The sequence below is a fragment of the Cryptotermes secundus genome, unplaced genomic scaffold, assembly GCF_002891405.2.
Source record: "Cryptotermes secundus unplaced genomic scaffold, Csec_1.0 scaffold1182, whole genome shotgun sequence".
NCBI lineage: Eukaryota > Metazoa > Arthropoda > Insecta > Blattodea > Kalotermitidae > Cryptotermes > Cryptotermes secundus.
In genome coordinates, this window is record NW_019737098.1 from 497668 (window position 1) to 569756 (window position 72089).

The following is a 72089-nucleotide window of genomic DNA, read 5'->3' on the forward strand; positions in this document are numbered from 1 at the left end:
TTTCATCATATCTCAAATATTTTCTTCAACATTAATCACGTCTGCGATTTTTCCACTTGATTCCACCGATGATTAATTACTTCACTACACTTCTTATCCAGTAATTATTCGATCTCTCTGAGGAAACCAATTTAGTTCTTTCTGTGTGGCTCAGTATCAAACACCCTGCATAGTGCAATCCAATATACGGGTACATGTAATGTTTCTGAGAAGTTCACACGAAATAACTACTCCACTAAATCATACCATTGTGTATAATATGTAATATGTCCTTATATAACGTTAAAAACTGTGGCATGTAGACCCTTTACTAGGTAACGACCACGAAATAAAGAGTGAGCTGTTGCTGTAAGAAAATGGTAGCTGAGGCCGGGGAAAGTTCGGGAACCCATAGAAAGGGGAACGTCCGCCGTTGGAAACCGTTACCAAGCAATGGTTAATGAAGATTGTTACAGACTGAGAAGATCTAGCGTGACCTGTATTGATCTGAGAAGTGTGTAGAACAGTGAGAGCATAAGTCTTACTTGTAATTACTATTTGTAGGAGTTCATTAAATCCAATTACTGATCCAAACCCCGTCTATAATCACTAAAATCGTGAAAATATAGTTATGCCACAATATTTATATTTTTTTTTTTAGTCAAGGGAAACCAAACGCTTACCCGTAAGCCACATGAAGCGGAAATGATTTCAACCGTCCTGTGGGAACGTGCTAAGGTTCAACAAAAAACACTGGAATTGCATTTCGTGTCGGTTACATTAAAATATAATTTAATTACTACTAAGATTAAACTAGGGTTACGTAAAATAACTCCTTAAGGCTATGTCTGTTTCGTTCTCTAGAGATTAAGCCTTTCTGTATCGTCTGTTAACTATGCGCCGTTTCTTTCCTTTACGCACAGATGGAAGACATTTGCAGTTTTGCAACCATACAGACGCGTGGTCCAAAAAGCGTACCTGCACCGGTGATGCGAGTCTGCAGCCAAAATAAGTACCCATTTGCAGCCTGTGCCTATAAAGCCACATTCTTTTACAGACTGAGAGTAAATATTCAGCTGAAGGCCGCGCCATGGCTCAGGCGTCTAGTCGCTGGCTTTCCACCGCGGCGGCCCGGGTTTGATCCTGGGTCTGGTCAAGTATGATTTGTGGTGGACAAAGTGGCGCTAGGGCGGGTTTTCTCCGAGTACTTCGATTTCCCCTGCCAATATTCATTCAACCAAATTCTCCATCATCATAATCACCCGGGGCAGGTACAATAGGCCAATCAGTGGTCGCTGTGCCGAGTGGACCCAGCTGGACTCCACCCCCCACTAAGCGAATTTAAATTTTTAAAAAATATTCAGCTGCCAATGCAATATAATCTTTGTCTTCATTGCTGAATGTCTCCTTATGTGAGTTATCAGCAAATTTTCATTTTGAGATTATGAAATATTTCAAGACTGTTGTTGAGTTCTGATTTGAAAGGGTAAACTTATGGGTTAAAAATGTCATCTTCTGTACGTATGGCACTGTAAATATCATTACAAATTGATTTATATTTACGATAGTGAAATGCAAGTCGTATAATTTCCTATTGTCCTAGAGATGTTACGGACAGAGAATAATTCTTGGAAATTTAGTGAGCTGCTTGTTAGCTTTCTGTAGCATTGGTGTGTTCAGCTGTTACTGATGAAACTTCACACGAACTCAATATTCGTGAGTTATACGGTGAGCAGATTCGAATATGAAGCTCATGTGCACTTAATTTATTAAAACATTTCATATTTAATGTTTTTTTTTTGTAAACTTACACACCATTTACTTCGCCGGTCTGAGAGAACTCATCAAGAAAAGGAAAGGAAAGTCCAGTTCTGTTAATTATTTGGTTTAGCATCTCTCTAAATGCTGCATAATTTTCCTAGAATTTAGTGGAACAATTAGACAAAGATGCAATGGAGGAAGAAATTGATAGCGGTATCTAAAATTAACGTACTGAGGTGAATATCTGGATATAGGAAGTTAGTTAACATAATAAGGGACAAAATTATTCCATCTTGAGATCTGATTATCCCGACAATTCACAGTTCACTTAGTAAAATTACGGCAGGAATGATCAGACGGGTAGGACATGTAACACACAACTGAATCAAGGTATATACATGTACTATGACTCAAGGTACGCGGGTTCAAACCCGGCGGAGGTCGTGGAATTTTTAAGGGCGGAAAAATTCAGGGAACAAGTCCTCCGGGTGGGACTTTAAGCCGTGTGTCCCGTGTCGTAGATTTACTACACGTAAAAGATCCTCATGTCTCTAGGAGACCTCTGAGCAAAATTAGGCAAAATGCTTCCTGCCCAAGTAGTTTCCAATGCCTCCGGTAGATGGGGAAGTTATCGGGTACCAATGCCAGTAGAGGGCCGACCTCGCTGGCAGAAAGGGGAGAGTTATAGGGTACCACTGCCAGTAAAGGGCAGACCTCGCTGGCAGAAAGGGGAGGTAGCGGGCACCAGTATCGGTAGGGTATGGCGACAGTAGAAATTAAAGGGGGACGTACAATAGACTATTAGTCGCGGTGCATGGGGAAACCCACCCCCTCTATACTCAATAACTGAACTGAAAGGTATATACTCGTACAATACATAAACCTTTGGTTGAAAACCGAACGGGTTGCCACAGTTTCGGAGACGTAAGTGGAAGAACTGACGTAGAAACGGAAGTGGATTGTAGTAGCTCAAGAAGGAGCTAATGGCTTCATTCAGTGTTTACGGTTATGTAATAATAAACAAAATATAACTGAAAGGATTTTGTGTATGAACTGCACGAGGAAGACTATATGTTATGGCGTTAGTTACGAATAACGAGGTAAAAGTGGAGCAATCATGGCCTATTTCAAACTTTTTCTCCGGAATTCGATAAAGAACATTAAGAAACAATTTATAACTACATACGTAGGCCTGACTAGTTTGATCTTAAGGGCAGTAAAAGTAAAGTTCCTTATAAAAGATTTACTCTCCACTTTGCCAATAATACACCTGTCTTGAAACATATATTTTACAAACATATTCCGGCAGTAGAGTGAGTTATGTTGACAGCACAGCAGCGAAACGAAATTGTGCGCTATCGGTAGACCCGACTAAGTCAGCGTTTGCTATATAAAACAACTTCAATATATTTCTCTGTTGATATTTTTGGTACATTCTCCTCTTGTTGTAATTTTAATAAGTATTACTGCAGCAGTCTTGGAGTCTGAAACTTCAGATTCGTGTAGATAAACAATATTATCCTATAATATTAATCTGAGGACCAATTATTTTAACATATAACACTTAAACGGATAATGTTTCTTTAATGAGAAATTTCAGAACTTGGTCTGACAAACAACTCTGTGAAGTCTATTTACTTGAACATTCGACAAATATTTCTGTCCATTTTATCACTTTTTTTCTTTTCCTGGTATTACAATTATCGGACTGAACTAGAAGGATAATCTCAAGATGACAGAATCACAAAATTTTCAACATTAATCACTCGTTTGCAGGGCAGGCAACCAGATACCGCATCATTAAATGAACGATTTCGAAATAGATCCCTCTAAGAGTACCTCGAGGAGCAGATCCACTCGCTCACACGAACACAACAACGTCTACATGACACTACATAGCAAGCCGTCACTCAGCACACCTTGCAGTGCGGGCGTGCTGTCTAGCGAGAACATCAGGTCGTTGTTGCCATTCGAGTCGTCATAAGTACCATACCGTGACTGAAACCAATGAAATGAGAATATTATGTGGGGCTATGAAGCTTTGTGACTATGGGTCACAAGTGCCGGATCTAGTAATCCTTAACTTAGGTCTAAAATTATGAGACATATAAAGTAATTTAAGATAAATTTGTCATTGAAACAGGCAGTGAAGGCCCATAGGGGTGTGAACGGTCGACGCTTCCACATTTTCTAGAAAGTCAGCTCAGAGATGGTCGTAAGGTTTTCAGCCTTACGAGCCGGTCGCCTTTTACCCCCCAGGAAAATTCATGGTACTCATTTCTGTTAGAGGTTGAGTCAGCCCGAGGACCATAGTGTGGCTGGAAGAATTAGGTCAACTGAAAAAAATCCGATGACCTCATCGGGATTCGATCCCGCGACCTTTCAGCTTGTAGCATAGTGCCCCAACCAACTACGTTACCGCGTGTCCCAAAATAATTTAAGGTGATTACTTTTAATTTAATTACGTGTAAACTTAAATTTTTTCAGAATTCTTCTGTGACACATTTCGTAGTCAGATATATATTCTGATGTTACTTATTTGATGACACTGAATTCTAGATATCTATTGCGTTTTCGTAAAATTAAATGGTAACTTATGGAATGTAATTTTTGCAATCGTGGTATATGGCAGCAGAATAAAATAACAAACAGATTGCAAAATATTTAAGTTTTCTAATATATAAGTATCACCTTCATCCATTGATGATGAAATTATTGTTGTTTTTCCGCTGGACTTCCGTTACTGAGTATATTAAATATTACATTACTTAAATGTTTACAATATTATATCTCAGCATCCTGTTGCACTCTATACGGTAAATGATACACACTCCGTCCCAAGTGCAAACAATATATATTATATGTTTTGATCTTGTTCTTTTCTACACTACACGTAGTAAAGACAAGCAGCGGCACGCACACAGGAAGACTACACAGAATAACACCTGTACAGTGTGGAACAAGAACTAGCCGCTCCAGCATTTTAGACATAGGGCGAGTAACCCTAACAATTTTAAATTCTAAATTTAAAATTTAGAGAAAATTTTAAAGGATTTTAAAATCATAACTAAAGATTTTATAGTGCTACTACAAGAAAATTTNAATGTTTATCATAACACGCATGCTTGAACATGTATATTATGCGACCTCTCGAACCATAAACACATTAGGGAAGCGATTCTCGAGTGGTCACTTGCAGCATCCCACAATTTCTTTACGTTGTCACTAAGTAAACGTTTTATTGAAACCCCCTCTCCAGTCTTGAGATGCAGTCTCTTATAGTTTATTATGTAAGTTCATGTGGCTCCGTGTTACACAGCTGCAACCTTTCTCCTCAATTTCTTGAGCAAGTACCGCAACAAACTGAGGGATGAAAAAATTTCAAGCGGACTTTAACTTCAAGGTGAGTTAACGTCCAGTAAGCAGGTTCCCGTTTAGTAAATGACGTTAAATTAAAGAAATCATGTTCCTTACATTTTTATTTAAATTACAAATTGATATAAAATCTTTAAGAGTAATCGCTCTTGGATGATACACAATGTAGCCCTGTAGAAGTATACTGACGTTTCGGAGAAACGTATTGGCTCATTCTTAAGGTCGAAGAGTAAGTCAGTGAAGAAACGGCATGGAATAGGCGCTGGCTTTCTCTTCCACCTTGAAAATGGAGACAGCATGTTCCTCAGAAACATCCGTGGGATTCTATCGCAATATGCGGCATTAGATTCCAAAAGACATTATTCTTTATAGCAATCAGAACATCAAATCCAAAGTAATAAAAATCTTTTTTACGTTCTCTGATTTATGTCTTACACGTTTTAAGTTATGTGGTCACAGGTACATTTCTAACGTTCAAATAAAACCACGAGAAATTTCTTATATGAGAAACGATGTCTTAGGGCTCCTCGGTGATCATACTATATGAAAGTGCACACAGACAGACAGACAGACAGACAGATAGACAGACAGACAGTCAGCGCATCGAGCAATATCTTAGTGAGGCTCACCTGTGCAACTGCTACTCTGTGTAGGCATGCATTATTGGGGTCTCAACTTCGTACTGACCTTTAAAACTTAATGTTATAATTAAACTGTATTTAATATTCTAACAATGAGAATATAAGTTAGGGTTTCTTGGATGTAACGCCGTACAGTTCTGTAAATAAGTGTATATGCCAACATTTGGGTGGAACCTAATGTCCTACTTTAGTGTGGTCTGCACTCAAGGTTGAAGCAGAGTTTTCTTCCGAAACAGTGACAACTATTTATAAAATTACACGAAGTCACACACCGGAAGACCATAATCTTAATACCTGCCACCACGAGAACCTCAGATCTCAGTAATATAAGGTTTACAAGAATGCAAGAAACCGTATGTTGAATTTTAAATCGAAGTTACACCAGCGATGACATATTGCTATTGACAGAAATGGTATGTTTTTAATATTAGGGGCAAATGTTGACAAAGGGGCCTATATTCAACACCACTGTAAACAAAATTGTCTTTGTCTTTGCCTCTGATTTCCGTGAAGGAATTTCATGACAAGATACTGAAGAAAGACTCTTCACCATTCATCTTTCAAGGTTTTGATCATGTCTTAACAGTCTAATAGTAAATAAAAATCAAACAAACTCCGTGGCTTGAGTCCGCAAGTGAACTATACGGACCGAGTAACCGCCGCTTTCAGCGAAGTTAGTGTCAACTTTTGCGGATAGAGGGTGTCGCGTGGTCAGCGCATCGAATCCCCACGGCCTTTTAATTTCGGTTTTCTAGACCGGAGCCGCCCTTTCCTTCAAATAGATCCTCAATTATCCTCACGAGACTGAAAGGACCGCGTTCCAGATCCACTACCTCTCAGAAAATCTGGTAGCACCGGGAATTGATCCCGGGACCTCACGATCTGTAGCCAGGAACTCTGACCACTAGACCACAGAGGCGGTCCATTCTAATAGTACTTCACAAAATATTATTAGCGTTATAACATCAGGGAAGATGATATGAGAAGTACATGTAGCACATATGTAAGATATGAGAAACGAGTAAGAAGTTCTAGTCAGAGAATGTGAGGGAAAATACCAGCTAGGAGAATGTGGCATTAGTGGGAAGATAATGTCAAAATGGATCTCGAAGGAATAGGGTCGGAGATTGCTGATTGGGTAACACTAGCTCAGGATGGGGCGAGGTCTTGTGATCATGGTAACAACATACCATAATATTCGCACTGTACACTTGATAGACAACATATGTAGCATAGAAGAAGGAACTACAGTTACTTCATTTAGAAACATAAATACGAAAGCACCGATCTGAGTGAGGCGGAAGGCGCGGCATTTCTTCAGAATTTCGACGCACCTGATGATGGCCGAGTAGGCCGAAACATGTAATGCAGCGAAAAATTGTAGCAGTATTTAATTTGAAATCTTAACATTGTTTCATTGTGGGCTGTAAACGAAACCAGAAACAAATTCTAATACCAAATGCAACAGGATGTTAAATACAATATTGAATGTAAGAGTGGTAGGCCTTCTCGGCCCTTGTACCGCGACCTAGAGTGGTCTAACTGTAATAAGTTTTCGGATTCCTTAAACGGGATTAGTGTCTTTAAGAGATGTGCGACTGTCAGCTTCTCAAGAAGGACTCTGCTTTGACGACTTAGCTTATTACGTTTTTGTTTAGGATCTCTTCCATGGGAGTGGCTCCTACACCTGACGAAGTGTGACACAATAAACAGAGAAAGTAAAGTGTTGCTGTATTGGGGGGTCAAATACGTATATAAATGTGGGGGAAAGAAAATAATGATTTTACCTGACATTTGGAACATGGGCAGTGATCATGTGAGGAAGTAGCCTGTTGAGATATTTCGGGGGGCAGCATTACCCTAAGTTGGCGCTGAGCTTCTGCTAGGCTTCGCGCTGTCGTGACATCGTCTTGCTGTGCTGGGAGGTTCACTCGCAGTCCGCCTCCACGTCCTCCTGGGACACTCCCATTCTGCAAGTGACACATTTCGCCGTCCATTCAAATTCTCTCTTTTGAGCCATCTGGAATCACTCCTTAAAAACCATAATTTTTCCTTGAACCGCAAAATTTTAGCTACAGAGCTCAATGGAGAACTCTTGTGAATACGTGTCTTTTATAAAGTAAAAAAAAAGTAAAGCTATCCCTGTAACAGTCCATGCAGGCCCATAGGGTTGTGAGATGTTGAGGATCCCACATTTTCTAGACAATCGGCTGATAGATGGCGGCAAGGTTGTCAGCCCTACGCGCCGGCCGCTCTTCACCCCCAAGAATATTCCTGGTACTCATTTTTGTTAGAGGCTAAGTCGACCCTAGGGCCACAGTGTGGCTGGAAGGATTAGACCAACTGAAAAAAAAATCCGATGACCTCATCGGGACTTGAACCCGCGACCTTCCGGCTTGTAGCATAGTGCATCAACCAACTACGCTACTGGGTGCTCCCAGTGTCTTTTATAATAGATGAAATATGATCGTGCAACTAATTAACTAACCAACCAACCAACCAACCAACCAACCAACCAACTAACTAACTTCATGGAGCTGAGCCCTCCTTAAGAAGCCGCTAGTTGTGCAGCTACTCAAGGATTTCCCAGCATTTCAAGGAACCCAGAAGGTTCATTACTATGTCATAAGAACTCTCCAATAGTCCCTATCCTGAGCCAGATAAATCCAGTCCACATCACTCCATCCTGTCTCTCTAATATAAATTTTAATTTTATCCATCTACCTAAGTCTTGGTGGTCATAGTGGTCCCTTCCTACCCGGTTTTCCCACAATTATCTAATGTGCATTACTCTTCTCTCTCAATAATGCTACATGCCCTGCCCAACTCATTCTCCTGGACTTGATCTTTAATCGTGTGATAATTCTAGAAATTATACATTCTTCATCATCTCTATAAAATTATTTTTTATTGTTCTAAATGTGTAACAATTTATTCTCGAAGGGGTGCCTTTCAAGAGTCCCTCAATTCAAACATTATTCTGTGCCTCTAAATTTTTTCCTGTCATGGCCCAATCCGAAGCGATCTCTCATTCTATCATCTGGTTAAGTTCGTTGAGCATTCACTACCTTGCACTTGGAACAATTACAGAAGTTCTGCTGCTGGAGGCTCTGGGATGTTGCCGCACTGGACGCCGGGAGTGACCAGGGTGGCGGCGGCGAACAGCTTCTCGATGACATTGTTGGGTTGCGTGGCGGCAGGGGCGGTGGTATCGAAGAATTGGTCCCCAACTGCTGCTGCTGCAATCGCTGGGTGAGGTACTCTTCATAGCTCGGTGGATGTCCCATCTGGAGACAAGAGCACAATGTTTAGAATGAATTAAAGTTGTGCTGCTGTGTTGCTTGGTGTTATGACATCAAATGCATCAATTGTGTAATTCCCCTAGGAAACACGACTATGGAGTCGTGGAAAACAGAAGAGTTCGCAGTTAAACCAGCCCCAGTGCCATTTTGCCCGTCATGGATCTCATGTATACTACCAATGACATTGAAATCGGGCCTTCGCAACGTGATTTATATTTTGTGTCTTCCTCATATGCCGCTTGTAGAAACAAACAAAAATATATCTCTCCATCAAATCTGACATTTACACAACGGAGTCGCCCGTCAGATAGTATCAAATATGAAACAATAACATACAACATAACAACGGGCCTCCGAACATATTCGCCATTGTGTATATATGTCCGTATAAGCATTACATATATTTCGATTATAAGTGCCAACTTCCAAATACCATCACATATACAACTTTTAACTGTACTTCTGACTATGTAAATGGTTATTTAAGACATCAACTTTTATTGTAATTTATATTTTATATTCACTCATATCATTTTATACCATTGTATACACTTGGAAGTTTAGCACTGTATCCTATATTTGACATGCAATTCAAAAACGAAAAGTTTAATGTATTTGTCTTATGATGGCCTTTTGAAAGCTGAAACATGTAGCAAAAGTATCTCCTACAGCTGCTTACACGTATTATTGATTGTTGTGTTATGACGGTTTTTAAACTTTTTCAGAAAACTCCAAGGAACACATGAACAAATTGTGTGCGCAACTAGAGATTCAAGCAATGTTAAAGGAGGTGATACGCAGAGCTACCGTTACGCTATATGGGGTTAATGTACATCATGATACCAAATTTTGTGGAAATTATTCAGATAATATAAAATATGCGTACAATACAGATATCTGTCAGTCATAGACGAATAATTATACTACAAAGAGATGAATTGCAGTGTAAACTACATGACTCTCGGAAGCTAGCACTGTAATGGCAGTCCTTCCAGTAATGTCAGATCCTTCCAAAGTTTATTCTTATTTTCGAGGAAGATTACAACCACATATTTATGTGTGAAGGAACAGACATTTGAAGTGACGACATTTTGCACAAATGATTTATTAATAGCGAAGAAGAAATGGCTTATAGGAAGGTAATAGGTTGCAAGAACAAAGAAAAATGGCAGACACTCGGAAATATGATTAAATGTAAAGATGAAGAAGTGAAGATTTTCTCTGAGTACGTCAGTTTCCCTTGCCAATTCTCATTCCACCCACACTCATCATCATCTATCATTCGGCCTGGTACAATAGGACAATTTGTGGCCGACGTACCAAGTGGATATCTATCATCCGGCCTGGTACAATAGGACAATTTGTGGCCGACGTACCAAGTGGATTCAGTCTCACCCCCCCACCCCACAAAACTAAACTTACCTTTCTCATAGCCACTTCATATGGCGGCGGTGGGGAAGAAATGGGTGGCAGTTCTGGATATAAATATTCCGGGGGACGGTCGCTAGGGGCGCTTATGTTGCTGATCACTGGAGTCTGAAGAGATGTTTGACGTGGGAGTCCTGGAGCCGTTCCTGAGGACATGGGGACACAGAATTAACACGTCAGGAGACCTTGGAATGTGCAACCGAAACAGCTGAAGGAACACGCCGCATTTCACACTGAAATTCTTACAAAGAGAACTGCAATACGTATAGTGCTTACAAATTAACAATATGAAAAATATGAGAGGAAATTTATTTATTCTTGCGTTATGCAGTTTTCAAGTGACCTAATCTTTCCAGCCGCACTATGGCCCTGGGGTCGACTCAACCTCTAACAGAAATGAGTACCAAGAAGTCCCTGGGGGTAAAGGGCGGCCGGCGCCTAAGGCTGACGGCCTTACCGCCATCTGTGAACCGATTTTCTAAAAAACGTGGGGACCTCGATGTATAACGACACTATGGGCCTCCACAGCTTGTTGCAGAGATAATTTTACATTTTTTTTTGTCACAGTTAATTTTAAGCTTTAGAATTGAAACAGACTTATAGAGGAGCATAAACTATGCTGTTGACGATTAATTGGAAATCATGTGCGAGAAGGCGGTCGTGGAATAATTTAGATTAATTAATTTGTTTCGCGGAACTGAGTAAAACCACAAAAGAATTCGGTCAGTATAAGTTACCCCCGGGTCAAGATTTGAACCACGAATCTCCCAAACACGAAGCAAGAGTGTTACGCACTTCGCCAGGGCCTTCAATGTTCTGAGGGGAAAATGGGGAACTGTGTCCTTAATACTCCATCAGTTCTCACCTATACATGTCGGTGGAGTGCATCCTCATATTCCTCGTGTTCGCCCGTACGTAGGCCATGTACTAGGTAACGGGAAATCTGGTGTAGGTGTAGCCACGATGGCGGATAGTCTGACAGAGAGTTAATGGTTTCCTCTGGTCACTTAGGTGAACACAAAGAACACCTTCACTTACGGCCAGTTGAACCTCTTTCCAAATCGTTAACTTCACTTACATACATTCACATGCACTTTCATTTTTACATCATTTCAATTAAATCGTCCTACCCGGCAAGTACTGTTGCTTTGAAGCCATTCGAGAAGTTTAGGCGTATAGACGAAAACTGACGATCAGTTAGGCGCGTAAAATTACTTTAAAGTTTTGAGGATAAACAAGAACAGTCTTGATTCTTTTAACGATGCTGTGTAGATAGCATAATTTGGATGACAACTAACCAGTAAGTTGTGAAAGAAGTAGTCTTGGCCTATGTCAAGTACTTGCCTGCAGGGAATGTGGAAAACCTCGTTAAGTTCCTCGGAAGGTTCGTTGGGAGACAACGGCGTAGAATATTACGCATTCATCAGAAGGCTAATAACTTCCGGGCTTGTATGCCGATGGGAAATTCAGACTCACTGGATTAATATTCACTCCTCGAATAGTAGTGGGGATATGTGGGTGGAGAAATTAAGGGATGCAATCTATTATTCAGAATTCAGGTACCCTGGATATAGGACGTGAAACATGTATATTGTTAACATATTTATCATTATCTTTCGTCTCGTTCTCGCCGTCCTCTCCTTCTCTTTCTCCCCTCCTCCTCCTCCCTCTTCCTTCTTTAGTTCTTCAGGGTGTGGATTTATGGCCTGCTAGATTTCAGAATTTACTTCTGAAACTGTGAAAATTTTACACATTTGGTAACACTCCATTGGCGATAAATCTGCCCTTCTCAAGATTTCTGCCTACAACGCTGACATACACACCTACTCGAAGTGAGATTCGAAACCACGATTCCAATGTTCGAACGTTCGACGAAAACATGGAGTTCAGACGGCGCGGCCACTGAGATCCCAAAAGCAATTCTATTATTACAAATTAATGTAGCGTTTTTATACACAACAAGCGGTTGAACCGAGCGTTGCTTCTAGTGAATGTCCTGTCAGCGGAAGTCATATGAAATGCCGAAGGGGCTCAGTCTGTTCAGAAGTCGTGAGGTACAAGCATCCGCTGCTAAGTGACGTCCTAGCAAGTCCGCATCTGTCCTTTGCGTAATGTTGTAAGCTTGTCTTCGTGGACTGGCATAACGAATTTGTATACAGAAGACATGAATATTTTGAGAGGCTGACAACAAAGGACCCTTTCAGAAACGGAGGACAGAGTTGTTGCAGCATGTGGCGTTGGAAAGGATATTGCAAGAAATTTGCTATGCCGTAAAAAAATGCAGACCTATATCGTTTGTGTCGCAAAGAAAATTTATATCGGGACTTAAGAAAGGAAATGGAGATTCTTTTGATAAACTTTAATTGGAAGAAAGCTGTTCGATTTGTATATAAAAAGAGAAAATTATCCAATACTAAAAGAACTTTTAAGATGGAATTGGAATTTTATGGATCAACTAATTCACTGCACAGGGCATTAAAATAAGTAGGATTGTAACTTAAGATTTTGGAGCATGGGAGATAAATCCTGATTAAGGAAATGGTGAGTCATTTTCCTGTGGAAGATATAAAATATAAGCCATCCAAAAACAAGCTAACGAAGCCCATTATTTTTCAATATTGTGTTTAAGAATCCTATTACATTTCTATTACATTCACACAGAATATTTGTATTACAGTGCCGTCAACTTTATTCCTTAGAATTTTCGCTTTTTACGATACGTTTCGGTCCCAACCGGCCATCAGTGTAGGTAACAGTTTTGGCGAATTGAAGTACTTGATGATTGCCGGTTGGGGTCGAAACATATTGTAAACAAGGAATAAAGTGGTTACATGATTGACGTCAATTATTTTTCATTTGGAGGAAAGATGGGTTAACTAGGATCACTGTCCAAGCGAATGATAGCAAGATGTGACTATTGCCGAAGACTAACACTGACGGAAGAGTGGAACAGTAACTGTTTCTCACGTCGCATCAACTGAAATTGTCTTCTAGAAGAATGGAAATTAGTTTCTCATTCAGAGCTGTGAAGGTGATGGGTAAGGCTGGTCACCATTCCCTGATTACGGGCAAGTCCCCAGCTTCGAACACCTAGAAGACCGTTATAGTGGCGTGTCTGTAAGGACAGAACATGCCAACATCTGTCGAGTTCAGCGACTGAGCTTGGTGTTGTCGACAAACATGAAAATTTGCAATGCGAACTTGTCATGTCACTACGAGACTTGTGCCATACCACTTCAGTATAATCACATACAATTGATGTGGTTTCAAGCAAAATATGCAGTGGCTGAAAAAAATCATGACGTTCGGGTTTTCATACGTTGAAATTATAATGTAAATGCTATAAAATTCAGAAGTACTAGGTTTTTGGACTTTGTCCATCGTCCGGTATTCTAGAGGCTAGAAAACACGACGTTTCGGAAACTGGAACTGTTTCCGTCTCACGTTATGTGGGAAGACACCTACTCAGTTGGGTCCCTCACAAAGAGCTAACCTCAATCACTGGACAACCCCTGTCAACCACTGGACCAAGTCCAAATCACCACTAATTTTTGTGTTATACACCATTGTCAGAATCGTTATAGTTACGAATGTTGTTTGGAAATGGTGTATTAAACACATATAAAATATCTAAGCGAAGATTTCAGGAGAGGACGTCTACGTGATATTGCCATGGTCCCGGAAGCACGCAATCTGTAAGCGAAGAACTCATCTGCAGATAATTTAGACATATGTGCTGATGGAGAATTTTCGGACGATCACCTTGCCCAAAGAATTACACTCAGACCGAGGAACAAATGACTATACGTAATTTTATTCCTTTGCTCTTATGAGCTGCCGTCCGTAGCTGCTGCTTTCAAGGCGTAACAGTACGGGTCTACATGCCACAACAGGATGCATATCTGATCATCATATGCGGAGTGCTTCTTGTTGATTTATCATTGATTCTTTGCATGCAAATATGTCCAGCAAAACAATCCGCATTCACTGAAAACCAGAGTTCCACGGTGCTAAATTTGGCACCACTACAAGTGCTATGTCTCCTTGCTTTCTTCTCCTTCTATACTTCCTTACAAGTCACAGAACATGTGATAGTGCTTACCTCAGCCGACATTTCTAGTGAAACACTTATTATTCTAAAGTAATAAATTTCCTGCCTCTTGAACTCTGCTTGCATTAATATTATTAACAGACTTACTCCCATTGACACGCAACCCCTCGTAGCGTTCGGCGCTCCTGGCGCGGCGTCCCTGAAGGGGGGCTCTGCTGGTATCCCTTATCGCTTCAGCTTCTTTGCTTCGGTTGGGCGGCGCTGACACCACGTGACCGTTCAGACCTGTAATACCAGTTAGCCGCACTCTTTATATGGCAAAGATTTTAATGTGGAGGGGAAACACCGGACTTCATCATAGGACAAAACATAAATCGAAAACGAAGGTATTCTAGCAGAAGGGAGGGAGACATGAAGAATGAGAAAAGTAAAAAGAGGAACAAGGAATGAAGGAGCAGAGAATGATGGAAGAAAAAACAAGTTTGAATAAAGAAAAATATTGATGACGTACATTGGCAACGAACTCACCAGCTGAACTTGGTCCTTGCTGCCCTAAGTCAAATGATCTTTGCCCACGGAGAAAGCAGAATTTTGGTTTCGTGCGGCAGATTTTACACTTGGCAGTATTGGAGGCGTGTTGCGGGGGCGACGCGGAAGGTGCATTCACAGAGCCACAAAGGCAAGACCTCTCTGTGTTGGAATAGGAGGATGTGGCCGCTGATGATGCCATCGCGTCTGTAACTGAAACATTACACTTCAGGTGATATGACGAGATAAAACGCTTTTCGGGATGCAGTATTTTTCTCGTGTGGGCTGCTCCTAAATACCAACTTGCTGGAACTTGCATCTGAAAAGCGTGTACCGCTAATAGCAAAAAATCGCTTTGGACACGATCTTGAGCAAGTTCGATTCGCGGTCCACCATCACAACCTATCTCCCAACGAAATAATCAACGAAATTTCTGGCAGAAGAATCTGAAGTTTCAACAATTTCGATACCCGTCTTTGGACAGAACTTTGCGCCAGTTCTATCCATGTCCCGTCTTCAGAATGTGTATTCCCAAATCCAGCTAATGAACTCTGATAGCAGGACCAAGAACCAACACCGACAATACCAAAACTGCTATTGGATCTCGCGACTGCCCAACGTACTTGCAGCTACCTTCCATATCTCCTGAATCCGCAACCTGAAGACTCACCACACCGTGGTGATATTAGCAAGAAGAATCTTGGAGAAATATGAGATTTGTTGGGGTGCGAGAGTATGGCCTGGATTGGTCTGGTTCCGGATGGGGACCAGTGGCAAACTTTCGTGAAAAACGTAATGAACCATCCGTTTCTGTATCGTGCTGGAAATTTCTTGACTGGGTGAGCAGCTGCTGGCTTCTCAAGGCAGTTTCAGCTCGGTAGATTTAGTTAGTTATGATTTAAATCATCTTTACTTTTAATGATTCTGGATCTGAATTTTCGGAAATTCTCAAGAGTTTGAAATTTTTAAAATTTGAAATCTTCTGCAACTTCCGTGAGCTTCCAAATTCTAGGAAGTTTCAAGAAAATTACAAATACTTCGAACATTCTAAATATAAAAAAATATTTAAATTGTGTTAGTTTAGGTTAGGTTAGGTTAAGATAGATAAGGTAAGGTGGAGTTAGGTTAGGTTAGGTTAGATTAGATTAGGTTGAAACATCAGACTACAGCGCATTCAGGTACAACATGATCATATTTGTTACAGGTGAGCTAGGATATGTAACGTTATCTTAGCTTAGTTTAGGTTAGGCGTGGTTAGTTTTGGTTATATTAGGTTAGGTTAGGGTGACTAAGTTAGAGTAGGGAGTCACTTTACGACTTGCGGTTTATCGCCAATCAGTTGGCCATGGCAACAAACCCCTTGAGACCCACGATCAGTATTTATCTTTTTAAATTGAATTCTTGGTTTCATAGTCCTTATGTAACATCCTTATTGATGATAAGATGGGTCTCTCGTTTATAATTGCTGCTGGTCTTCGCCAGCGCGGTCATTCTCAGGTTCGACTCCCGCGGTACTCATGATCACATTTTACTGTCACAAATTCGAGACTTCACCAACCTGTATTTATAACCCCCGGGAACAGGGTGGCCCAATGATACCTCCAGGCGCTGGGCTCCCTTTTCGCCGCCTCATACGACTCGCAGGGCTACGGTGGAGGTATTCGACCTCGCCTCCACACGAGATTTCTGTTTCAGCTGTCTGAGATCCTCGTTATATAGTTTCCGGGCGGTCCCAAAAGTAATACCGTTCCTTAACAATTCATGTTTTGTTATAGAGGTCTGCTTACCTCGCCGTTGCATAGAAACGGTAGATCTTCTATTGTTGAGTGCGTGTTCATTACCGAGGGAACCTGTTTACCGAGTCGTTGTGTAGTAATGAACGTCTACTCTGGCTCAGCTATTCCGGCTTTCAGGTGTCAATATATTTCGATTCGTAGTTTGACAGTTTTATTCATTGCGTACAAGTTAATTATACTGCAATCTTCTGGGCTATGACAGCACGCACGTTCGTTTCGAAGGAACTGGTTCTTCCATCCTCATGAAAAATTTCCTGTTCATTCGAAGCGTTCGTAGCCACATGCGAAATTATATGATGAAGACCAGAATCTTAAGTTTTCCCCATCGTAAAAACCCCAAATCTCACCTACGTATAAGGTTAGGGCCCTATGTACGTCTGCAGTCCCTGGAACCGAAATTTTACCGCAGTAATTGAACCGGAACAAGTTCAGTTCATCAATTTTATCTTCAGTGCATAGTCACACAGTCGTTACGTCAAGATAATGTTATATAATATATTGTCATGTGTATATGTGTGAATGTAGACGGGGTTTGGATTGGTGAATAAATTTGTTGATCACTTACAGATCGTGACTGCAAACAACTATAATACTTTTGCTCATTTCCACACTACAAATCACTACAGCTAAGTCTCCTCAGGCCGGTTTCACTAGACGTTGCTTGGCAACAGCTCTGAAAAATGACTATTCTTCTTGCAATGGCTGCACTAGACGTTTACTGGTATCGAATCTTAACAATGAAGATTCTCCAGCTTCTGTACTCACGTCGTTATTGTCCGGCTAATATCATGAAACCGAAATCTCAACTCCATCTGCCCAACTCTCGAACAATTGCTCACTTGGATCTCCGGAACTCAACTGACTCATTCTGAGTAAGTCAGACAGCTGCATGTTTTTTTATGTAGGGCGCTATCTCTGACGACAGGACGGCTCTGTCGTTTACAATTGCTGCTGGTCTTGGCCAGCGCAGTCATTCTCGAGTCCGAGTCCCGTGGGACTAGCGATCAAATTTTACTTTCTCAAATTCGAGACTTCGCTTTTCGTCGCCTCCTACGACCCGTTGGGTCAAGGTGGAGGTATTAGAACATGCCTCCAGACGGATCTGACTCATTCTCAACTGAACTTTCCTTTATAACCACTTTACACGCACCGAACACAAAACATCGTCCCCAACAATTTCTCTATTGCTGTTTGCGTATCCGTTGCTGCTGAAATTTGTTTACCGAGCCGTTGCGTAACAATGGACTTCTCATCTGGCGGTACTATTTCGGCCTTCAGACATTATATTACAATATGTATATCATTAACTCGTAGTACTATTTAGCTTCTTTACAAGTTCATTAGTTTAAAAGAGAAAGTACATTGAGTATTCAGTGTTCACAAGTTCTTGTTCCGTTTGCAGCGTATCTCAGAGCACAGCATACAAAGTATCAGTGTTTCCACCGTGCAAATACTAAGGGAGCAAACAAAGTCACCAAATTAGTTCGTCTCCATAGTGACGACACTGCCCTGCCTAAGAGCGCATCGGAACCGGCTACCACGAGCTGGACTGGAGCAGTACTGGGTTCGTTTCAGTATGTTCTTAATTTGATAGATTACGTATGAACGATGGAATCAAACAGAAAACAAAAAGGCTATGGCGCGCCAGTATAGCCACACGTTCTGCAGAAAATACTCCGTATGTAGGTATAACCGTGTATCTGCATTCCTGAAGATTCCCACCCTGTCACTAGATAACACATCGACAAGACAGAAATCTGCGTGGGGAATCCCGACGTTAATGATGGAATACACATGTACCAGAACAACGAAAGGAACATGAACTTTGGATTGACCTGGACTAGGTTATCTGATAACTCAACTACCTGACACTTCTTTATGAAGATGACAGTGTCATTAAAGTACTGATGGTAGCCGAGATAGCGCAGTCGGTATAGCGATTGGCTCAGCGGTGGGTAGCTCGATTCCTGGTAGGGGCAACATTTTCTCCTTTCCGCACAGTCCAGACTGTTTCTTGGTGCTTATATAGCCTCCCCTCTAATGGGTACCGGGGGTACGGCGGCCGGGGCGTGAAACTGATAACTCACCTCCAACTAGTGCCGAGATCAAGAATACGTGGATTTAGACATCCACTCCCCTACACGACTTTATGGTTCAGCGTTGAATTTGCAATCACAGGAACAACTTTTTTTTCTTTGCTCTCTTGTGCTAAGAATTTATTAAATCTAACCGATTTAAAAGCCGTATTAACAGGACCTAACAAATAAGAAATAAAAAGATTCAGTTCCTGGAGATATGTAAAGAGTGGATATATAAGACGTGTCCTGAGTTCGACTATTGCGCGCGATATTTGCGCTTTTAATATAACACATTTGTTCACACCGGAGGATGGAGTTTTCTGAATTTCAAATACGAATATTTTCTGGAGTGAAACTGAAAGCGTACTTTCGAGATTCAAGTATATATAAGGCCTATTTTGCGGTATTACTTCCATTTTTAGGCCTACATTTGGTTACTGCTCTTCGGAACTAAGCCTAGGTAGGAGGTAGTTAATATATCTGAAAGAAGCAGGGCGGGAGGGTGTGAACTGGCTATTGGACCCAGAGCAGGGGCTAATGGCGGGTTCATGTGTACATGAAAACGAACTTTCAGGTTCTGTAGAATGTAGAGACTTTCTTGGGAGCTGAGCTACTATTAGCTTCTCAAAGAGAGCTATACGATATGAAGGCACTTAGCTAGTTACTGCTTTAAGACGCTGATCAACCAGTGAATTCTCTTATTTTTATTCCTAAACCAGGTTATCTCAACCTGCACTGAGCCCTTCGCCGATGAATAGGTTTGCCTGATAGGTCTACATGAAATCTAAAATTTATCTGTTTGCTCTTTCGCGATAAATGCATCAGTGTGTGGGGGGGGAGGGAAATGGGATTTTTCTCTGGTCTTTTTCTAGTAGGATCCCCGGAAGATTCTCTCTCCAATCCCACCCCCTCACTGTGCTCTCTTTAATGAAAAGACTTGTGGCACGCACCGGGCTGAGTGCGAGAAGGACGTAGGTCTATTTGTATCAATTTTAAGGAAAGAAGTAAAATAAGATATAAAAGTTCGCGACGATGGTTAATAGGAGTACTGTGTTTCTGGATAATGTCCAAAATTAAAATATTTATATAAAGAAGTAAAATCTTCAAAAATGTGTGCAAAATTTCTCTCTATATACAATTATTTCATCTATAACTCTTTCACATTCACAGACAAGATGTAACTTGCCAGAAGAAACATAAACATACATAAATTATTCAATGGTTAGTTTCGTGTGTGTATATATGTATATATAAAGAGGGCGTACCTGTTTCTGTGTGCCTCTCGCTTCATATATTTACATATGAATTCACCAAACACGTTAGAAAACCATTTTATTTTGAAATTTCATCTAATGAATTAGATTTTATTCTGTTTCTGTAAAAATATAATCCGTGATTGGCTTGAAACTGAACTATTTTTTGTTGTGCTATGTTATTAAAAGACACAACACCATACGGAATACTCTTTATCACATGACAGAAACTTTAGGATATTTTACACGGAAAGTTGGCGTCATTTCGTTGCAAATGTGTCAATAAATTCTTTACTTCCGAATTCTGCGGAAGTATATCTATATCTGTGTGTATCCGTTTGTATACCCCTTGTACAATGAACCTATTTGGATCAAATCTGACATAGTTTAAAGGACTTCCCTGTGGATAGTCTAGACACCTGAAATAGCGGTACGCTCACTTGGGACCCAAAAGCGAAGTGTCAAATTATCTAGCACCAGGCTTCAAATTTCATACAAATTTCACCGTTCTTCTGTATTCGGTAACAAAAATTTCGGATATATTTAATTGTTTTTCGGCGGAAAATAACCAGCGATATTCTACAGAGCAACAATCCGTTTTGGAAGGATTTAATTGTCGGTCGGTATTCAGTGATCAAAATTGGTCTGCCACGCAGCAGTCGATTACGTTTGCAAGGTTTGGTAGTCACTGTCAATCGAGTGCAAGCATATCCCATGACTCTACGACGGTCTGTCAAAGATGTGGAAGAATTTATTATTATTATTATTATTTTGCATTTCTGCTAAGAAGCCAAACAATAGGCCTGGAAGGAGCCGGGATTGCTCAGTCCGTACAGCGACTGACTACGGACAGCAAAGCCGAGGAATTGCAGTTCGATTCCCGGTAGAGGCCAGATCGGCTCTGGGGTCTACCCAAACTTCTATCCAGTTGGTACAGGGGGCTCTTTATCCGGGCGTGAATAAGACCACTTTTCTCTATCTAGTGCGGAGAATAAGAATGAGTGGGGCCATGCCCTCACTTCACCATACGTCTTCATGGTGTAGTGTTTAATTAGTTAAGCACATGGACAACTTACCACGCCTGAATTGACAGTGAATACAGCAGTTGAGTGTTATTTCTTTCTTGAAGTTATATTCAATACATATTGTGATGCTAAGTAAAGCACCATTGTCGAAGGTGAGTAAAGGGTGCATTGTTATTGTTGGATTATGCAAAATTGTCCCTGTACTTAATTTAGCAATACATTTAGTAGAGCCATAGTTCCGCTTATCTTTAATGTCGGCATTAGCGAGAGGTAAGTATTCAGATCTAAGCTTCGGCCCTTTTAACCACTAGAAAGCACCCTCCATAGTTCCAATTGCGTAATGGGTTGGGTTTGTCTCTGAATCGTTTGGACTTGGCTGCGAAGAGAAGAGTTCCAGCCTCTATCGAGAATTGAAACCCGGTCGTCCAGTTCGTAGCCTATTAACTATGAGTATAACCAGTGATCCCACTTTAAAATTAACTGTAAGTTGTTCCTACCATTTTCGGGTGACCGAGTAATTATGTGTTAACAAGACTGGAAAGGGTTACGCCACATTCATAATTTTATATTATTACCATGGTGTTTGTTGAAGTTTATTAAATTTACTTATGATTACATAAATAACGAAATCCGGGATAGTGAATTTTAGTATTGTATGTGAATAGATTTATGGGATACATGGAAACACCCATTTATAACCTTGTAAAAACCAGGCTCTGTTATGGGGAAATATGACTGAACGTCGAAAATGTTTGATGAATTTTAGCAAAATTTACCCATGCCAAATTTTAATAAATTCCTTTCAGTGGCTTAGGCGCTGTTACTAGGTCACTGACAGACAAATAAACAGACATGACCTCCACATAATTTTTTGTTTTACTTTGTGAAGAAAGCCTAAATACTTGTTATCATGATACACCTTGGTTTCAGTTCCTGAAAATAATACGTAATAAAACAGTCATAAGCAATATGACCATATCAAAGAACACAATTTAAATTTTCTCAACAGGAAATAAGGGAAAGTAAAATATATAAATAAACGAACTCCTGGACAAGCAATACAACAATGGTGACTCCAGCCAACCATAAGGGCATTAAAATTTTATTTTGTTTTTGGAGCAGTAAAAGGATTAGTCTGACTTGCTTTCTTATTACTAAAAGTGTGAAAGTAGAGTAAATAAAATAATATTTCCTTGTGCTTGACTAATTGAGCACCATGCCAATAAGACGTATAAGGAAGAGGAAGTACATCTCCACGTATTCATAAACTAGTCAGTAGATGGAGGTGAGTGTTCAGTTTCACGTCCCTGGTGTTTTCCCCCTTGGGAAAGGGCCCACGTTTCCCATTATATAGAAGGCCGGAAGATAAGAAATATTCTTTGCCCCAGCCAGAAATAGAATCCCGGGCGTACATCCCCGTAACCAGCCTCTATACCGACTAAGCCATCGCAGCTCCATTATTAATGATATTTCTAAACACTTCACCGTATGAAAAATAAATATAAATAACACGACTTTATGTAAAGCGTGGGAAGTAAACCTAAAATCTGTTACGTTATGTTTCTGGCCTGTAAATGTCCACTTGCAGCAGGACAAATGTGGCTCTGATCTCACCTGTGACGTTTTCTGTTCTTGTAGAGTTAACATAACTGCCACCTCCTTGCGACTCATTTGTCCCTAGTTACCACCACTCTGAACTGGAACTCCTCAGATATCAATTGAAGGTTTGTCCCGTATATCTGCGGAACTGATACAAGAATTCACACGCAGTGTTCAGTAATAAAGCTTTGTAGTTAGGCCTGTGAACTATGTAAGCTATGCTATACTCGTACGTGGAACGTAAGAAGAATAAAGAAATATTAATATTGGCCGAGAAGATCTCTCAGTTTTAAACAGTTTCTATAATCTCTTTTTCAACGGCTGAATATGAGATTTGGGCATGCAGTAGCGTAGTTCGTTGAAGCACTATGTTGCAGGCAGGAATGTCGCAGGTTCGAGTCCCGATTAGTGGATTTTTTTTCAATTGACCTAATCCTTCCAGTCGCAATATGGCTCTGGGGTCGACTCAGTCCCTAACAGAAATGAGTACCAGGAATCTTTCTGGGGGCTAAAGGGCGACCGGCATGTAAGGCTGACAGCCTCACCGCCATCTGTGAGCTGATTGTCTAGAGAAAACGTGGGAGCCTCGAAGTCCCACAATACTTTGGGCCTCCACGATCTGTTACGGAGATAGCTGAATACGATATTTCGTTGTGTTAGTGTTGTCTGTGACAATAGAGCATTTGTCATAAGCTCCACTTCAGACACGAATTCGTGTATTAGTATCCGCACTACATCTTAGAGCTGTGAATTTAATTTATAATTCCGTAACCACTGAATCCAGCTGGGGTCGGCAGCAAACCAGACGAATAACTCTCCTACTGGATTATAATAAATTAAATTTGTGGAAAAGAAGGTAATGCACAAAATATTAATAATAAAAATTAAATTAATATAATATTTTCTATCCTGAACACTGTAGGGCGATCGGTAAAAAATATTATTAAGCCGTTTCAAAGTACGTTTCTAAGGAAACTGTCGGGTTGTTCCACCTTGGAAATATGCCCCCTCCCCCGAAAATATCTTGCAGAGGTCCATTTCCCTAATACATTGCTAGGTTCGCTGAACCAATGTTTACAACGTAATGAACTTCCTGCAGCGTGGACAGAATTACTCTCTTAATTTAATATATCATTAAATTATCTTCTACTCGACGTTTTGAACTTCCATGACTCTTAAAAATGTGAGGCTATGTTCAAGAGTAACAACTACAACGTCAACGGACCGTTACCAAATAAATATCGGATAGCACCACAGTCAGCATCCACTACTGACATGCAGTTCATTGATACTACGCAATTACATATCGAAATATAGTTACATGCAAGGCATTACAAAATATCGAACAAGGTTTAAACTTACCAATGTAATTTGATCCTTCAATTCACTTCTCACACTTTCATGTATACACTAAAGAACGTAGAAATTACTCCAAAATTCAGCAGACTTCTCAACTGAGTGACTAATATTACTCCCAGAGGTGAGGATGGGTGATAAGAAAAACTTCATGGAATCCTCCAACCTCTGCGATGAGCTGCTAGCCCACCCACCCTCGGCCGTATTGAAAGACACTCCACGTAGTTCAGCATTAGCCCGCATTGATTTCCGTGGCGCTAGAGGCAATTCCTTCCTCTCCTTCCCTTCGCTCTCCTTTCTGGAAGTAAGCTCAGTTCCTTCGGAATTCACCCCAGCTTCCTCAGTTCTCTATATCTCGCCACCAAAATCTAGTTTTTAAAACCATATCACGAATCTTCCTCTGTAATAAAATTAAAATGTTCTCCACACTACCAACGTTAACTAACCACATTTCCCAACATACTGTAAATATTTAAACGTAAACATCCCACCCAAAAATCTCTCTTCGGCGTCATCCTTCTCTGAACTCTACATTACTCGTCCTAGTTTTCTCCGACTCAATCAAATAATGGAAAGGACCTTAAAAGCTTGGGATCCAGTTTCGCTAGAACACTTATCCACTCCGTGCAGCAGTGGTGTAATGGAGGCAGTGAAAAACAGTTTCCTGCCTGAACAATCCAGCACTCCCAATGCAATGAGACTAACGTTAACACAACTACTTCGCAATTATAAAAGTTATTAACAGGTTCAAGATTCGGTGAGAAATCAGCTTCCAATGGTGCAAGAAGGAAAATAGTTCTTGGATTGTGTTTTATATTTTGTGACACCGCGAAGACTGATAGGTGGCTAGCAGTGTTTTAGAGGAACGGCTTACAAGAAAAATAAAACGTTTACACAGTTTCTAAAATCAAACATATTTGCCTACATATGAATCAACAACAGAACAAAAAATTCAAAGTTCTTTTCTTAGCGTGACTCTTAAAATGATCAAAGCGAAATAAAATTGTTATGCTTCACAAAATTTAGCTCATGCCAACCGTACAGAGTTTGGACGAAAACGGTCACCTCGTTAGATCTTCTACTTGTGGAATGACGGACATAACGAAATAATCGGCGTGTTAGCATCGTTTATTTGGAAAAACTTCTGAAATTTGTAGGGGGAGAACTTTATTTTAAAAATGCCCCCATTTTCCTCAAAGGGGAACACGATAGCATAGTTGGTTGAGAAACTATGAGGCAAGGCAGAAGGTCGAGGGTTCGATTCGCGATGAGGTCATTAGATTTTTCAATTGACCTAATCCTTCCAGCCGCACTATGGCCCTGGGATCGACTCGATCTCTAACAGAAATCAGTACCATGAATCTTCCTGGGGGGTAAAGGGCAGCAGGTGCATAAGGCTGATAACCTCACCGCCATGGTAAGGTGTCTAGAGAAAATGTGGGAGCCTCGACGTCTGATAACCCTATGGACCTCCACGGCCTGTTACAGGGATAGTTTTACCTTTACATCTTCTCCAAAGACGTGTTTTATTTGCACTTCGAAACACGTCTATTATTTTCGTCATGTCTCTCCCTGTCAGGCCGCAATCAACGCATCTTGCGAAATATAATTCTAATACTTGTATTCATACTGAGACGGACTTGAATTGGGTCATCAGGCCAACGACACGTTTATCATAGTCCAGCGTCCACACTTATCGAAGGCAACTTCTGTGTGACTAACGGACAGCATACTGACATTCTACTAGAAGTCCTCTTTGTTCAGGAATCAATTGTGATCCTTCTCTGAGAGTCAGATCCGGCACACGGATCACTGGGTGACACCCATGTCTTGGGACAAGCCTCTGGGTATAATAAGGCTTGACGACATTACTCTACCAGCAAAAGGCATGCTAACCAGCTTGGTTGGTGCTACTGCAATTTAATGCCACTATTGTGCACAGCAGTTTAATTTGTTCTTGGCTCTGGTCCCGCCCTCCCTCACCGAGAACTTGTATTGTAAATAAACTGTCCTGCCTGAACCTCCACAGCAAATGAATTGTTGAGCGACATAAGATCCAGTCTCCCTGCAAAACAGACGCAACATAATTTCATATCTAGACATCATGGAAGCATCTTGTTTCATGAGGGAAGAAAGAAGCACAGGGCTGAAGCACCAAAGAAACACAATGAAGGAAATGGAGAAATGAAAAGAGAAAGGGAGAGTGAAAGCTAGAGAGAAAGAGAAAGGAGGACAGAGAGAAAACTCGGAAGGAATTAAAAGAGAAAATAGAAAATTAGAGAAGTGAATTACAAGAGAGAAAATTTGGGAATAAAGAAGAAAAGAATAAGAAGGAAGCAAACAAGAAAAAAAAAAAGGAACCAGAAAACAAGAAGAAGTACTGTACAAGGAATTAGAGAAAGAATTAAGAAGCATAAAGTGTGAATTTAATGCATAAATTGAAGTCGCACGTAAGCAAAAGCATATTCTATTAAAATATACGTTTATCATTTTAACGAACTAGTCAAAGTCAAAGTCACACTGCGACTGACAGCCAGTCCGTCAGTCAGTAAGTCTTGGTGTCGAGCACCCTCCTGGGGCTCATGACCATATATTTATTACTGTTTGATAGTTATAGTCTTGTTTTTCTGGGGCGCCCTCGCTGATGAGAGGACGGGTTTTTTTTCTGTAAATGCTTTTGGTTAAAATCGGACCAAAGAAATATACACTTTACATGACGAACGGCGCGCACTTATGTGTATATGTGGAATTTAACTTTCTAACAATTTACAATAGCTAAAATTGTTCGAACGAAAGCTGTAGGAAAAAGTAAGGTACAGATTTTATGACCAGTATGAATTTTCTGCAAATCTTAGGGTTCTCCAAGTAATTAAACAAATGGGACGTTCTGCGTGCGTATCAGGTTCGCTGTTGATCAATAAATATACTAAAAAATTAGCAGCTTCCTCTCGAACATCCCGAAGGTCATCGAAGTATCTTACCCTAAATAATATAGAATTCCTCGAATTCTGAGACCTACATCAATGTAAATACATACTGAATTAAGAAGCGGTTGACTGTGCTTCCTAAGCCTCCTTTTCTCAGTCATAACAGATTGTGGCGTATAGACCGGTTACTAAGCATGACTCTGTAAACAGCGGCAGTTGTTAGGTAAGGCCCACAAAATACACGCACGCAACAATAGAACGAAGGGGTTGGGTGACCTCTTTTTAAGCAAGGGATCAGTAAACACGACTACAACAATAGGGTATTGTTGGAAACGGCCTTTTCTATTAGTTCCATGTAAAGTCGTTATAAAGAAGAGTTCAGCTGACTAATCGGTTGAGTTCCAAGTGAGCAACTAGTCGAGAGTTTGGCTCTGCAAGGAAGGCTGAGAAGATGGAGCTATGAATTCATGAGTGGAGGGTCAACCAGCGGGCAACGGCGTGATCAGGGCAGCTGAGGAATCTCCGCTGTGTTAAACCTGTTGCCAAGAAACAGCTAGTAGTAAGGACAATAGTCTGTGTTTGTTAGCGAACTGTAAATTCTAGTTCCGAGTGGTGTATACAAGTGGCCAATGAATCCATTCACCAAACCATACCCTTAAATATCTGATAATATTATTTTATAATGGAAACGTGGAAACAAATAATTCAATTATTTAAGTAAAAATCGTCATTAAGGAAAAAAGAAATGTAATGCGCATTCATTCATATTTCGCATGATATCAGTTATGATTTATCTTCTGAGTAAAAAGTTAGACACTTTTAAACTACTTGCATTTACCACTGATTTTGATTGTAATGGTTAATTTTACGTTAATTAGAAGACAGAACCAAAATTTGGCACCGAAAATTTAGAGACAGCAACGGAGTGAATGTGCAAGAACTGTTGCGCTGCGCGTACACTTCGTAACTTGTTTCATAACTAAACTGCCTGCAGAAATAAGTAGCCTATAGGCCCATGTCTCGTTACCATAGCTCAAGGCAGAATCGTAATAAAATTTGCTAATAATTCTTTCGAAAACACGCAAAGTTCAAATATGTTATTTCGGAACGACAACAACAAATCGAAATTCATTCACGAAATAATTATAGAGCGCATTAAATGCGAGCAATGTTTGCCACCACATAATTAAATATCTAAATCTCAAAATATAAAAAATGAATATCAAAATTAAAGATGAAAATACGCAAAACCATAAATGTTATTGTTTTGCATGGGCGCGAAATTTCTTCTCACCTAAAGGGAGCAGTATGGAATGAGGATGTTAGAAAACAAAGCATTTATGGAACAACAGGTGAAGGAAGGAAAATGAACACTGTCCTTCATAATTGACCTTCTGAAAGAAATCTTACTGGGGCGATGCATTCGTGGGGGGTGGGTGATGAGACGACAGGAGCTTCTAACATGAATGGAAGATGAAAGGAGCATGCAAAGTCGGAAAACTTAATGGAAGAGACCACTTTGAAGAGCTCATCATCATAATAGTAAGTCAAAGATTGAAGCTGTACTTTACAGACGTATTAAACTCATTACAATACTTAACCTACTTAGCCACCGAGACCGGCAGACGTCACCACGCGTCGTGATTATCATTACAGAAGTCGACATATTCCGCTCACCGCTAGATGACAGGGTTGAATTCGACGTCAAGATGGCTGCGTCGTGAATAAGGAAATCTCGCAGACACAGACGCCAGCTAGTGCCCTCACTGAAACGAACAGAATTTTTCACTTATTTCAGAACAGTATTACAACAGTGGGAGGTATCAGCTTGAATCACAACAATGATCTGGTGAGTTGAATAATGTTTCTGATTGTATTTTGTTCAATAATTGTCCGGTTAATTCATTGTTGAATCTATAGCCTGCGGTTTGGTATTCTGTCCAGAGCTTCATGCACAGGCGTGTTGTTATTAACGATCAATAACCAAACTGGAAACAAAATAAGGTCAGACTGAAGATAAATGTGTCTTCAGAGAAATAATATAGGACCTAGAAATGAAACGTATCGTTAAAAGTATGAAAGACAATTATAATTCAATATTGTGTCTAATGATTAAGCCAAGGAATCAGACTAAATATAGAAATGTGATCGAAAAGTGTTATCAGTTCTGAAAGATCCGATGATAAAAATATCTGTAACTGTGTCATCATAAAATTATCACATATTTGAATCCATAATTATGAATTTCCTTCAGACCTGCTAATGCTTAGTACATAGTCATAACATAATCTTGAATAAATTATAATAAATTCTTTATTTTTTCTAATATTTAAAAATAATGCGAAGAGATTTTAGTGATTCAGAATACTTGGAGATTTTTCGTATCATATTTTATTGAGTAAATATTGCACAGTGAGCATATGGATCATCAAAAACTTAAAGACCAATATGGCTGCCATAATATTTATGCTACGCCCACACCATCTTAAACGAAAAAAGTGTCAGTGACATTAATTCAGTATATGCATGCAATTAGCAACACACTATTCATAATTTAATTTGCATTAAAGTGTTTTGTATATGATGTAACTTTCTAGTGGGCACATTTCAGAGTCTCTTAACTTGGAGCCCAAGTTGGCGTTGCCGTTTCAGGTATAATAATCATTCAATATACACCTTGTAATTAGAGTTACTTGTAACTGAGGCATTCATGTTTAACTCTATGAATAGAAGTTCAGGTCAAGTTTTACTTCAGCAGGAGAGCGATACGCATATATATTCTGTCGCTTGGACCACTCCCTTCTGTGTCAAGTGGATTACTTACTACGTGACACATTCTCAGGTTGCGACTGGCGGAGAAAATCCCCACATGTGAAGACTAGCAGCAAGCATATTGCATAAGCAGTCACGGTAGTAGATAATAGGCGGTTAATCAACACCTTGCCTTAAAATGGAATTTTTAAAGGGTGTGTTCCATAATACACAACACACAAAATCACCATTGGCTTCATTGAACTTCTTTAAACTTAGTTAAGAATGGGAACAATTTAATGCAACTTGGTGAAAGTCTCCTATATCGAATTTAAGCAAAATCTGTAAAACAGTTTGCGTCATACATAGAAAATTATATTTATGTCCTAATACAAGAGAGGCTTTATATTAAGGGTAAATGTGAGTGAAAATTGAATTGTCCCATAAATTTTGGCATAAAAATTCTATGTAGAAATTTAATAAAATATGTGAAAAGGTTTACTTGGTACTGAGAATCCATTTATGATCTTATGTATACAACACTTCATTATGGTTGAATATGGCTGAAAATCGGACTTGCCCCAAAACTTGTGGAAGTCTCCCATATAGAATTTAAAGAAAATCTATCCAACGAAATTGGTTCTGCCGTTTCCTGTTAACGAATCCTAACCATGTCCTCTGTTTTCGTCCTTACCAGCTGGCGAATATCTCATGACTCACTAAACTGAGTCTGAGTCTTATATTATGACCGACGGTCAGTCGACCAGTCTGCCCTGGAATAAAGCACCCATCTGGAGCTTACTACCAGATTTTTAATATTGTCAGACACTTGCATGTTTGTTGACGTGGGGCGCTCTCTCTGACGAGAGGACGGGTCTGTTATATAAAATTGCTGCTGGCCCTTACCAGCTCAGTCATTCTCGGGTCCTACTCCCGTTGGACTCGTGACCATTTTTTTGTTATCTCGGATTCGAGACTTCCCTTTTCTTCTCCTCCTGCGATTCGCAGGGCTACGGTGGAGGTATTCGATCCCGCCTCCACACGGGAACTCGCTTAATTATATAACTGTACCGCTTATAACTCTTCAACACGGACCGTGTAGAAGACGAAGCTCCTAAAATGTTGTAGTTCAATTGTTACCGTGGGAACATGTTTGTTTGCGAAACCGTTACCCAGCAACGGCTGTCGTATATATGCTTATTTCGCGGTTATTTTCTAGCAGCGGGCGTCATTTATAGTCATTACTTAGCAATGGCTCTACATGCTACAGTACAAAGAAAAATGTGAAGAAAGTGTACGCTTACAATTTGCAGTCCTGAGTAAGCACTCGTATTATTAGAGTGATTAAGCAAGGAAGAAGTACTCAGCGTGTGTAGCTGCCACGAAATACGATTCGTAATATCAGAATCTGATTGAGACATTGTTTGAGTGTGATCATTTGGGAAACTTAGGAATGGATTAAAAATCGTAATAAAATTGATTTTAAAGAGACAAAAAATTACAACAGCGAACAAGTCTCTTCTCATTTCCTATGGTTTCCACGCAACAGTCCACGTTTCAACCCTGCGGTGCACGTCTCTTATCCCGGCAGAGGAACCAAGTGTAACCACTGAGCCCATCCTAAACAAACATAGTCCTGCCACAAACAGGACAACTGCCGGGTGCAAAGGACGGTTACACTCTGTGATAGTTTGCATGGCCGCGCCATAGCTCAAGGGGCTAGTCGCTGGCTTGCCACCGCGGCTGCCCGGGTTCCATCCCGGGTCTGGTCAAGTGGGATTTGCGGTGGACAAAGTGGCGCTGGGGCAGGTTTTCTCAGAGTACTTCGGTTTCCCCTGCCAATCGTCATTCCACCAATTTCTCCACAATCACCCTCACCTATCATCTGGGGCTGGTACAATAGGCCAGAAGTGGCCGCAGTGCAAGGGACTTAGTCCCACCCCACTAGCAATAATAAAAAAAAAGACCCTGCATGCAGACCGTTGCCTGTCTCTTAAGTGGTCTATGCTCACTACGTTTTCTGAACGCAACTACCTTTAACTAATTCCATGAGAGGAGACATTCTTGAGAAACCACCACTCGCTGTGCTGCTCAAAAATTTCTCAATATTTTATGGAAAACAAAGATTCATAAGAGCCCGACATTAATCCATATGCTCAACCAGATTAATCTTGTCAATTACAGTCCAGTTTATTTCTCTAACATTCATTTTAATATTATCCTCCCACTTGAGTGTAGGCCTTCCTAGTGGTGTATTTTCTGCTGGCTTTCGCACCAAAACGCTGTAAGAATTCCTATCTTCCTTTGTATGTGCTACTTATCTAAATATTTGAGGAAGAGTACAAATTATCAAGCTCCTCATTATGCAGTTGTCTCCAGTCTTCTGTCTATATTCTTTGCATTCTTTTATAATTCTTATTTGTATTATACTGACCGCCTCTGTGGTCTAGTGGCCAGAGTTCCTAACTACATATCCAGAGGTGCCGTGTTCGCTGGACACATGGTGTTACGGCTGAGACTGGAATCTAGCCCGTCCTGAATACAACTTCTGAGAGTTATAGCTACACAGACCTGCTCGGTGAACTAACTGTAATGTTCCTAGTCATACATGCATTCCCCCATTCGTCTGTTGCAAAATACTCCCTCCCTGTGTAAGACGCCAGTTTTTCTGCTTTACAAAACCGCAAGTAGTGTCCTGACGAAAATGACCGAAGAGAATTTTATAAATATTAAGAGATGTGGTGTTTTTAAGGCTATATAAGAAGACAACAATTTCCGAGCGTCTTTCCCGAAAAATGTAATGGTTCCTCATTTCGTCACAACATTGCACGCTGCAGGAATCTTGTTTGCTCAGCTGCTCTTCAAACAGTTCACGACATAATACTGAAACATGTGTCACTTCTCTGTGTTTTCGACACGGCAGATATGGAAATGTCACAGGTATTTATCTGCTTCATGATCTGATGTTCTGTAAACACTTCCACATGCTTCCATCAGCGACTGGCAACCAAACACAACAAGTACTGAGACGGACGCGTGGAAATGATAAGAAGGGCACAAATTTTGTTTAAGATTTTAAACAAAAAGACAACTTGTGTGACCTAGTCATGTATCTGAGGGTAGTCTTAAATTTATCTTAAAAATAATGTATGAGGAATTGGACCAGTTCATTCGTCCCAGAATAGGGCTCAATTAAAGGCTTTGAATGAACCTTCGAGTTCCTTAATTGACACGGCATATTTTTGCTAGCTGAGTGACTATTAAGTTCTCAAGAAGGACTCCGCTACTTACACTTAGTTAATATCAGACAAGGGCACATTTTTTATTCCCAGAACAAAGAAGAGTCAAAATAACTGCTATGAAGAAAGTATCGAGAGATTACGCTAAAGCCAGTGGCTAAATATATATTTCTTAGCTCTAAACTCTTAAAGATTGTAAGAGCACTGGCTTCATGCATGAAAACTGAAGGCTAATTATTTCACAGGAGTTAGTAATTACAGGGACCTCGGCTTTCGGGATATGGGCGAGACGGTATAGTGTTTAGAATATACAAGCATCATTAAGCGCCCGAAGAACCATGGTAAGTCTGTAATTAACCGAAACACTCTGGCTGTGTGATCAAATTTGTCTTCACCGACCCTGCTGTGGGCCATAAATAACCAGGGGATACAGCACAAGGGCGGAAAAAACGTGTCTCGCTTTACGCAAATTATTTATTCGAGCTAAATTAAACTGTGTGTGTGTGTGTGTGTGAAAGAGAAAGGGGGAGGGTGTGTAAAAGTAAGTTATATACATGACATTGTCCAAACTAACACGAAGGAAACAAAATGGAGAATTAACGATTGCAGGAGCTCTTGCTCATCGTCTGATATAAGAGAAATAAGTAAAATCTGTTACTGGGGCTTGACGACGCTTCAAATGAGGAGTGCTTCATTATAAAAATATACGAGGCCTGAGAATTAAATAGTCTTAAATTGTAATATTGCCAAGACTGGCGAGTTAGCACGTGTAGGATCATGTGATTACATGGTTCAATCGTGCATCGAACAATCATAGGCATTGTGCTCGTTTTGTGTTTGCAATAAGTGTTCTATTGGCGAGGTGATTTGTTTCTCAGTCAAAGCTGGAAGATATTTCATCAAGGCTGTTGGAGCAGCTGAAGCTCACAATAAAATTAAGGAACCAGAATAAAATATATAATATCATTTCAGTCATAAATTATATATTGCTTTATCCTATGACATTCAATAAATATTTATATTTGAAATGCTGGTATTTTTGTAAGCAAATCTTACTTATCATCCATCAAATAATGAAAAGGTTTGTGGTTTACGCGTCTGTTTCTCGGGAAGTGGTTCTTCCTTCTCCATTCCAATTAGATTAATGCAGTTCTTCTGTCAGACTATCTCATCAATCACAATTCTACTTTTCCTTTTAAAGTTTAGAGGCGTGGCACAGGAAATCCTTCTTTAGAGGAATAAATTGATGGTAAATTTGACATATCTATAGCCACATCAGTAACAGAGGAGTAAATTCATTTTGTCGTTTTGTAATGATGGAAATGAAGGATGCAGGATATGTACTATAATCCGTAAGGACCTAAAATATGCAAATTCTGGAAATATTAGAAGACTACATTCTAATGTTAAGCAATATTAGCCTATGAAGAAAGCAGTCTTCTGGGATGTGGCACAGTGTAGATGTGGTGTTAACCGACGTTTCGGAGGAACGTATCGCCTCCATCTTCAGGGTAGAAGGAAAAATAAGAAATCCACAAGCGAAGAGACCGTGAGAACTGGTACAAGCAAACACCAGTCAGGTTTCTGGCGATGATGTATAGCATTCAGAATTACTGGGTTTTTGGACTTTGTCTACCGTCCAGTATTCTAAAAATCTAGCTAACACGAAGATTCGGAAACTGGGTCTGTATCCGTCCTCAGGTGAAAGGGAGATAGGCTCTTGGCTAACCTCTATCGGACGAACAGAAGAGCATAGATATCTCCCCGCTCACATGAGGACAGAAACAGATTCGGTTGCGAAACGTTGTGTTCTCTAGTATTTATAATACCGGACGATGGACAAAGTCCAAAAACCCTGTAATTCTGACAGTGACAGGGACTTAGGATTATGGTCTGCAGGCACATACGAGTAACGCAAAAACTCGCTTTGAGGTAGCTGTTCAAACATTTACTGCGGAGAAAATGTAATTTGTAGAAGCTACTCTCCCGTCTGTAAAATTCCCTTTTTACTGCAGGCGGGCGATTTTATGCCACGCGTTCGTGGCTACTTGTTGTAACTTCTCCACATTTATGCCAGTTCTCCCCTGCCACTGCTGCTACCGCCAGATCTCTTCTTGCTATCACTCCGGCCGCCATCCGCAAGCTCCTTGTGGAACGAGTAGGTTAACTTGGGAGGCAAGGAGTGAAATTTGGGCGCCACTAAACCTACTTGAGTAACTGGGAGGCTGTCCAGGCCCGTGAGTATCGAGTTCTGTCCGGTTTGCTCAGGTGCGGTAGAGATAGACTCCGTCTCATGGCATATCGGGTCTCACTCCGGCAGGACGGGAAGGAGGTGATGTCCCCGACTTTCACGAACACTTCAGTTACACACAGGATGTGTCATTATTATGAAGAAAGCAGTCTTCTAGGATATGATGCTGTGTAGATATTGTGTTAACCGACGTTTCGGAGGAACGTATCGCTTCAATCTTCAGGGAAGAAGAAACATGAAGAAAATCCTCGAGCGATGAACAAGCGTGAGCAGCTGTTCCTGCTAAGTGTTCTTGTAGACTTACCAATGTCCCAGTAGTTCGGGCACGACATGATAAAATTTAGAATCTGGGAGACGATTCCTTTTTGTGAATGAGCTCTCCGAAGTAGCGAGCTCTCTGAACCCGTACTCCCAAGAGGAAGCCCCTCCCTTAAACATGCTATGTCGGTCCAGTTTAAATTCTGGGAGTTGACCAGAAAGTTACATTTACTAATGATATTAACTTCTCAGGCGACTCCAGCCCTTAATTATATAACTGCCTTTTTGACAGCTTCATGATAGATTCCTTCCGGTAGCGGAGGTGTTTGCACCACCTGCCTCTGAGTGATAGCTGGCAATAACTGTCAGCCCTTCAAATTCTGAAAGGAATACTGCTCCAGTTAGACAGAAAAATTCTGGAGGTGTAGTGAATGCCACATCCTCTTCACTTCTGAACGCAAAAACGAGACTAAGTACTTAATTTACCTTATGTATAACTTGTACTTAATTACCAACCAAACCCCATGACTTGAGTCCGCAAGCGAAGTATACCGACCGAGAGACCGCCGCTTGTCGGCGAAATTAGTGCCACCTTCAGCGGATAGATGGTGTCGCGTGGTCAGCGCAACGAATCTCCATGGCCGTTAATTCGGTTTTCTAGACCGGGGCCACTGTTTCCTTGAAATAGCTCCTCAATTATCCTGACAAGGCTGAGAGGACCACGTTCCAGACCCACTACTTCTCAGAAAACCTGGTAACGCCGGGAATCTAACCCAGACCTCTGGATCTGTAGGCAGGAAGTCTGACCACTTGACCATATGTACTTAATTATCCATAATTAATCTAATTTATAGTACTTAAACTCTAATGAACGGTTATACGCCGGTTACGCTATCAATCCTATGGCGGGTGGTGCGAGATGACACAAGTAGCTTGTGTCCTTTTTCCCGACAGGCAGATAACATTTTGAAAAAGCTCTTAGGCGATCTTCCTCAATAAGAAACACTGCAAAATGGATTAAAATTCTACTACAAGTTTTATATTACTACTACCTAAACTGTTTATTTGGACAAATTGAGTTGATTGCACGAGGCAAAAGTGTGGAGAAATTATCTGGAAGAAAGTGAATTATATTTAGGGTAACACTTTGTTATCGACCAGTTTAAGCTTTAAACGTCATGATCATCTTATTTTCTTCCTTCTTTGTCGAAATGGATACCAAAAGGAATTTTCTATAGCGACAGAAGGCAGTTTCGCTTCGTTGTGACCTACCAATTTCACTGGAGCAACATCAACAAGTCTGTCCAGAGGCACCCACATGCGTCCAGTAATGCTGTTCCCATGTAATCAGTTAATTAAGTTGAGCAGTAGTTCGCGTAAGTGACACCGTGACGTCCTTAATTAGCTCACTAGCAAGGAGAGGTACTGCTGCAACCACTGCAAACTTGTATACATGCAAGGTGGAGCCTGTGTTGTGACGGGCCGTCATTCCCGAAAGCCGAGGCGCCAGATGTGCGGGACACGGCGTAATGACGTCGCTACAGACTGTATCAACAAGTTGAGAAAGTGTACAGGCACGCTGCTAAAACCTCCACGAAGAACTTTCTTCATATCCCACCATTACAGGCTTTATTACGGTATTTAAAAGTGATTGATACCACAGAGTAATATGAAACGTTCCATCCTCTTTTTGAAGTAAACAATTTTTGTAAGGAATACCATTAGGTTACATTTATGCGACATCCACAAACTAGTTGGTCCCCTTTTATACATCGACAAAGCTTACCGATACTTTGCAACAGTGACGTCAGAGAACCTTGAAGGGATTATTCCTATATCGTCTATATTCCACTTAGTAGATTAACAGAGCGATTTCAAAATTGTGGATCTACGTAGTACATATATATAACTGCACTGAATCTACATTACAAAAAATTGAAAATCTTAGTTGAATGTCTAACACTTCTGTTTGGAGTTCAGGAAATCCTTACTATGAAATAGTTCTATCTTATGTGACCGCGTCTGTGGTCTAGTGGTCAGAGTTCTTGGCTACAGATCCGGAGGTCCCGGTTCGATTCTCGGCGCTACCACTTTTTCTGAGAAGTAGTGGGTCTGGATCGGGGTTCACTTAGTCTCGTGATAATTGAGGAGCCACTTCAAGGAAATAGCGGCTCCGGTCTAGAAATCCGAAAATAAAGACAATGGGGTTTCGTTGAGCTGACCACGCGACACCCTCTATCCTCTAATGTAGGCACTAACCTCGCAAACAAGCGGCGGTCGCTGGGTCGGTATAGTTCTCTTGCGGACTAAAGCAACGGTGTTTTTATGTGGGGTAACACCGTACAGCTCGGTGAAAGTGACCCTAGGATTCAGAGGAGCATGTTTCCGTTGCAGCTCCTTCATGCTAGTTTCTTTCTTAGCTTACTCTTCAACCCTGAAGATGGAGGCGATACGTTCTTCCAGAACGTCTTTTGACTTTCACCACAATAAAAGGTAAAGTTGTTCCTGTGCTTAACTAATTAAGCACTAAGTCATGAAGGCATAGGGGGGAGTGAATTTATAGAGCCACATTTTCTTGACCTCGGTACTGGTTGGAGGTGAGTGGTCACCTTCACACCCCGGGGAAAGAATCCCTGGTACCCATTGGATAGGAGGCTGACAGCCCCAGAGCCGGTCTGTACGACGCGGATAAGAGACCCTCCCGGGATTCGTACTCCGACTCCCCAGTCGTCCAGTTCGAAGCAAGTCGCTATACCAAGGGCCGCGCCATAGCTCATGCGGTTAGTCGCTTGCTTCCCACCGCAGCGGCCCGGGTTCGATCCCGGGGTCTGGTCAATTGGGAACTGTGGTGGACAAAGTGGCGCTGGGGCAGGTTTTCTCCGAACACTTCGGTTTCCCCTGCCAATCTTCATTCCACCAATTGCTCCACAATCACCCTCACCTATCATCTTGGGCTGGTACAATAGGCCAGAAGTGGCCGCAGTGTAAGGGACTTAGTCCCACCCCACTAGCAATAAAAAAAATACGGTTTCCTCAACAGCACAATCAGAATCTGATAACATGGGTCGAATGAAAATGAATTTGGCAGGATGTGGAGGGAAGGGGTAGAATCCAAATTTGGGTTGCCATTCCAGAAGTTGCCTGGTGGAAGTGTGCGAGCCCTCGAAGAATAACAGCAGTATCGCTGTGTTCCACTCGAAATTTGACCCAGTCACCTCCCGAATACTCGGCCGTTCAGTCACTAAATAGATCTCTATATTTTGTTCAAGTTTAGCAGTTCCATTACACTCGTATCTTAATGGCAATAGCATTATTGTGTTAAAATTTGCTAAGATACCGTATTTACGCATGTATAGGCCGCACATTTTTTGCCAAAAATTCAAGAGGAAAACTGGGGTGCGGCTTATATTCGAAATATTCGAAATCACACTTCATTTTAAAAAAATTATATTCGTAATTAGTAATACAGGATGTTCTACTCCTGAAATAATATTCCAAGAAAATTATTTTTTTTCTATACTTTGTGTCTGAAAATTGTGCTGCGGCCTATACGAGTACACGCACGCGGCCTATACATGCGTAAATACGGTATTAAAATATCAGTTGACGCTCCCGTATATCCAGTGTCTGACTATTACAGACACTCGTATGGTGTCAAATTAACCTTTAAACGCCGGACTTCGAAATAGTGGTAAGCTTGAGCTGGCCGGAGTTTATTTAAGCATTAGATTTTCAGCTATGGTACTATTTGCAGTATTGTAAGGTGAAGTTATCCGTATAAGAGGCCGTGAGGGCCAGAAAGGGTGTGAGAATCCGAGGTTACTATGTTTTCTAGATGTCGGTGGGGTTGTCAGCCTTACGCTCCGACCTCTCTTAACCCAGCAAGTTTCCTGGTACTCATTTCTGTTAGAGGCCGAGTCGACCCTAAGGCTATAGTGCGGCTGGAAGGATTAGGTCAACTGAAAAATCAAATGATCTCATTGGGAATCGAACCCGAGGTATTCGGGCTTGTAATAAAAAATTATAAAATTCCCACCGACTTACAAATGAAATCAGGTCAAATATAATAGCAGTAATGTTCTTTATTTGGTATTTTTTGTCTACTGCAAGTCATTTTTAGATTCACTCTTCTTTCATGTATGTCTTGGTGTTATTCTCTTGGCGGCAGTAAAATTTCGGATTTGTTTACATTTTGCCATTCGTAATAGCTGCATCTGAGTTGAATTCTTCGTTAATTTCTTTAATATATTAGCTTTGGCACTGTTTTCTTATAGCCTTGTCTGTCAGCTCATAGTTCTTTTTTTTTTTTACCGCAAGAACCTAGTGTCATCGAACTACACAAGATGTTCTTTCTGAAATATGCCCTAAGGATATCTGGTGACATGCAGTAGAACCCTACCTGAGACGATGGTAGTCAATCAGCTCTTGAATTCATTTCTTGCTTCCCTAGAACATGAGTAACCATCGTGTTGACAAGAGCCGCCTGAGCCACATGATCCCGTCCAATCTCTCGAGTACTGCTCAAAAACCCTTTTAAAATACATGTTCTACGAAATCAGAGAATTTAAACAAAAAATTTATTTTTCTACCGGTATAAAATATGTCAGAGGATGTTTTAATTTATTGTGTTCTTTGTTTTTGGAGCCTATGTCAAAATTCTTCATACCCAGAATATTGGAAATAATATGATTTTCTAAGTTTCATAACTTAATAATTCTGCAAGGTAAGGTTAAAGGTAAATTCTTTCATTCTTCTTCGTTTTCCTTACTCAGAATTTGTGTCATTTGTGAACGTGTATTTAAAATACTCAGAATGAAAATGCTGCACCTTTAAATTTACTCGTGTTTCATAGAACAGACTAATGATATAAAATGTTTTCTGTTTCACTTTTCCTTGCCTTCGGTCTCTTGTGAGCACGATAATGAACCTTCTGATTCCATGAAAGCGGGAATAACTTGGTTAGCTGAGCGACTGTTACTTTCTCAAGCACCCACCCTGATCTCTGAAGTTTGTTTATCCGAGATTTTTCTCTCTCCAGGAACTGAAACTGAAACAATCCCGTGGATGAAGGACGTGAGAAATACTTTCCATTAAAGCAGACAAAGGAACAAGAACTCTTCATTCTCCGCGCAGAGTGCGGAAAGATAAAAGCTGATAAAGGACAAGCGACCTTATGTAACAAGAGGGACACAAGCCGAAAAACCCATCTGAGTGCCAACAGTCCCATACTATATATGTACACCTGCATCATGAATATTCTGGAAGCCTTAGAGCCTCAGATTTGTTTTACATATCTCAAATGACTTCCGAAAATCTAGTGAATTATATATAATAATTTTAGTACTTTTTCTTCAGAATCGTATATTCATTTTTATTGGGAAATACGGATTTTCTTTCGCTGTTGCGGGAACAAAGAGAGTGAGAGACTAATCAAAGGACACATTTCATTACAACAATAAAACCACACTTAAGGTTGCAAGATATTTATACAGAAATTAAGCTTTGAGAAAACTAGCTGAACGCAATGTTAATACAAATATAACACAGTCATATGCAGACACAAATAATATTTCTAAATATTAGAAATTTTGAAAGAAATTGTAATTTATTAATACAAATAAATTTTGGTAAAGATGCAAATATATTTTCGAATAAAGCCTTTTGTTCAGAACGCCCGAGAACTCAGTGCTTAGCAGTGTGATACGTCGGTTATTTTATAACTGACAGTCTGTGAAGCTACTTCATATTGTTTAGGAATAAAAGTAAAAAGATTTTAAATCTCTAACAGCTAAGTTTCTCTTAATTAAACCAACGATAAAATGATTTATAATAGTATCTAACCAAATAATTTATTGGATATAAATAATTTATTTGTTGCAAATTATTATAACGTTTTCTTGGACACAAAAATAACCGGCGTGCAAATATCTAAGAAAACGCCCTAAGGCAGATTTACTCCTAGACCTAATATGTCAAAGAGATGATTACTCAAGAATAAATTTCACGAAATATAAGACAAAGGAACATCTGACGTAAGCGTTAGCCACCTCCGGGGTTGTTGACATAAGAACCAGAACAACTGTCGGCAAAGGAGGACAACTTTGAAGGCCGTGGGGCGCCCAGAAAGAAGCCAAAATCAGAGAGAAATCAAAGTTCAGAGAAGAAGCGCTTCTGTTTTAAGAGGAAGACGACCTCGTCGCCGTCTGGCGGCGTTACTGTCGGGAGAGGGGCTGGCGTCACTTGTTTTAGGGTAATGGAGGAGAATTCTGGACAGTCCATCCGGGGGCGACAGGACCCTTCCTTGGAACTGGCGCGGCAGAGAGCAGAGCTTCTGGGCCTGCCCCCTCCGCCGGAACCGAGAGTGGTACAGAACAACACGATACCATCTTCACCTCCTCCGTCATACGAACACGTCCTCGCTGAGGTGAGTAATCTCAACTACGCACGCGCATTTATCCCAGCAAAACATTTCATTACGAGTGCAGTCAATGGTTTCAGGAGGAAATAAAATGGCATATGGACTCCTAAATGGAATTTGAGGTATTGACATCAGTAAAGAATTCTATTATGGAATTATTTTACAACTGTCAACACAACAAATTCGTAATAAATAACCGATGTTATAATATTATCATTTGTTTTATTATGTGCTTTTGCTACATGTTTCGATCCAGCTGGATTATCATCAGGCAGTTTTTCATGAAATATACTATTCGTTACTGAATTCAATTTAAATTGTGGATCCATATTAGTAATCATTAATATGGATTTCATTATGATCCACGTGTTTCGTTATGTTTTGGACATTAGTCTTAAAATGCAAAACGTTATAACTCGATTGAAAGTTAAAAGCTAAAATTAAAATTCAAAAATTAAAATTTTTCTATTATTTAGAGTGGAATTAAAGTCTATGATGTTGTATGGGATTTCTTGGAATCTGCGTTATTTTTAAATTCTTTGTGGACATATTATGTGGTGGTTTTCCGCATGTGTATGAAATTATATTCTATATTCCTTTTTAGTGGCTGCGGTATAATTATTGTGTATGTTGGATCGTGTCATATATGATGGTGTCACGTCTTAAGTAGTGGTTGTTCCAATTCTGTGGTTCTATTTGTACTAATTAATACAATTAATAAACATCTTCAGCTAATGGAGGCACCTGCCAGACAACACGGTTTCGTAACTTACAATACGTGTATAATCAAATACTCATAAGACTTGAGGTTCTCGCATCGCTGGCTATGAAGAGTACAATCTTCTGAGCTATAACGCCCTGTAGTCCGTTGAGAGCAGATGTGGCATTCAAATAAAGCTACATACAGAGGGACCCAAAAAATGTATAACACAGTTCCACCGCCATTTTATTTTGTTTTGCCTTTCGATAAAGTGGTTCTGCTCTCCACAATGGCTATTCTTCTGCCGTGTCTTCACTAGCCGTTTCCTGGCAACGAATCTTAGTAATGCAGATACTTCAGCTTCCGTTCTCCATTGGTTAACACTTAGCATCTGAACCATCCATCTCACAACTCCGTTGTACTCCGTCAATACTTTCTCTTCTGGTTTCGTATTTCTTCAGTTCAAAGGCAAAGACACATTTCGACTGACGGTCAGCCATATCAGTCAGTCAGCCAGTTAGCCAGTTAGCCAGTCAGTCAGTCAGGCAGTCAGGCAGTCAGTCAGCCAGCCAGCCAGCCCAGGTCAGGTCAGGTCAGTCTTGGTGTCGAACCCAAATTGGGGCTCATGACCAGATATTATTACTGTTTGACAGTTACAGTCTTGCTATTGTGGGGCGCCCTCTCTGACGAGAGGACGGGTCTGACTTTTGTTAGAGACATTGTCTACAGTAGTAAGTCATCTGTCATAACGTAAAGGATATTTACATTTTACATGTTAAACATGTTAATAAATGTATATAATATATACACAGGGCCTCTGTCAGTCCAGGCTCAGTACAACAGATTATGCCCTATTTCTGGTAGCTTCCGCTAGTCACTTGAACGGTCGTATGCTTGACAGCCGCCATGTTTAAGCCTCAACCTTCTTCATTTCTTCTGATTGTGCCCTCTTATAATTCCTCGACACGGACCACACGGAAAACACCGTCTTTCTGTTGTCAAGAATGCATGTTTATTGACCTGTTACCTAGCGATGAATATATGCGGACCATACAGAAAACACCTCTTGCGACATGATTCCACTTTTTCGTGTGCGTATTTCGGGCGTTGCCTAGAAATGGCTCTACATGTTACAATACGGTCTGACATCCCTCAACAAAAATTATTGAAGTAGACCAGTCAGCTCACTATCACAAACCTAGTGAAATGAAAATATTTTTTTGTTCATATATTACAGTAATCGTTAAAACTCAAAATATTAACTACATAAAATTGATGAAACACAGGAGTTGTACTTCCATACCTGTGCTTTCGGCGATTTACTTTCTGAGAGAAATTTGGCATATGTCGTACTCCGCGAGTATGTGTGTACTCCAGGTTAAGAACCACTGCTTTTATGCGTCATTTTCCATGGTGGCACATATAAAAGTTAAATCCGTCCCTGTGCTTAACTAATTCAGCACTACACCATGAAGATGTAAGGGGGAGTGGATGTATAGATCCATAATTTCTTGACATCGGCACTAGCTGGTCAGCTTCACGCCCCGGCTGTTTTACTCCCGGAGAAGAAACCCCCTGTACCCATCGGATAGGAGGTTGGTGAACCTCGGAGCCGGTTTGGACGACGTGGAGTTCAGAATATTCTTGACCCCACCGGCATTCGAACTCCGACCCCTCGGTCGTCCAGTCAGTAGCTAGTCGCTATATCGACTGAGCTATCCGGGTTGCCGGTGGCACATACAGCATTAATGACCCTCATTCTTTCGTATGACCTTTCCCAGCAGTTTTCTGGTGCCACTTTGGCTTCGGATTGTTTGCCTGGAGTTTTCTATAGACATATTTGAAGGAGTTCTTCTGTTCCCGTGAGAGACAGCTTTTGGCTGAAGTTATGAAGATAATCAATAGCCAATTCAGGGGCTGCTAAAAGCAAGATCCCGAAAGTTATCTTTGACAACTTTCTGTTGTCTGAGTGCAGAAGAAAAGAGTAATTGTTCGATCGTGTCACAGGATGACTGCGCCAAGAAACAGGCTCTTTCAAACGCCTTTACACGAATACGAATGTACTGTATACAGAGTTAGCATTAAGTGAATTTAGAATCTGAAGATTGTATGTAACACAAGGCGAAGTACCGTTCTTCGTCTTGTATATGGATGAAGAATGCCGACTTCTGAGATGTGGCGCCGTGTAGATCTTGTGTGAACTGACGTTTCGGAGGAATGTGTCGCCACCATCTTCAGGTTACAAAAACTGCGAGCGAGGAAGCAGCGTGAGCAGGTGGCTAACAGACACAAGATCTGCACGGCGCCGTATTCATTAAAGAATTTAAAATGTAATCATGCAATAAAAAATTTGGAATGAAGTTTTAAGTCATATCTAAAAAAATTATAGTCGTTCCTACATTTCATGCTGGCAAAAATATGGATAAATTTCGCATCCTTGGATATTTTCTTAGGATCGCGGTAGGAAACGGAACACACACACACACACAAACACATATTTATATATAGGGTGGAGCAAAACACGACAAAAGAAATACACCTTAGAAAATACAAAACTTTTATGCATTCTAACAAAGGGGCACGCGGTAGCGTAGTTGGATCAGGCACTATGCTACAAGCCGGAAGGTCGCTGGTTCGAGTCCCGATCAGGTGGATATTTTTCGATTGATCTAATCATTCCAGCTGCAATATGGCACTACGGTCGGCTCAGCCTCTAACAGAAATGAGTACCAGGAATCTTCCTGGGGGTAATGGCCGGCTGGCCAACACATAGGGCTGACAACCCCACCACCATCTGTGAGCCGACTGTCTACAAAATGCGAGAACCTCGACATCTCACAACCCTGTGGGCCTCCACGGTCTGTCACAGGGACAGCTTTATATTTTTGTATACACTTCTACCAAAATTATTCAATAATTAAAAATATTATATTCGTGCCTAATAGGGAAGTAATTTGTATGAACACGGGTACCCCACCTAATGACGGCTAAGAATGACCTTATGCAGCTAAAATCAAACAAAGAAGAAATATTTGCATCGATATAGTAACCAGTATGTGTTGCTTCAAGTAGACCAGATTGGCAGCAGCGCAGGCAGAGTCCGCGTGTCACACCCCGGATGAGGAGCGCAAGGAAAAGAGAACAGAGGTGAAGCGACCGGAAATACTGCATAAGTCGAGCAAGGAATTGTATCGGGCCGTGGCGGCCCAGTGGGGCATCACCTGCAAGATGAGTGACCACTGTCGGTGTCTGGACTGCCAGGTGAGTTGCCATGAAAACTTAAGTCTTCTGGAAGAACCAAAACAGTAGGTTCAGATATCACCTGCACTATTTATACACTAGAGTACGTAACATGCCATTGTTACAATTGTTTTTTTACTATTATTTGATTATTTTTTATTTTTGTGGAAAATGTCTCATCATCTCGTGCCCTTCTTTTAAGAGATATATCGCGTACTAAGTTGAAGGATTTAACGCAAAGAGTACTTGCTCTTTCCCCACATCACAAGCTGCAAGCATGAGAACGTTATTTCAGAACAATTTTTATACAGTCATTTGATACTATATAGGGATGCTTACACTGACGCCACCTCTGGGCTCCAGAAAGAATTTAACGCGATATTTAAACACTAGCATTCATATTCATGCTTTCAAATAGACATACTCTATAGATTTTCAAGTACGCATGTCTACATATAATTACCCACGAGTATTCTGTCCCTGAAGTTTCATAGCTCTTATGAAAATCAGAATTACAACTCCTTAGTTTCTGAGCCGGGGTATGATAGTCGCTATATTGACTGCTTACGGCCTGGACGACTGAGGGGTCGGAGTTCGAGTCCCGATAGGGCCAAGAATTTTCTCTTCTCCAAGTCGGCCAGACCGGCTCTAGGGTCAACACAACCTCGTAGCCAATGGGAACCTGGGCTCTTGCCCCGGGAGTAAAGCGGCCGGTGCGTGAAGCTGGCCACTAACCTCCAACTAATGCCAAGGTCAAGACAACGTGGCTCTATACATCCACTCCCCAATACGCCTTTATGGTGTAGTGGTTAATCAGTTAAGAGCAGGGACGGACTTCATTTTTACTTCACTTTTTCTTCACTCTTTAGTTTCTATCATTAGAAATTAAATGAACCTTAACTGTAATATAAAACACTGATTTAAAAAAAGTACATTTGTGGAATACTAGCGAAGTTGAACAGTTTTCTTCTGGGTTACGCTGAGATAAGCTCTAAAGAATTATCTTGTTTATTATGACACATTTTATTAAGAGCCCTAATATATTCCTGCTGATAAATGTTCCAAATTTGTGTTGTGGCTTTGCATAGTGATTGTTTGAGTGATGCTCTAAACAGTTGCCAAGCAAGTAAACAGGGAAGAACAAGGTGTAGTTAGGTGGACAATATTAGAATGGATCTTAGAGAGATAGGATGGGATGGTATGGATTGGATGGATCTGGCTCAGGATAGGGACCAGTGGAGGGCTCTTGTGAACACGGTAATGAACCTTCGGGTTCCATAAAATGCTGGGAAATTCTTGAGTAGCTGCAGAACTGGCGGCTCCTCCAGAAGGGCTCAGCTCCATGAGTGAGTAAGTAAGTAAGTAAGTAAGTAAGTAATTGTTAGGACAAAGTGTGTTGCGTGGCTAACCGAGTCTATGTATCTGTTACGTGTAAGTGTGTGTTCATTTGCAGAGCCGCTACTTCGACTGCGAATCTGACCAGAACGATCAAGAAAAGACAGACGGTGGTCTCGGAGCAGGCACGCCGATGTTCATCTCAGAAGTGATGCACGGAACGGCCTGCAATATCCTCTGAACTGAGCAGGTTTAATGCCAAGCCGATTCACGTGACCCGCCACTCTGTACTTGGAAGTTATCTGCAGCTTACTCTACGAATATGGTATTCTCCATATCTCTGGTGTACAGCTGTTGCAGACACAGACGATGAATTTGAAATTTACCTTGTGTTCATGAACAAAAGAATAGGATTTATTTATATAACCTGCAGTAAATATTATTTGTAAGAACTAATTCTCTTTTTATTAAGACAATTGAATAGTTTAAATCATGGTATTGTTGGTTATGACATCATGTAATTTGGTAGGATAACCAAAATTTTGGAAGGAAACTTCTGCTTTTAACTTCAGCATACATGTCCACCTTCGAGACTACGTGAGTCATAAGTCAGATTAGAGAAATATAATGTTCATGTCAGTGAAAACCTCGGTTTTCCTACAGTTAAAATACACTGAGTATGTTTCTTGAAGGAACTGAATTAAATTAGAAAGCCGAGACAATCTGGAAGACATAAAGATAAAACTGCATTTCACTCAATATTTTTATACAGTAACACCAAGAAAAATTGACAGTTTATAATCACTTACTTTTTAAAATATTCCATCTCTTTATTTCATAATTTAACCACTTATATCTATTACGGAATCTAAGTTGCGTCATCGTTAGGTAGTGACGTAGGCATTTACGTCATCATTAGAAAGTTACTGTAATATTTTGTCAATATAATTTTGTTAATAATACCCCAGCCCGCAACTCAAATATATGGGTGCGGACATTGCCTGTACACATAACATAACGCACATTGGTTCGTAGAGCAGATGGATTTCACTAGACATAACTTGTATTCTGTGCGTAGTTTATGATGCGAAAATCAGCATACAGTGCATAATGATCCAACCTTTTGTTTTTCCAGATAAAAACAAATTCTTTAGAGTCCAACATTTCTTATTTTAATTATCACATATACTATTTTAAAATATTAGATACTCGAATGTTCATGTAGGATACGTGATATCTGGGGTTTTCATGACAGTACCTGTTGGGATGTTACTCCACGTAGTCTGTCAAATGTTTACGGACGTTTCGGAGAAACGTTATAAAACATATAAAAAGAACTACATGGATTAGTATTCTAAAAGATCGTGCTCTTCATGTGTTGAAAGCTTCAGTACTCTGGACGGTACATTCCAGAAACCCGATGCCATTCAGTAAGCTCCAGTCGCGGAAACACAAGAGCCAGAAAATTACGATTACGTTTTTATTTTGTGCGCTATGAAATTCCCCTATTCATTCACGGGATGTGGAACTGTTTCGTTTCCTCTGTGAACTGTAAAGTTTGTCTTAAAATAGTACATTGCCTTCATTTCTCTAGTGGGCAGAAATAATGGGCAAGATATTTGACATTTAATGATTTTGAAGATACAATACGAGTTAAGAAGGCCAGTGCCGCGAGCAGAATCAGAATGAACATATGTTAATGGAAATGTTAAATCAATGCATAAAATCGCAACATATATATATATATATGAACACTTGATTTTGTTCAGGAAGCTACACTCAAATTTCTAACAACGACATTATTTTGATTGAAACGAAGTTAAGAAGAATCACTTTTGCCAAAATATTACTAAAACCGTAAACTCAAATATGAGGATGAATGGAACTTAAACTTTGATAGAGAATAGAATTTGGGCTCGGGCTTAACATTTTTCCGTCATTAAGAGAGTAACAAATTTTGTTTACTTTTAACAATTACTATGTTTTGACTTCGACTTTCATAGTTGCGGTTGACTTTTGTTAATTTTCTTTTAGAAAATTTAAAGTTCACTTTATGAAAAACATGATTCGTCAGTTCACTCTGTCTTCAGCCACTAATGACACACTGGCATGAGGATTAGTTTGTAAGTGTTTTTCAATCTTTATTCTCCGGTTCTAGCCTCAAACCCAAATTTCTACCGACATTAAATAAATAGAACAGGTTTTATTTGATTCATTTCATAATCATAAAAATACATAGAAAGAGAAATTGTGGAATGTTCTGCGTTGTCTAAGATTATATTTTACACGATTCTTGGAGTCCCATTACATGGAGAGTGAGTGGTTATTATGCAAAATTGTAGCATGCAGGATAAGAAGAAATGTCATTGAGAAGAGACAGCATTTGAACACAGGACTCGGTGAAGTTCCGCTGTTTCTAAGTCAGTTTCCGGCATTCTACTTCCTAATTGAAACTGTTACTAACTCTACAACAGATATTAAAGTAAGAATTACATCTTACACGGGCCTATCAAAACTTACCGATATAAAAATATACACTGAATAAAAATATATTTTCAGAAATACTTGTCGTGAATTATTCATGATGTTTTGTGTATGTTCATTTATATGTCTGCTTGTTGTATAGCTAATGCAATGAGATGTTGAGTAAAATGTGCACAAATTCGTAAAGTGAGTAATTAACAGTAATGTTTAAGCAATGTGAACAATATATTTGTGTGTTATAGTTATAATAGTTTCATCGCATATTGTTACCTTGAGAAAAATGTAGATCTTATTAATGATTTCTCGAAACTAAGAAGACATAAAAGCCAGTTTCATGTACGTTTTGACCTATATTTGCACTCAGTGTCTGACAGATGGCGATTAGCGTGTTTCAGCGTGAAGGAAGTGAGAGGGGAAGACGAATGGACAGACAAATGAAGGGATGGGGGATAAATGTGGTAGAATAGAAGGAAGAAGATTAAACATATGCAAGGGGCACAGGGAAGATGGAAACCATTTTCCGAAACTAAACTCACGAATGTAGTAAAAGTCATGGCGAAATAATGGGATAACTCACGATTGTTAACAATTAAGTATAATTTCGGTCCCACATCTTTGCTTGTCGTTAAGAACTTACTTAAAGTACTTTTAATTCATAAAAAATAAAAAATGGGGAGATTTAACATTGAAATTTCAAGGTCCTTAATTACATAAATGCTGTAGTAAATAATGCATTTGCGAATATAACGGTACAGCACAACGTAAAGGAATATCGTAACATTCGTGTCTGTGTTATTATTGGAAAGAAGAGGATGTGTTATAAAATTTACTGTATCAATTTCCATGGTTATGATCGTACTTGTGAATTGACTGCTACTTCACAATGTACTTCTCACTTTCGCGTCCAACAAGATACAGTGAGATGGATGTCTGATGTGTTTTTCTTTATAAAAATGCGGTTAAACTTCACTGTTTAGCGTACTGTCCAAAAATTTCTTATGCGTAGGCCCTACAACACAGTTTCAAGGGCCGCGCCATAGCTCAACCGGTTAGTAGCTGGCTTCCTACCACGCCGGCCCAGGTTCGATCCCGGGTCTGGTCAAGTGTGATTTGTGGTGGACAAAGTGGCGTTAGGGCAGGTTTTCTCCGAGTACTTCGGTTTCCGCTGCCAATCTTAATTCCACCAATTGCTCCACAATCATCCTCGCCTATCATCTGGGGCTGGTACAATAGGCTAGAAGTGGCTGCAGTATAAGGTACTTAGTCCCACCCCACTAGCATTAAAAAAATTACAACATAGTTTTCCATTCGTTAATTATATAAGAAATAAGCAGGAATGATAAAATATTTATATAAAATTTAATAATGTAATTCATTTATATGAACACACATGAAGAGTATCGCATATTATAATGAGACGGACAGTTTTTCCAAGCTAATTTGTAAACTAAAAAATATTCATTTATGCATCTATCTGGTAACATGAAGTAACAAACTTGCAATATATGTGCCGCTCAATTCAAAATATATATAGTATTACTTATTAAAATAATTCTTAAATTTTTGTGTTTTAAATCCAATATCGCCTAGAAATTATTAATAAAATATTATCTCTATTTCAAAACTCCAATTACAGAAAACTCATAAATATCATGACATATTAATGAAGGTTAGAATTTGTGAAATATTTACAGATTTCTAGCAGAGATCTGTCAGGAAGGAACTGTAAGCTACAGTTGCTCTTTAGAATTAATATAGCACGAGTTTTCGAGAAATACATTCATAACATCTAGACCGGCCCTGGGGGCTAGAATCCTCCAATTTAATTGCTGCTGGCAGCTCCATCCCCTGGAAGTACAGCGTCACCATTCGCATTCATATGGTACCGAGAGCAAGAATGTCTGTGCTCGCCCATACGTGTTCATGGCGCGCACTTTAATTAAGCATGACGATTACGTCACTTTTTTTTTACCAGATATTGCATACCCATAGGCCTATTTATATACCAGTAATAAAAACTGTAATTTAATACACGATTTATAGTTATAAATTATGTATTTCAGGGAGAGGATGAGTACTGACGCTCATCAAAATAGTTCTTTTGGAAATAAAGCGAGTACTACTACTAAAACAAAAACTTTTTTATCCTATATCTAACACTGCCTCACATTGAAATATTCATAATATTTTATCGGTGCACTCGAGTTAAATGGACTCTGTACGTAATGGGTTATAATAGCGGGCATGTTACTGTCGTAAAACATGAATGAACTCGTTTATGTGTGTTACTGAGTTCACTCCATTTAAGCAAGTTACGGAGAGAAGGAACAGAACACAAAACGGAGGCTTGGGCTATTATTTCGCATATAGTTTAAACAAAGGGTGGCTAACTTTCATGTTTTGTGGCGATAAAGACGTAGGAGAGATATATAGTTCGTAGCAGACACCCAGTGGTTCTAGAGAGAAAATGTGGGACTTAAAATACTCAGATTACGAATACTTTTGCAACTCACGTTCTCATATCGTGACGATTTCCGTATTATAGTTTTGTCACACATTGTATCACAAAGATTCTTAAGAAATAATAGGCAATTTCCTTTGCATATATAATATATTATTATTTATATGTGATCCCTTCGATTCATATGACACCTAAACACAACATGGACACTCATAAACACTCGGCACTGTTTTATAAGGCGAAAATCATGACGTGCTTTGCCAATTATTTAAATATTTGCAAGAACTGAAGTTTTAAAACTCTCGTGTATAAAAACTCTGCAGTGAACACCACTTACCCACGGATATAAGGTTGGTCATCCCTGAAGTATAGCGTTCGCCTTCTCACGAATATTTGAAAAGGATATGCACATAATCTTTTTGTGTAATGTAAGGCTCTGCTGTGGCATGCACTGTCTTCGCTCGCTCGGAAGCCGGGTTCGTGGGTTCGAATCCCACTCAGGGCATGGATGTTTGTGTGCGTTTTTCTATGTTTCTGTACAGGTAGAAGCCTTGCGACGAGCTGATCACCCGCCCAAGGAGTCCTACCGTATGTCTAAGATCTAGTAAAACCAAAGTGAAACGGAGAGTTTCATGGAGGTAGGCCTAGGCCCAAATGAGGGCTGTAGTGCCAATAAAAAAAAGTATCTGGTGTTCATTAAGTATTCCGACTATATCAGTTTTCCAGCAGTCTTAACCGTTGGCATATTTCCTATACGAATTATTCTGCTAGACAGGTAACACTCTAATTATACTAAAAGGCCTAATGTATAACATTTTTACAGTTACGCGTTTGTCATTGTTTCCAATCTAAATGGGACTGTTAACAACAAGTTAATAAGTATGAATATTTCATTTGGCTTAAATGTAAGTTGTTTCACGTTTCTCAAGTCGTTTATAATTTCAATCAAGGTATTCCACTTTGAATAAAAACTGATGTATAAATTTGATATTATATTTTAAGGCACATTTCTCTGTGCAGTAGAAAGCATTTATTTCTGTTTTTTTAACTGATTTCATTTCCAATAAAACACATTACACTAATTAATTACATGTTGCATATTGATTTGTTAAAGCACCATGGTTTGTTGGATTAATGCCAGTTTTCCCCCTTAAAAGTACTCTATACTTATGGATATGTATGTGCGTGTTTGTGTGTTTTGCACGCTTGTTTTGTATCTGTGTAATTCACCCTCCTTTTTCTCTCAATTACAATGTACTGTAAAAACCTGATTGTCATTGGTGTATTATTGTTCAAGAGGGCTGAAGTGCGTAAATGTTATCTCACAAAGTATGGACTTATTATTAACCGTTCTCAAGCGCCTGTTTATAAACAAGAAAACGTTACCAATTATTTAATAATGTTGTTAAAGAACGTTGCATGAAAAGATGAGAAATACAGATTATTTTAATTCTGTTTTATAGGTTTGATAAAAATAGCGTCATATATTTCTCAAACTTCAGTGTAACAGATATTCAAGAGAAGACTGATATTGTAGTGTTTATAAATGATGTGAAGTATAAATAAATAATGGAATCATATATTCAATAAAGTATTTCATTTATTCATAGAATTATATCTTCATTCTAACAAATGCATTTTCTACTACAAGAAACATGTTCAAATGCATTAAATGACGGTTGTTTTCGATGTTAAACCTAGATGCTTTTCTCAGTACTGAGGCATCGCCCCGACAAATTTTAAATCCCGTAACTTCACACATAAGCGGCGAAGTATAAAGGCAAGTGCTGGTGCCCCCTAAAACAGAAGATATGAAGTCCACACCCCAGAAACTGAGAACAATAACGGAGTATAACAGAATGGACATGATAATGTTTGCCATAATATTAACTTTTTGTGGTCTAGTGGTCAGAGTTCCTGGCTACAGATCCAGATCGATTCCCGGCGCTACCAGATATTTTCTCAGTAGGTCTGGAATGGAGTCTACTCAGCCTCGTGATGATAATTGAGGAGCTTTTTCAAGGAAATAGCGGCTCCGGTCTAGAAATCCGAAATTAACGGCCGTGGGGATTCGTTGCACTCACCACGCAACACCCTCTCTCCGCTAAATTTGGCACTAACTTCACCGATAAGCGGCGGTGGCTGGGTCGGGATAGTTCGCTTGCGGACTAATACCACGGAGTTTGTTTTTCTTTCATACAATTCGGCAGGAACTTCATAAAATAAAAGTGAAGTTAGAACAAATATGCAAGCATTCGGATAAGCGAATATCGTAAGAGCTCTAGTGAAGGAAATATGTATTGTTTTTCGGGATCTGAAATAATCAGCATCTCTTAAAGAGAGCCACACTTCTCTGTTAATGAGTTCACTATATCATAGGGCCCTAAGGACAAACAGAACAGTGCCTTTAAACATTCTGCAGAGATTTTTCCTTCATAACTGACACTTCCAAACAACAGTATCGCACTCACTCCCATGCTCATGTTTAATTTCAATTGTTCCGTCAGTATGTCATACAATTACTCACTTCTGTGAACCGAACAGCGTTTAATGACTTAATTGTTAAAAGGTAATTACATATAGCAATGTGTCTATGGCTCTATAGCCCTTGTGGAGCTTGGTCGCTTCTTCAGCTTCTTAATCTACGTGTATACGCAGTCTTTTGGATTCCTTGGACGGGTGAACCGCCCGTCACAAGGCCGCTACCTACACAAAAAGCAACAGAAACAGAATAAACAGTCATCCATATCTCGAGTGGGATTCGAACCTACGATCCCAGTGTTATAGCGGGTGAAGAAGATTTGTGACCGCGCGGCCACAGTGATCGGCTATTAGGTACAGTAATACATCATTCTAACTAATTAATTAATTAATTAGCTACATGGAACTGAGACCCTGGGAATCCAAGTGTCGCTCAACTACTCGAGAATTTCCAAATATTTTATGGAACCCAAAGTTTCATTACCGTGTTCAAAAAAGCCAGCTACTGGTTCCTATCCTGATACAGATTAATCCAGTACAAACCACCCTATCCTATTTTTTTAAGACTTAATTTAATATTATCCGGTTACATAACTCTAGGTCTTCCAAGTGGGTTCTTTCCTTCTGATGTCCCACCAAAACATTCCTTCTCTATACCAAGCTTGCTACTTGTCCTACCCACTACATCCTCCTTAACTTGACCATTATCATTGCAGAATGAGTACAAGTTATGAAGCTCCTCATTATGCAATTCTCAAAAACTCTCAATACATACGAACTTCCAGTATAATGAAGCTCTCATTTACTAATGTTATATTCCACAAACCTCAATACGTGGCCATTTCGCACGCAATCACTCTCTCTCTCTCACTCACTCACGGAGCTGAGCCCTTCTTGAGAAGCCGACAATTGTGCAGCTACTCAAGAACTTCCCAGCATTTTTGGAACCCGAATGTTTATTACCGTGTTCACAAGAAACCTCCGCTAGTCCCTATTCTGCGCCAGATCAGTCCAACCCATACCATTAAATCCTATCTATCTTAAAACCCACTTTCATATTGTCCACCCTCCTATGTCTTGGTCTTCCCACTGGTCTCTTTCCATCTGGCTTCCTCACAATTACCCTATATTCATTCCTCATCTCCCAAATTCGTGCTACATGCTGCCAATCTCATACCCCTTGACTTGATAATTCTAATTATACTTAGAGAAGAGTACAAGTTAAGAAGCTCTTCATTATGAGGTTTTCTCGAACCTCCTGCCATTTCATCTCTCTTCGGTCCAAATATTCTCCTCAACACCCTGTTCTCAAACACCCTCAATCTATGTTCCTCCCTTAATGTTAGAGACCAAGTTTCACACCAATACAGAACCAGAGGCAAAATAAATAGTTTTGTATATTCTAATTTTTATGTTTTTGGACAGAAGACGAGAAGACAAAAGAAGAAAGCCGTCTTCTGAGATGTGGCACCGTGTAGAAATTGTGTTCACCGACGGCGCCACATCCCAGAAGACGGCTCTCTTCATAGTCACCGCCGTGAAAATCTCAAATCTTACACGAGAAGACAAAAGATTCTGGACTGAATGGTAGGAAGCATTACCCGAGCTCAGTCTCTTCTCAGTTTCCTCCTGCATCAGGTTTGATTGGTTATAGTACTTCCCAATTATCTGAACTGTGCCACATTTTCAGAACATCTGTTACCTGCCTTTATATCATGATTTTGCCTGCATTTTGGTGACGAGACGGCAACGTATAATTAGTTTATATTTACTTCTAGACCAACAAATTAAAATTTGTGTGTTTTTCTTTATGGTATCTACATTATCACTCAGCAGATTCCCATTATAGACCAACAGCTCATGTGTCCCATTTAGTTTCAGTCGCTTGTTTTCTTGGACTTTCCTAATGGCGATAAAACGTATCCTTTTTTTAGACCACTGTTGACAGGGAAATTATCAGACAAATACTTACCTATAAGAAATTTATTATACGTATCCTTTAAACATATATTAATCAGCCTAACCAGTTTCATGTGTACCCCAAACAATACCAGAATAATGCACAATACTTCCCTCCTAACTGAATCAGACGCCTTCTTGAAGCCCACGAATAGCTGATATACTGTCTCATTGTACTCCCATTCTTTCTCCAATATCTGACGAATGCAAAAATCTGATCAGTAGTTGATCTATTATGTCGAAACCCACACTGATGATCCCCAGTAATTTCATCTATGTCTGGGCTTAGCCTTGAGAGGAGAATATTAGATAAAATGTTGTATGAAGTTGATAGCAGTGATATCCCCGATAATTATTAGTCAGTTTTGTCACCTTTCTTGTGAACTGGTACAATAATAAATACCTTCCACTGATCAGGCAATTTCTCCTTATGCAAAATAGAAGTAATTAGCTTGTGCATCTTAGAACGTATTATTTCGCCTCCTGCTTGAACAAGTTCTGCCGGAATTTGATCACTACCTGGAGATTTATACCGTTTCAATTTTGCAATAGCACTTTCAACCTCAGAAGGGCTAGATCAGGTACTAACGGCTCAGCTGTATGGATTTCTGTCTGCCTAACAGCACTGACCCTATGTACATTCAATAACCGAGAGAATTAGTTCTTCCACCTATTCAAAATGTTGTGGGAATCTGCAAGCAGATCACCATTTTCATCCTTCACTAAGTTACTGCTAGGCTGGTAACCCCTCTTAAGGTCATTTATTCCTCTATACAAGTCTCTAATATTCTTGTTCTTACTGTTCACTGCAAACTCATCAATTTTGTATTTCAGATATTCCGGCTTTCTATTCCTGAAATGCCTGCTGGTTTCACGTCTTATATTGTTCAAATTATCCCCATTTAAATCGCTTGGATCCTGTAACCATTGCAATTTGGCCTGTTTTCTTTGATCTAATAATTCTGAGCATCCTTCATCGAACCATGCTTATGCTTCTTCAGTTCATAATAACCTAGATTCTCCTTGGCGGAAATTTTTATTTCTTCTCTAATAGTTTCTCAAATTTTCTAAAAGAGTAACGTTGTGGTCACAGTGTTAATAAAGAATAAAAATCTATCCGCCTCTGTGGTCTTGTGGTCAAGAGTTCCTTGCTACGGATCCAGAAGTCCCGGGTTCGACTCACGGCGTTACCAGATTTTTAGAGGCCGCGCCATAGCTCAAGCGGTTAGTCGCGGCGGCCCGGGTTCGATCCCGGGTCTGGTCAAGTGGGATTTGTGGTGGACAAAGTGGCGCTGGGGCAGGTTTTCTCCGAGTACTTCGCTTTCCCATGCCAATCTTCATTGCACCAATTGCTACACAATCACCCTCACCTATCATCTGGGGCTGGTACAATAGGCCAAAAGTGGCCGCAGTACAAGAGACTTAGTCCCACCCAATTAGCAATAAAAAAAATTAAAAATACATTTTAAACAAATTAGTACGTCTTCCATGACATGATATATTTTAAGTTATTCCTTATTTTTTTTTGTAATTTTTCTGGATTGTTTCGGTCATTTTATGGGTCATTTTTTAAATATTTTTAGGCCATCAGAATCCGGGCTCTCATAATCAAACACACAATACTGTTCATAACAAATAAAAACTGTTTTCTGTGTTTCAAAATACTTAAATTTCAGCAACGAAAAATTTGTACAAGGTCTTCCGTCAAATATAATAACATTTCTCTTAACAGCAATACCAAAATTATTTAATGAGATTGATCCAAATGCACAGGTTAAATAGGGTAGAATGTAAAAAGGACTTCAGACAAGCGGTGATGACCTATTGCAAAATTAGCATTCCAGTACTCGCCTGCAAGGTCTTAATCAGTAAGCCAGTCAAGATTCGAAAACGGCATCTTTAGAATACAAATACGAGACGTCACCGATACACCAACCTGCTCCGTTTGATTAGGTTATTCAAGAGTGACATCAAGTTGCTGATCACTGTAGCTGATGTACGTCACTTACCCAGTTCTGTTTCAGAGAGACTTGTACAGTCGCTTGCATCCTGCTGCATTTCACATGCGATAAACAGTGCATCAGTTACACCCGGCTCTTTCCTGTCCCAACAAGCACAAACTTAATCCAAGGCTGACAGCGACTGTTGCTTTGACTGCAGATTTTGATCACTGCACTGCGCCTTTCACGTCGCTCCATCGTGCAAGGCATGCTGGGAGAGGTAAACAAACATGGGAACCGGTTCTCTCATGAAATATCTATAGTTCTGCGCAATTCTTCTTGTCATAAAACTTTATATTTTACTTGAAGTATAACATTAAGTGATAACCAGGGCCTGGATTTTGATGACCTGAAAATATTTTAAAAATGACCTATAGAATGACCGAAAAAATCCAGAAAAATGACCTAAAGGAGAAAGCGAAGGAACACTTCGCTTCCATATTATTCACATTTCAGAAAACATGTGAAGAAAAATTCCCTAAAATGGCCAAAAATGACAAGAAATACCTTAAAAGCCCAAACATTTACCAAAAAATTACCCCCAAAATGAAAAAAAATGACAAACCTAAAAATGTCAAGAAATGACAAAAAAAAAATACCTGTAAAATTTACATTTCTGTAACCAGCAGCTCATATCCGAGATTTATGTATATTTAAGAGCATCGCATAGGATACAAGGAAAAAAGATGACATGTCATCAAAATCCGGGCCCTGGTGTTAAAGTATAGTGTCTAGGGTTAGAAATGAGGGTAGACGAACAAATACACCCTTCTAGAGAAGGAACTTCCAGTGTCTATAAGTGTTCCCAGTAACTCGACATTGAGGAACGAATCACCATGGCTGACGACAAATTTAGTGCATATGGGGCAACAGAGCAGAAGCAAGCTAGCATCCGACAAAGGGATCAAGACACTTCACCGAGACCAGCGGTGCAAGTAATTATAAGAGTGAAGAGGATATGTCTGAAGGACGTTACATATTGCCAGTGTAGGCTACATTCTGATATTAGCGATATACTAATGTAAATAGAGTCTGTGAAACGTATATAGACGATTTGCCAGTTAGATCTGTAGCACACAAGTAAAATTCCTTCTTGTACCGATGGAGGTCTCTTTCTGAAATGGCTTAAAATATTCAGGAACTAGGCCTACTGGACTCCGTTTATTTATTTCAGATGGACTGGAGCTGCAGGTTATGACAATACTTCGAAAAGATTTCAGTGCAGAGGGATTTCCACCCTCAACTTTGTTGCTATTCCAGTAGCTCCAGAAGCCAAACCATCTGTTGCTGGAACGCTTGGAATTTCCAGTTGCGGATCATGAGCCTCGGAGTAACCTAACCATTCTCGGTGGTCTCCATTTGATTTCATTTCGGCTTCCATAAAATTTACTCGTTATGTGAGGCAGAAGCATGTCTTCTCACGGCAGAGGACACTTCTGAAAACAAGTCTGAGAAAAGGAGATCGGGAATAGGAGGACAGTACTGAAAAAATAGCGAAATTGAAAAGTTCAACAAGGGTAGCGTATCCCAGCGAACGACTTCAGCGAATATGTTCTCGTGGGTTTTGATGTGTCAAGTGAACCAATCTGTCAGGACAGGTGACTTGATTCTCAGGGGAGCGAATATTTTTTCATGAATTATGTGTTTCGTCCTAAAAGATAGCATACAGTTCATTTGTGGAAGAGTGTCTGTGTTCAGAAATATCCCTATTTGTGACTGCAATTATCGAACTTCTTGTGTGATTAAAATAACGATATGCAACGTCATCGTTTAAATGCAATTATATCGAGATAATGATGGTATTTAACCAAGGGCTCTTTCATGATTTTATGTCCTCTTTCCGGTCTAGAAAACCCAGATTAACGGCCGTGGGGTTCCGTTGCCCTGACCATGCGACACCCTCTATCCGCTAAAGTTGGCCCTAACTTCGCCGACAAGAGGCGGTCGCTCGGTCGGTATAGTTCGCTTGCAGACTGCAGGGCACGGAGTTTGATTTTATGTCTTCCTTTATGACATGTGGGAAGCTAATAAATAGGTTATTATTCTAAGAAATTTCCCCGAAATATAACTAAAACGCAACAGAAATAACAAGAACCACGGTCAGAAACCGGGAGCAGAATTAGTGTAGTCGGTATAGTAACTGGCTGCGGGTTGGACAAACTACGGTTCGGAGTTCGAGTCGAGGAGGGGCCTAGAATATTCTCTTGTCCAATTCGTCCAGTCTGGTTCTGGGGTCCACTCAGTCTCCTATCCACTGGGTACCGGGAGCCCTTTCTCCGGGGATAAAGCCGACCACTCACCTCCAGCTAGTGCTGAGGTCAGGAAAATGTGGACCTATTCATCCACTCACCCATACGCCTTCATGGAATAGTGCATAATTAGTTAAGCACAGGGAAATATTTTTTGGTCTAAGAGAAACAATTTTATGACTGGCTGGATGACTGGTACCTTTTCAAGAAAATATCCGCTCCACTGATTCATTATGTCGATACAAGAAAAATAAAAGCCTTCGTCAGGTTCTGCAATTTTTGCATAAGGCGCTATGACACTATCTACATGCACTCACATTTTAGTACCTACATACATGTAGCACAGAGCAATAGTGGATATGGCCTCACACAATCCAATTGCAATAACTTAGGATAGAGAATTTACTGTCCGTTGGGAAAAATAATGAATTACAACAAACAGGCCTATATCTTGTAGCTATCACGAAGCCACAAGTCGATACAGATATGTGAGTGCCTGCTAATACAGTTTCCACGCCATTAAGGCAGGAGGAACCTTGTAAAAGAGACAGCATACCAGATCTCGAAGTGTAAGGACCATTTGACAGGAGTGCAACATGCGGGAAATGCGCAGGGAACAGTTAGATTGGTCCTTATTTGTGTAGGGTGAAGCATAACGAAATGGCTTAGGGGCAGAAATCTTAACGACCACACACCAAATACAGATTCTGCAAAGGAACTACTTAATACATCGATAAACATACTATCACGTGACAGTGTGTGTGGATGGGGTTTGCATTGGTGACTGGATTTACTGACCATGTATACACATACAACTAGCAACTATAACAGCCTCACTGAATTATACGCCATAAAGAAAATTGCAACTGCAGCACACATAAAGTCTTCAGTCTTTACTAGGCGTTTCCTGGTAACAGAACCCGACAATATCCTCTGCCTACGTCCTTACCGTCTGGCGAATATCCCACAACACAACTAAGCTCTAAACTCTGTCCAGCCTATAATCCACCGGCACAGACCGCGTTCAAATCAGCACACCTCGCTGTTGTATCCAGTGTTGCGTGCGCAGCCATCGGTGAGGATCATGTAGAAAACACTAATTTCTAGCCAATCTATTTGCGCGCTGGCCGCTGCATAGCTAGGTTTGTAATATCCTTGTTTCTGTTGCCGTTGTTGCCTAGCAATGGATCTATAAGCAACAATATCCTAAGAATTATTTCATTTGAAGTGAATGTCGGACGAAACTGTTTCCCTGCTTCTCTTAGTTTGTCAGAATAAATGTTTCCCACTTTTAATTTGGGCATCCGTTCCAGTGTTTTCTTGGAGATACCGAGGAAATTTACGGCAAACCTCAGTCAGTGTTGGGATTAGAACTGAATGCGAATGGCATCACAGGTATCCCTGCCGGTTCTGCTCCGAAATGATTTCGCCAGTGCTGTACCCAATGAATAGAGATATCAGCTCATTCTGTAGGAACAATCGTGATACTCCACCCTGCCACACATGTGCCTATAGCGCAACATGACACCCTGCTACTTTTTCATTTGAACGAGATGGAATTTGCCTGTTGGCACATTATCTATATATAGTGAACGATGTTATAGGGTGAGCCATAAACCTGCTACCGATTGCTCAAAGTGACGCAACTCCTACGCACTTAATACTGAAGTGAGGACACCACAACATCGGTGGCTATACGTTCCTTTATAAACATAAAGATAATAATATTTTGCAATAACAAGTATAAATTTAATAAAACGGAACTTACTTTAAAGTGTTCTGGCTAAAACACTAAAATTAATTTTAAGTTCCGAAACTCAGTAGCGAAAGAAGCTTAACGGAAAATGAAACTGAAGAAAGGAAAGTGAATTTTAAGGAATTTTTTAGAATGTAAGGAATATTCGGCTCGTACGGCAGTTGATAAAATAGGGAAAGTCTGTCTCATGGAGTTATTATCTTTTTTAATTTTGGCTTCTCTGGTACCGATACTTTCTGGAATCTTCGACAAATATTGTGGCACAGTTCAGATATTTGGGAACACCGATAACAAATCAAAACCTGATTCAGGAGGAAATTAAGAGGAGACTGAACTCAGGTAATGCTTGCTACCGTTAGTCCAGAACCCTTTGTCTTCTTGTCTGCTGTCTAAAAACATAAAAAACAGAAAAAATATACAAAACTATAATTTTGCCTGTGGGTCTATATGGGTATGAAACTTGGTCTCTGACATTAAGGGAGGAACATAGACTGAGGGTGTATGAGAACAGGGAGTTGAGGAGAATATTTGGATCAAAGAGGAATGAAGTGACAGGATTTCGGAGAAAACTGCATAATGAGGAGCTTCATGACTTGTACTCTTCTCCAAGTACAATTAGAACGAGAACGTAAAAAATGATGAGATGGGCAGGGCATGTAGCACGAATGGGGGAGAAGAGGAATGCATATAGGTATTTCGTGGGAAAGCAGAGGGAAAGAGACCACTAGAAACACCAACGTGTAGGTCACTGGACAATATTAGAATGGATTTTAGAGAGATAGAATGGGTTGGTGTGGACTGAATTGATCTGGTTCAGGATAGGGACCAGTGGAGGGCTCTATTTTGAACACGGTAATAAACATTCAGGTTCCATAAAATTCCGGGAAGTTCTCGAGTAGCTGCACAATTGGCGGCTTCTCAAGAAGGCTCAGTGATGTTACTTTAATTTCACTAGACACACTCTTCTCAGAAACTATTTTTATTAATTATTCTTTTTAATCCTGAGCCTACTTTCAATTATTTCCAATTACGTTCAGCACTCTCGGAGCAAACTTCTGAATCTCTGTACCGACAAGCAACCGCCAAGAGAACGGGAAACATCAGCGATATTCTGATTCTCCTGTATTGAATATATCAGGTTACACAGGTAAAATTAATGGAACATGCATATTGTCGTAGTATTATTGTGGCTTAGAAATCCCTTTGCTGGTCAACGACCGCGAAACATCGAACCCCCCGCTGTTAGGCAACAGATTCCTAATAAGCAACAACTGAACAGCAAAAGAGGTACTATGTTTTCTGTGTGGTCCGTGCCGATAGGTTATAACCATGACAATTACTGAGTCAGTGCAATGCAGTGCAGGGAATCGAAGAGTTGGTCACCCTGTGAAGTGAAGACTAGGAGGTCTGTGTCAGATGGCCATCAGCCTGGGCGTTAGTCAGTTGAAGAAATGAGTTCAGTCATGCAGTACCTTAACCAGCGGGAAACAAAGTGAGAGCTAAAGCTGAAGAATTTCTACTGTTAGATACCGTTACCACGCAGCGACTACTGGAGACTGTAACAGACTGAGAACACTATTTTATGTGCGACAGTGATTTGTAAAGTGTGGTTATGAGTTGAGTGTATAAGCGGTCAAAGATCCGACCACAATTCCAAATCCCGTCTACAGTCGCATTCCACTACGGGACAATACAGAACCTCCAAAATACTCGTAATTAAGGAAATTGTTACTTAAGCAGCCACACTGTTATTTCCTGACGAGATTAGATTATACAAATAAAACACTCGTTTCAGTTATCACATGGTAACACCACTGCATAATAAGAATGAGGTAACAACGGAAGTAACAATATCATTTCCTATCACATGTATTTTAATTAAATTTCTCGTAGGTAATATAGGTCATAGACTAATTTTAAAATTGTAGATTACCATTTAAGATAACATCACACAGTTCATTCTTCAACATTTATACCATATCAGAATATGTATATAATAATTTGTTACAATTAAGTACGAAATCTCAAGCTAATTTTAACATCTGAAAAATAAATTATATTTTCCGAATATAGAACTTAAGTTACATCTTACATGAATACTGACATAATAAAACTGCACCAAGTCTCATGTCAAGCACTCACTTAGGCCTATGTATGAAGTAATCGTGACCAAACATGTGTCACCGTGTCACATAAACCAAGATCGTGATTAGAAAGAGGAAGCCATCTTACGTTATATTAAATTGTCAAGCATCTTATCTGATAAAGCAAATTCTTACACCTCATTTTATGATGCGATGAACAGTCCACTTACATTTGTTGAGGCAGCGATTGCAATAGCTGAAGTCAGTAACCTACGTACAATATAGCTTGCATATCATTAGCTGATAATGTTCCGAAATCGAAAGTTTACCTGCTTCAGGAATCGGTCACAGAAACAAGTTTTTAGAAAGCCAACCGGATGTTATAAATAGGGATAGAATTCATTATAACACATCGAATTTGAAAGGATATGACGAATGCGTCATACCTCCTACAAAATTCTTTACAATAAAGAGGTAAAATTGTATAATTTATAATTTTAATATAAACTAATATCGTGCATTTTAACGAAGATAAATCATTATACAACAAATATATAACAAATACTTCAAAGTTAAATTCCAAACAAATATGTGTAAAATTTTTATTGGGGCCGATAAACAAAATAAATTTTTCTCTTTAATGGTTTCACATTAACTTAAGCCACTTTGATGGGTAGGACGGTAAATAATTATGTGAGAATGTCGAACTACTCAGTGGATTTGCAATCAAGGCTAATATTGCTATTCATACGTCCTTTCGTGTACTGATACAATAATATTTTTCGGTTATAGGGTATAACATTGATTCCAGCTATCAAATTCAGCATGGTCCTCGTATATATTTACATATTAATAATACGTTTATAATCAATCATAACTAGTATATATAAGCATAATAACTTATTTAAATTACATACAATTAACTATGTTATACTACAGCCCACTCCTGACAGAAATTAGTTACAGTTCAAGAAATATTCTAAAAAACATCTCAGCTCTATCGGTTTCACAGTTTCTGAAATAATTTAAGCCATCAATTATGTGTGTCAAAATAAAATGAAATTTTATGTAGGATTATTTTGAAAATAATCTAGGAAATTAATTTTATGCACACACCTTTTATGTGTATTCCAAAGAAACATGCTTAAAATGATTATCTTCGTGTGGATATAACTGAAATCTGATTAGTCTATATAAAATTTAAATTTTAATCAAAATATGAAGGGTACAGGCTGAAAATTCAGTATTTGTATGCGTTTAATAAAGGATAAACAAGAAGAAAACCGTTCTTCGGAAAACTTCTACTTTGTAAAAAGATTAAACACTTTTCATTCGAACACCACCACCAAACTCGATTAGCAATGTAAGAACATTTCTGCCATTTCTGTAAATTTTAATATAACTTTACATTCTAAGATATAACATTATTGGCAAATGAAATTTATTTGAAAATATTTGTTACATACATTTTCCAGGTAATTAACAGTTCATAAATATAGCAAAACTCGCTATAGATGATACGACCAGGCACTTTCAAAAGACTACACTAAAGCTGAATTCAGGTTCTACCTTGGTTAGGTGATGAATTTGGCCAGGGATAAATGTAAAGCTCTAGCCAGAAGTAAGGAGGAAACAGACATTGGCAGCATTTCTGTCTGATTTTAAAAGTCATGCTCCTCAACTGAACGAAATGCATATATCGTAACATTCTGTTGCACACCATTTGTTATTCAACAGACGTCATTGATGAAACGTCTTATGTCAAACGCGTCCTCCTAAAACTTACTTAAAAATTTCTTACATCACACAATGTGTTTTTCAACCATATCTAAAAGTTTATATATACTGCACTGCATGTTTCGACCGACAATTGTCATCATCAGACGTTTAAAATTGTTGGTGGAAACTGCTGTGTTTTCCTTCTGTTATTCCAGTGTTCGATGTGTAGTCCCATCTACGCGCTCGTGTATTTCATTGTGTTGTGTGCCTCTCTGTTGCGTTGTGTGTCTGGTGTCTATATACATGATGTTGGGTTCCTCTCTGTTGTGTTGTGTGTCTGGTGTCTAGATACATGATGTTGGGTGTCTCTTCTTGTTGTGTTGTGTGTCTGGTGTCTAGATACATGGCGATGGGTCTCTCTTCCAGGTGTATTGTGTGTCTGGTGTTTAGATACATGATGTTGGGTTCCTCTCTGTTGTGTTGTGTGTCTGGTGTCTAGATACATGATGTTGGGTGTCTCTTCTTGTTGTGCTGTGTGTCTGGTGTCTAGATACATGGCGATGGGTGTCTCTTCCAGGTGTGTTGTGTGTCTGGTGTCTAGATACATGGTGTCTGGTGTTTAGATACATGGTATTGGTTGCCTGTTCTTGTTGTGTTGTATATCTGGTGTCTAGATACACAACACAACAGGAAGAGACATGCAGCACCATGGAATACACGAACGCGTAGATGGGACTACACATCGAACACTAGAATAACAAAACAGATGCAGGCAGCTTCCACCAACAATTTTAAACATCTGATGATGAGCAATATCGGTCGAAACATGTAGTGCAGTATATATAAACTTTAAAATAAGGTCGAAAGACGAATTGTGTGATGTAAGAAAATTTTAAATAAGTTTTAGAAGGATGCGTTGCACGTAAGAGGGAGGACCATTGATATTTGTTGAACATATTGTACCACTAGTTTCATTAGGGGTTATGATGACGTTCATAAAAATTATGACAGTTTAATGGCACAAAGAACAACAATGTATGGTCTGCCTCCGAACTTGGGAGGTGTTATTTTATCATTGTTTTTACTGTATAAACACAATCTCATGCACAATATAGGTAGCGAGTGTCGAGCTGTTTTCCTGTTTTGAATGGCTGGTTTACAAGGATAAACGTATTAGTGCTACAGGGACAATAGCAAAATTTGTTTCCAGTTAAAAGGGATTTGGTCTCACAGGGGGAGTTGTGACGTCCTATTTACGGCCGCTAGTATCTACTTGTTGATAAAACAGCCTTCATTTCAAACAGCTTTAGCAATGCACTGCTTGATGGTACTGATTCTGTTAAAATAATACTGCTTTCCTATTGCTGCTAAACCCTTAATCTCAACATCGGCAAAGTTTTATGGCTGAATCGGCAAAACCTTTACATGCACACTTGCTTTCAGAGAATGCTTTTGTATATTGGCGATTTATTTTATCTCGCTTCGAAGTTACGCTACAAAATATTACGACTCCTTACTTAACTTAACTAAGCTATTGTAATAGAAGAACTCTGTTGTCCTAAGTACATACTGGAAGACGCGTAGTCGCGAGTATAGCAGGTCCAAATATCATATGAAACATGATACAAGTGCTGAATTCTACTTTATTATAGTAAACTACAATTAGGTTTCGCAATAGCAATGCCATGCAGTGCTTGAAACATAACCCAGCAACTTTTTTTCTTTCTTGGCACTACAGCCCCAGTGGGCCTAGGCCTACCTCCATGAACTTCTCCGTCTAGATCTTACACGTTCGGTAGGACTCCTTGGGCGGGTGATCAGCTCGTCGCAAGGCCTCTGCCTATACACAAACACAGAAAAACGCACACACACAAACTAAATATCCATGCCCTGAGTGGGATTCGAACCCACGATCCGGGTTTCCAAGCGAGAGAAGACAGTACATGCCAACGCAGCAACTAGTCTGCATAAAAGGAAACAGGGCAGAGGATTTCAGAGTCATCATAGAATGATAAAGTAGTTTCCCTGTTTAGAATGTTTCGTTCTGAGAATATGAGCTACAATGTAGCTGCTACATCAATGGCCCGCAAACGGAAGTTAAGCTTGCATTTCATAGTAAAATGTTTCATGGTCTATTTACAAAAATATTAAAAAAAAAACACCAGCAAAATGTTGTTTATAATAAAAACATATCTTATATAATCTGGTAACATTTCTATTAATAATGATTATAGGCTTGTTAAAAGGTAAGGTAAAGTAAAGGTAAAATTGTCTCTCTGTTTAATTAATTAAGTGCTACGCCATGAAGGCGTAGGGGGGGTATCGGCTCTATATGGCTGTCAGCTCTTAACATCACGCCCCGGCCGATTTACCTCCGGGGGAAACAGCTCCCAGTACCCGTTTGATATGAGCCTGATGGGCTGCGAAACCGGTCTGGTCACTATGGAGTAGAGAAAGCTGTGTTGCCTCTGCCGGAAATCGAACTCCTGGCATCAAGCCCGTAGCCTGTCCCTATTCCGACTTAGATATCTCGGCTCCCTGCTTGTTAGAAGCCACTGTAAATTACATCATGAAGTTTAAATAAATTCTAGTGTGGCTAGATATTAATATTCGCAGAATCTATTAGCGGGAAGGAAGCCACTACCAAATATTGTCTCTCATGTAAACACGCCCATGAATCAATTTCCCGATCGGTAGAGGCAATGTTGGACGTAGCAGGGAACAAGGAGTAGAATTAGGACAAGGCACGGCTCTACAGGAATGTGGACACTGTTTACATTGTTTTAGTGTCGTGGCAGAAACAAGCTCGAAGTTACCATTCGCTGCAGCTTTGCGCATGAGCTGTGCTGTTTGTCTGAACATTCAAACCAGTCTTTGGTTCGCCGCTGCAACAAGGAAAGCAAACACTACTTTTTCCATACTTTCCTCTGTTTCAATGAATCTGAGACTTCAACATTACAAAGAATCGTCGCCATTTCACTGGTCCAATTAAGTTAATAAAGAAATAAAGAAGTACAGATTTGCAGGAACTGCGTGCTTTTAAGACAGCTGCTGCTCTTCATGACGGTGGTAAAATTTGTAACTCTCTTTGTGCGAAACGAGAAAGTGAGATAATGATTTCCATTTCTTTTCAGTTGCCTTACAGCCTAATTGTGCCATTAAATTCATACTGTTTTACACGACGATTTCGGAATCGTTAGCTGCAACGGGAAATAAAAGTAACAGGGTCGTTTTACATCGCTTTGACTACATTTGTTTGCACCACACATTGAAATTAAGATTGAACAAAGAAAATTAACTGTGAGCCGATGTTTCACTAAAATAACGAATGTAATATTATCATTATATTCTTACGCGTTTAACTTACGGGATCATTAGTATTCCTTCGGTAATCGCCCGACATTTCGAAGAGAAACGCTTCCCACGTAGGGGCAAAATGCTTCATCACAAAAGATATTGATTTTCAGTGACTGATACATAACCCCATTCTGCAGGATTATGTTTCTCTTTAATGGAGCCAAAGACCAGATTCTTCCCTTATAAGAAATTTAATTACAAAGACATGAAGGCCGAAGTGTGATATAGGTGAAATGAATATTGTTTCATAAAACTAAAATAAAATAAAAAATACTTGAAACGTCCTTCTGAAACCATAGTTGTATCCAATGGGAAGCTGGTTAATTGCTTATTTCCGAACGAGTGATGGAGCCTTATTTTAAAACTTGAAAACAATTTGTAAATATTAGTAGAATGATAAACTAATTTCGTGATACAATTAAGCCCACTGTTTCAAATTCAGTAGACTAAGCAAATTACTATGGAAGAGGAATAAACCGACGTTACGGAAGATAATATACATGAGTTTAATAGACGAAATGAAGAGACATCTTGTAAAACATTAAAAACATTGGCCCGTAATTGTTCAAATGTTCTGTAAATTCACCACACATAAAAGTTCTAGACTAATTTTATCTCATAAAATTTTCTATCTCTAAAATTCCTTCTGTAAATAATACTGATAGAAACAGAACTTAGATATCAGGAGACGATCTGTTTCTCTGACGCGCCGTCCTCGTGACATAAGAAGGTAAAGCTGTTCCTCTGCGTAATTAATCAAGCACTACGCCTTGAGGGAGTACGGGGAGTGGAGGTATAGATCCATATTTTCTTTGCCTCGGCACTAGGTGGAGGTGAGGGGTCAGCTTCATGCCCCGGCCGCTTTACTCCCGTGGAATGAGCCCCCGCTACCCAGTGGATAGGAGGCTGGATGAGCCCCAGAGCCGGTCTAGACGACATGGAGAGACAAAAATTCTTGCCCCCACCAGGACTCGAACTCCGACCTCTTGGTCGTCCAGCCCGTAGCCAGTCGTCATACAGTCTACGCTATCCAGGCTCCTGGTCCTCGCGACCTAAGCTTTAGAAAAGAACACGACTGACAGCATTTCTACCTGTACAGTCGCACGAGCGCTTTAAAGACTCGCTTCAGTTTCATGTTCAGTATTGCGACAGTAACTGAAAATCTTCCTCGGTTTATAAACTGACTATGCGTGTTTTCAACGCTATAAAATGTTCAAGACCTCTCGCTTCCAGTGCGACGGATACACTGTGCTGTTTCTCATTATTTACTGCATTTCATTTCTTCTCTTTCATATTTTTTGGAATGATTTTCGCAGCCATATTACAAACCGGAACGCTATGCCATCTTTAAAAACTACGAAAATAAATTTGATACTTAGATGTAAACTTCAAATTTTAACTAATTCCTCATTTGACAGCTGACGTAATATTATACGAGTTGGCATTTCTCTGATATTTTTCCCTTCCGGTTATAGAGTCATTTTCAGAGTGACGGTCCGCATCTGAAGTGTAAAAACATCTGCACCTGACTCTAGAACTTAAACTTTCTAGGCGATAAACAAGTTGTACAAAAACATTGTTTACTTTCGGTTAGATGTCCAGTAAAAACGTTTCCCTATAAACGATAAAACTGGCAGCGGAAAATTAAGTTGTCGGGTACTTTCACTTATTTTGTTCGTAATCTGATCCTTCTAATTAAACTTTGCACAGCGCGTTGAAGAAATAAGAAGCGTACTTCGTTTCTCCAACATGCTGGTTAAAAATCACTGTCGAATTTAGAATTAAAACGCGCTAATTATGTGAGGTTTGTGGTTCTCACAGCGGGAATTGTGAAGAGTACTGCCTTCTAGTATGACGTCTTGCAGTATGATAGACCTTTATCGACGTTTCGTAAGAACCTACTCTTTGCGTCGTCAGGGTTGAATAACGAGAGGGATGGAAGAGTAGCAATCTCCTCCGAAACGCTGGTCTCTATCTACCAAACTGTATGGTGTTGCATCCCAGAAGACAGCTATCCCCTAATAATTTATATATTTTGATTATCAGTACTAGAAGATTTCCAGCGGTGATGCAGCCTAGCCCGTCTCTTCGTGTCACATGACTGGCTACTGCAGGCTGCAAGACATTGGATGGGTGAGCACGTGATCTAACAACGCTGGCGTTCCGGCAGCTAATCCTGTGTCTGTTCGGAGATCATCGTCATCAAAGTCGAAATAACGGCTCTGAAAATAAAACACAAACAAAGAAA

The 72089-nt window shown here is 39.9% G+C and overlaps 3 protein-coding genes across 6 annotated transcripts in view; 1 reads left to right on the forward strand and 2 right to left on the reverse strand.

Annotated features, from left to right (window-relative positions):
• Window positions 1–3304: 3304 nt before the first annotated feature.
• LOC111870208 (splicing factor 1) lies at window positions 3305–58974 on the reverse strand. 4 transcript variants are annotated; one of them, XM_023862302.2, is made up of 8 exons: window positions 58686–58974; window positions 28705–28865; window positions 15066–15278; window positions 14685–14822; window positions 10481–10632; window positions 8825–9043; window positions 7544–7726; window positions 3305–3738 (listed from the first exon to the last, which is right to left on the reverse strand). In XM_023862302.2, the coding sequence occupies exons 2-8, from the start codon at window positions 28763–28765 to the stop codon at window positions 3622–3624; spliced, it is 1083 nt and encodes a 360-aa protein (XP_023718070.1). In that variant the 5' UTR covers window positions 28766–28865; window positions 58686–58974; the 3' UTR covers window positions 3305–3621. The 4 variants fall into 4 exon arrangements, with proteins under 4 accessions (XP_023718070.1, XP_023718072.1, XP_023718071.1 ...); XM_023862304.2 differs by having other exon boundaries at window positions 15066–15272; window positions 28777–28865; window positions 58686–58973; XM_023862303.2 differs by having other exon boundaries at window positions 28777–28865; window positions 58686–58973.
• LOC111870209 lies at window positions 28784–50866 on the forward strand. Its single transcript, XM_023862306.2, has 4 exons — window positions 28784–28948; window positions 40637–42022; window positions 45789–45977; window positions 47410–50866. Exons 2-4 carry the CDS (start codon window positions 41852–41854, stop codon window positions 47530–47532), a joined length of 483 nt encoding a protein of 160 aa, XP_023718074.1. The 5' UTR covers window positions 28784–28948; window positions 40637–41851; the 3' UTR covers window positions 47533–50866.
• Window positions 58975–70809: 11835 nt separating the features above from the next.
• The window catches only part of LOC111870211, an 80817-nt gene continuing 79537 nt past the window's right edge, over window positions 70810–72089 (reverse strand). Inside the window, exon 5 of the mRNA XM_023862309.2 lies at window positions 70810–72063. Coding sequence (XP_023718077.1) covers window positions 71947–72063 — 117 coding nt within the window. The 3' untranslated portion in view covers window positions 70810–71946. The remainder of the gene's footprint in view (window positions 72064–72089) is intronic.

Coding starts and splice junctions, on each gene's coding strand:
- LOC111870208 (XM_023862302.2), bottom strand. CDS start 28,765: ATGTCGACTTCTGTAATGATAATCACGACGCGTGGTGACGTCTGCCGG. Junction 9,044..10,480: donor ATGAAGTGGCTATGAGAAAG/GTAAGTTTAGTT, acceptor TCTTGTCTCCAG/ATGGGACATCCACCGAGCTA. Junction 7,727..8,824: donor GTAATTGTTCCAAGTGCAAG/GTAGTGAATGCT, acceptor TGTCACTTGCAG/AATGGGAGTGTCCCAGGAGG.
- LOC111870209 (XM_023862306.2), top strand. CDS start 41,852: ATGGAGGAGAATTCTGGACAGTCCATCCGGGGGCGACAGGACCCTTCC. Junction 42,023..45,788: donor ACGAACACGTCCTCGCTGAG/GTGAGTAATCTC, acceptor TGCTTCAAGTAG/ACCAGATTGGCAGCAGCGCA. Junction 45,978..47,409: donor GTCGGTGTCTGGACTGCCAG/GTGAGTTGCCAT, acceptor GTTCATTTGCAG/AGCCGCTACTTCGACTGCGA.